This window comes from Prunus mume, linkage group LG1, assembly GCF_029339155.1.
Source record: "Prunus mume cultivar Tortuosa linkage group LG1, ASM2933915v1, whole genome shotgun sequence".
In the NCBI taxonomy this organism is placed as follows: Eukaryota; Viridiplantae; Streptophyta; class Magnoliopsida; order Rosales; family Rosaceae; genus Prunus; species Prunus mume.
In genome coordinates this window covers 15,241,086-15,312,702 of record NC_142698.1, presented here as the reverse complement: position 1 = coordinate 15,312,702, position 71,617 = coordinate 15,241,086, and the positions used below count along the sequence as shown (strand labels likewise).

Sequence of the window (71,617 nt, the reverse complement as noted above, 5' to 3'; positions counted from 1 at the left end):
ATTGGGGACCCTCTCTCCTGGCATACAACAGAAGATTCTGTACTATTAGAACAGTGAATAATTTCTGTACTATTAAACCCTAATGAAATTGATGCTTCAACCTAAAATTTACGTTTAGCCAGGTGACATTTGAGGCACAACGAAAAATCAGACAAAAATCTTGAAAAATTATAATTAAAAAGATATTACTCATATTTTTGATTTTCAAACAATCTCTGTCCTACCAAATAAATAATTAAAGAATTTCTTAAGATGTATTAATCATGCAAGTTTTGTTTTCTCTAATACCACTTGATGGTGAAAGGGGTAGGACGATAGGACTAATAGTTGAAACAAAGTGTTTTATTAATTTGGAGGAATATAGTACATGGCTTTGTGTACAGAGAACTGGAGGCTAATTGGCCACCACATTTGATTTAGATTAGTGAGCTTATTGGCTCCACAATGTACTTTGGTTTTGGATAGCTCTTAGCTCCCTAGCTTAGGTTGGGAGACTCTGGTTAGCTCCCTTGAATTTAGTTTTCGGTACCTTTTTTTTTTTGTTTTTTGTTTGTTTTTTGTTTTTTTGTTTCTCCCATATAGATTGAGAGTTTTGAGGGTTAACTCCACCTTATATTAGTACATTCATGCCTATTTATAGATGAGAACTTTCCGCCATACTCCAATTGTCCCACCGACTTGGGAAGTGTAACGACCCGGTCCTAAATAAATGGATAAACATTAATTTATTCAGATAAAGGACCATTTTTGCTCATAGAATATTTTATTAGGTTTAAAGTTGACTTTTTGACCGGGAAGGAATTTGGGAATTCTAACTGTACCGATGCGTAGAGCACAGCGAGATGAGTCCATGAGACAGGTAGTGGGCACGAATCGGAGCTGTAACGAGAGAGATACGATCAAAATACCTTCAGTGGCATGATTGTAAATATTTCGAAATGAGTTTTTGATAAAAGTCGGAAAAGCCCTCAGTTCTCTCTCTCTCTCTCTCTCTCTCTCTCTCTCTCTCTCTCTCTCTCTCTCTCTCTCTCTCTCTTTCGATTCACGGCCATCCGCCATGGCAGGACTTGAGACAAGTCATGTTCGAGCAAACTCAACGCCTGTGCCACGCGCACCCAAGTCCGCCACGATTTTATTGGTTTAAACTGGTTTTCCGTCGGTGCACCGCCGCCTCTGCCGCCTAATCCCGGTGAAATAGGTATGGTTCCTCACCTATTTCTCGAGCTCTAGCTGCCTGTTTGGTAGGATTGGATCCATTTTTAGTGTAGATAACTCGATTTAGAACCTAGGTTTTGGCCGGATTTCGGGTTGAAATTGGACGCTGCCGCAGTTGAATAAGTTGCTCCACTCGTCAAATAGTAGCTATAGCCGAAAAGGTGGCTCTCGATTTTGAAGTTTTCCGGCAATCGGTATCGCTTTAGACACCCACGTGCTGCCAGCGTGTGTGGCAGCGGTGGGCACCGTGAGAGGGGCATTATGTCCCAATGCGATCTCCTAGTTGTCGCGAGCGCGCGTAGGAATTTGCGGATCCCAATTTGGATACCGTTTGATTCTCGAACGGATATCGCCTATTACGTGTTATCCGGGTTCGATAGGTTCGAACCGTTGGATTGACTCCAATTTAATATATGTTGATCTAGGTATTCCTAGGATCATATAGCATTTGACGTATTGTAAAACGGAGTCTCGGATACTCAGAAAATGCCAACCCTAGGGTTGGGTTTGTAGTAACCGTCCGATCGTGCGATCGAGAGTGATCCGACCGTCGGATCTGAACCAAACTTGCATGACGTGTGTCCTAGGCCTTGTGGAACCTATAGGAACTTTTGGATCGGAGTTTGGAGGTCATTGGCCCCGTGGGCCCGTTTGACCAAGTTTAGGTAGTTTGACCCCTCGGTTGACTGTAGTCCTCTGAGGTTGTTTCACCTTCGGGAGTGCTAGAATGGCCGTTATTTGAGTTTAGTGACTCTGTTGGGAGTTTGACTATTGGTTTATTTATCATAGGAAAATACTTAAATATTATGTTAGTACTTGAGATTGGGTTACCTGTGTGGATTATATGGTTAAGTATCATTAATTATTGTGGAAAATTATATTTATGTATGTTAAAGATATAAAGATGTATGATTACGTTATGTAAGTACCATCCTGTGCTTGTGAGGTTGCACGTGTCGTAGGAGTAGCCGGCGTGTTGACATACCTCATACGTGGTGTTGGTATATCCGGCGTATGGGGAGATATGTGATATTCCATTGAGGTTGCACGTGTCGTAGGAGTAGCCAACGTGTTGACAGACCCCATACGTGGCATTGGTATATCCGGCGTATGGGGAGATATGTGATATTGCGTTGAGGTCGCACGTGTCGTAGGAGTAGCAGGCGTGTTGACATACCTCATACCTGGCGTTGGTATATCCGGTTTATGAGGAGATATGTGATATTGTGTTGAGGTCGCTTGTGTCGTAGGAGTAGCTGGCGTGTTGATGACCCCATACGTGGCGTTGGTATATCCGGCGTATGGGGAGAGTATGTGATATTATGGTAGATAAATAGCAATTTGTGTTTGGTAGTTGTGAGATAAAGTCAAGGGTTTTAGAGTAAAAAACTACGTGTGGGTTGATCCCTCCGGGAGGGTACGTAGGCAGCCTAGGGTGATGCCTGGGTGCAGCAGCGGGTTAAACCTGACCTTGTTGTTGGTCATGAAACTTGGTTGAATTGAGGCTTGGTCGGTGGACTAAGCGAGTGTGATTGTGGTTCAGTTAGGTTTGAAATCCTTTTTGGATTGTTGCACGGCCTAGGTTGAGACCCTAAACTACTTGTGGTTGTGTTAGGAGGTTCAAACCTCGTATGTTGGTTATTTGGGAAGTTATTCTACGTTGATTTCAGTAGGCGTTCATAAATAAGTTTGAGTTTATATTATGCATTGTTTAATGCATTAATTTGATTTAAGAACATTGAGAGGAATATGGAGAGTGAGAGTATATTGAAGAGAACTAAGAAGTGAATGTGGGGGTAGATTAGATGCACTGAGATATTTTTGACATTGTGAGATATAGGGTATTGATTATTACACTAAGGGGTGTCACGTTTCTGGAAACGTGTCTATCCAAATTGTCACATCTCAATATCCTATGGGAGGAAAGCTGAAGAGCTGAAAGTATTGAATCCGCTGAGACGACATAAAATTGTCAGAGGAAGTTGATGGACAAGTTACATGGGAATGGAGGAGTTGTGAGTCCGACCAATGGAGGTCGAGACAAATTCAAGCTAGAAGTAGTGGTGTTGGGTGAAGTATCATTTCACTCGCATGGGCTTGAATGCCGCGATTGACAGGAGTGAAACATTATGGTTTTTCTTCCTTGCTCTCTCACGCGGTAAATTTTAACTCTAAAATTTCTTGGAAGCCCGGCCACTGTGAGTTTGACCAGCGACTTGGGTTACTTTCGCCCATCTTTCTGGAAAGGGAACCAAGTTGAGAAAGAGGAAGAGGAAAGATACATAGGCCGCTGAGGCAGAAGTAGAGCCAAAGCTTTACCACAGACAGAGGTTGTTTTAGAAGTTTCGGAAGATTGGGAGCAGAAGCCGGAGATTTCGTATGAGGCAACACCTGCACCTATTGTATAGTTGGATGTTCCCTATGATAAAGTTGCTTGCTAAATTCGTATAGGCGGGAGAACATGGAGTTGCTCAACCTGCTTCTAGGGATTCTCCATTGCTTGAACATGTTGCTAGTTTTCTTTGGGAAGAATAACTTCCTGATATTGGATCATGGGATTCATGACCTGAAAGAAGACATTAGAATAATCGAAACCACAAGTGTGGAAAAGATTAAGATGGTCGTCTTTCTCATTCAGAAAGAGGCTTGTGTGTGGTGGGGATACCGTGGTCAAGTCCAAGGATGAGACCCAGATGGATCTGGTAGTCCTATCTATAGAAGACGGAGAGAGTGCTTGGGGGTCTCATCTCATGTGAGCACGTCTGAGTAGAAATCTTTCATTAGAATCATAAATGGGTCATGGTAGAGAGTGGAAGATGATGATTACAGTTCGGTAAAAATGATCATTTCTGATATCCCTCTCAAGAAATCCTGTTGGCAATGTTGTTCATTGATTCTAAAGCGAGAGGGAAAATATCAACAAGTCAAAGAATTCTGAGAAGGTTGGAGAGCAAGAATGGAAGTGTTAGCTTGGAGAAAAGATTAAGCATTATAGCAGCTATCAGAAGATATTTTAGCGGGAGAGGGACACTTCTTTTTTTCTGTTTGCTTAGCTAGAGCTTTTGGCTTCACTGTCGACATGGTTGAGGAGGAAGAAACATTGGAAACCTGGGTAGTAGATGCAGGCCCAGTACTATTTGTGCCTAATAAATCACGGTCATAAACTGACCGAAGGAACTTCTTCTCGGCCCTAGCACCTGCTCATGAACTGAAACGGCTACGTTTCGTTAGACATTTTATCTTCCTAAAAACAAAAGAAAAGCTGCGAATGCAGAATCCTCTCGGCCTCGTGACCGCGGTATTATAGGCCGAAGCCGAAATTCGTAAGAGACACGGCCGAAGATACTGTGGTTAAATCGCCACGTGGCCTCAGGGTCCCACTCCCCATTTAATGAAGTAATGCCTCTGACTATCGCAGCAAACCCACTAGTCGCAAGAAGCATTTAATGCACGAGGAATAGGGGAAGTGTGAAGTCAGAATTTGGTGATGGAAATCAGAGTGGTTAGGCGCAAACATTCTCACGAGTATTCTTACAACTTAAGGTCAGATCACCAACCACCAGACCATGGCCAAGGGGGTAGAACCCACGATCAGGGCGGTGGTCGAGATTTACCAGGATTTATGGGGGTCACACCACCATACTTCACGATCCCAAATGCCGATTTGACTACCCACTTGCCCCGATCAAGCTTCACCACGCAGATCTTTTTAGCCTCGATTGTCCCTTCAGGACTCCTCCTATAAATCTTAAGCTCAAAACTACATTCAAATGGTCTAAACACCAAACCAAAAGCCTCCCATTGAGCAAATTATATTTTCCTATAATGCATTTTCAATACCTTTATTTGTTTTCCTTGGAGTAATGGTAGATTGTAAGGAAAATCCATTCATCAATATATCATACGACCCTTGATTTTCAAGGCGCCGGAGCACCATCTCTGTTATCATCTCATTCACCCCATATATCATACGATCGTCGCTCTGAGCAACGCACCGGAGCACTGCCTAAAAACCGCCACCAACACCACCACTAAACGGCCTTGTAGCTCAAGCCGTGAACCCGACAGAGATCGGTTCCTCTCGGCCACATCGTTGATTAGAGTCGAACTCAAAACAGGCGCATCACTTAACCGTCTTCTACCCAAACCTCATCACCATTTTGACGAACAATAAACCGTGCCAGCACGTCCGCGCAACCGCACCGCATCTAAAAGAAGGACGTCACGTGTTAATGCACATCCTCTCGGCCCAGAGCACCAGGCCGTAAGATTTGCGCAGCCAACAAGTACACATACACCTTCAAGTGGTAGGTACGAAATTTCGAGGACGAAATTTTTATAAAGGGGTAGTCTGTAACGACCCGGTCCTAAACAAATGGATAAACATTAATTTATTCAGATAAATGACCATTTTTGCCCATAGAATATTTTATTAGGTTTAAAGTTGACTTTTTGATCGGAAAAGAATTTGGGAATTCCAACTGTACCGTTGCGTAGAGTGCGGTGAGATGAGTCTATAGACATGTAGTGGGCTCGAATCGGAGTTGTAACGAGAGAGATAAGATCAAAATACCCTCAATAGCATAATTGTAAATATTTCGAAATGGGATTTTGATAAAAGTCAGAAAAACCCTCAGTTCTCAAAAGTCAGAAAAACCCTCAGTTCTCTCTCTCTCTCTCTCTCTCTCTCTCTCTCTCTCTCTCTCGATTCACGGCCATCTTGCCACGGCAAGACTTGAGACCGTCACGTTTGGTGGCTCGACGCCCGGTCATGTCGCACCCAAAATCCCAGAGAAACCTCGAAGTCCAGCCACGGTTTCTCTTGGTTTGAACCGGCCTTTCCGTTGTTGCACCGCCGCCTCACCGCCCAATCCAGGGTGAAACAGGTATGGTTCCTCACCTATTTGTCGAGCTCTAGCTGCCTGTTTGGTAGGATTGGATCAATTCTTAGTGTAGATAACTCGATTTGGAACCTAGGTTTTGGCCAGATTTCGGATTGAAATTCAGGCCACTGCCGTCTGAATTGGATGTTGCCGCAGTTGAATAAGTTGCTCCACTCGTCGAATAGTAGCTATAACCGGAAGAGTGGCTCTTGATTTTGAAGTTTTCCGGCAATCGGTATTGCTTTGGACACCCATGCGCTGCCAGCGTGTGTGGCGGCGGTGGGCACTGTAGAGAGGGGCATTATGTCCCAATGCGATCTCCTAGTTGCCACGAGCGCGTAGGAATTTGCGGATCCCAATTCAGATACCGTTTGATTCTCGAACGGATATCTCCTATTACGTGTTATTCGGGTTTGATAGGTTCGAACCGTTGGATTGACTCCAATTTAATATATGTTGATCTAGGTATTCCTAGGATCATGTAGGATTCGACAGATTGTAAAACGGAGTCCCGGATACTCCGAAAATGCCAACCCTAGGGTTGGGTTTGTAGTAACCGTCTGATCGTGAGATCGTGAGTGATCCAACCGTCGGATCTGAACCAAACTTGCATGACGTGTGTCCTAGGCCTTGTGGAACCTATAGGAATTTTTGGATCAGAGTTTGTAGGTCGTGGGCCCCGTGGGCCCGTTTGACCAAGTTTAGGTTGTTTGACCCTTAGTTGACTGTAGTCCTCAGAGGTTGTTTCACCTTCGGGGAGTGCTAGAATGACCGTTATTTGAGTTTAGTGACTATGTTGGGAGTTTGACTATTGGTTTATTTATCATAAGAAAATACTTAAATATTATGTTAGTACTTGAGATTGGGTTACCCGTGTGGATTATATGGTTAAGTATCATTAATTATTGTGGGAAATTATATTTATATATGTTAAAGATATAAAGATGTATGATTACATTATGTAAGTATCATCCTGTGCATGTGAGGTTGCACGTGTCGTAGGAGTAGCCGGCGTGTTGACATACCCCATACGTGGCATTGGTATATCCGGCGTATGAGGAGATATGTGATATTGTGTTGACGTCGTACGTGTCGTAAGAGTAGTCGGCGTGTTAACAGACCCCATACGTGGCATTGGTATATCCGGCGTATGGGGAGATATGTGATATTGCGTTGAGGTCGCACGTGTCGTAGGAGTAGCCAGCGTGTTGACAGACCCTATACGTGGCATTAGTATATCCGGCATATGGGGAGATATGTGATATTGCGATGAGGTCGCTTGTGTCGTAGGAGTATCTGGCGTGTTGACAAACCCCATACGTGGCGTTGGTATATTAGGCGTATAGGGAGATATGTGATATTGCGTTGAGGTCGCACGTGACGTAGGAGTAGCAGGTGTGTTGACAGACCCCATACGTGGCATTGGTATATCCGGCGTATGGGGAGATATGTGATATTGTGTTGAGGTCGCACGTGTCGTAGGAGTAGCCGGCGTGTGAACAAACCCCATACGTGACGTTGTTATATCCGGTGTATGGGGAGATATGTGATATTGCGTTGAGGTCGCACGTGTCGTACGAATAGCCAGCATGTTGACAAACCCCATAAGTGGCGTTATTATATCCGGCGTATGAGGAGATATGTGATATTGTGTTGAGGTCACCCGTGTCGTAGGAGTAACCGGCGTGTTGACAGACCCCATACGTGGAGTTGGTATATCCGGTGTATGGGGAGATATGTGATATTGTGTTGAGGTCGCACGTGTCATAGGAGTAGCCGGCGTGTTAACAGACCCCATATGTGGCGTTGGTATATCCAGAGTATGGGGAGAGTATGTGATATTATGGTAGATAAATAGCAATTTGTGTTTGGTAGTTGTGAGATAAATTCAAGGGTTTTAGTGTAAAGAACTAAGTGTGGCTTGATCCCTTGGGGAGGGTACGTAGGCAGCCTAGGGTGATGCCTAGGTGCAGCCGCGGGTTAAACCTGACGTTGTTGTTGGTCATGAAACTTGGTTGAATTGAGGCTTGTTCGGTGGACTAAGCGAGTGTGATTGTGGTTCAGTTTGGTTTGAAATCCTTTTTGGACTGTTGCACGGCCTAGGCTGAGACCCTAAACTACTTGTGGTTGTGTTAGGAGGTTCAAACTTCGTATGTTGGTTATTTGGGAAGTTATTCTACGTTGATTTCAGTAGGCGTTCATAAATAAGTTTGAGTTTATATTATGCATTGTTTAATGCATTAATTTGATTTAAGAACATTGTTGGTAGTTTGGTTTCAGAATATTTGAAGGCTGGAGGCCGTTTATTTGAATTGCATGAAATTTTATTGTGCATGCTGCCGGTTGGGTTATTAAAATGTGTTTTATGCAGTTGGACATTTTTGGGGAATGTTCAATTTACAGGGGAGACTCTGCGAAATTCGGTAGAAAGTTTCGTACCCTTACTCCTTTCGAAAAAGGAGGCTACATTTTTTTAGTGAGTGGGGCCGAAATCGGTATGATGTAGGCCATTCCACAGGATTTGCCCCGAGTTTCGAGAAATTTGAGGTGAGTCTTGACAGGAAGTTCAACAAATACATTCATTTATTTACAGGCTTTCGATGTGGTTAAGTCGCATACATTTAAACTTCACAATAATGAGGCAAAGGTATATGCCAAGGTGTTCATTGAATTTACCAAGGTTCCGTAGTGGAATAGGATTTGAAGGCATATAAAACTCATGACAACATTATAACCATGGCCTTCAATACATGATTATGGCATAATACTACAAAAGAAACAAAAAGCTAAGGAAAAAAACGAAGATAATTTTGCTTTAACTCACGTTGGATTATACTACACACATGATTATGGCATAATTAACCTAAAATATGAAAGCAGAAGCACATTGCTAATTTCATGGATCTTGAAATACAGGAAAAGAACACCAGCCTCAGCCCCTTCATGCATTGCTCTTCTTAATCAATTCAACGTCTCCACCTTCGATTTATGTGAACATGTCTTCGATGAATACCAATTCTTTCCTCTAGCTGAGGGAATATCTTGAGAATGATATTGTACATAGCTCTGTAATACCACTTACTCAATCTCTTGCACAACACAAGTGACCCAATGGAAACTCCAAAGCCAAATGTAAATCCAATTTCGGTACTGATAAGATCCCAATTCACCTCACGATGATGTCCAGAATTTGGAGGCCTTCCATTCACTGTTGGTGGTGGTGGCAATCCTGCTTTGTTATCCACCGTCAAAGGAGGTCCCCATAATCCTTTGTTACCTATAAATGAGTCTTTTGTAAATGTTGAAAATTGAGTACCGGTTGGGATTCTGCCAACCAATTGATTATTTGAGAGATCCAAGACTTCAAGGAAAGTAAGCTTTACCAACTGTGGTGGAATTTGTCCGCTTAGCTTGTTACGTGACAGGTCTAAGGATTCGAGTTGTCGCATGTTACCAAATGAGGATGGGATTTCGCCTGTGAAAGCATTTCTGGACAAGTTAAGGACATACAGTGATTTGAGTGCTCCCATTTCCTTAGGTATTGATCCACTGAATTTGTTGCACGAGAAGTCAATCAAGGTGTAAGCAGTCAGAACCTTTACAAGAACCCTCTCTGAACCTTTACTGGTAACTTTTACAGTATCCTCAAAAGAATAACCAACACCAAATTCCCCTTCTTGTTCTTGTGAAAATTCTAGGACTTTGGCCTTTTCACAGGAATCAGCCATCATTGATTGCCATGTCATAAAAAATCTTGCTGGTATTTGACCACTCAAATTGTTGTGAGCTAGGTCTATGATTTGAAGCATTGGCCAAGTGCCATTGGTGTTGGGACATCCAATACCTCCATAAAATTGGTTGGACCGCAAATTAAGGACATGCAGAGTCAAGTTCATCAACAAGCATGGAAAGGCATCTTTTATCAAATTGTTTCCAAGGTTTAAAAGCTGTAAACCACTACAGTTGGCTAGAGACTTTGGAAACTCACCTTTTATCTGATTTTCACTGAGGTCTAGAGTGCTGAGGGAACACCAACCTGGAAATTCTAAATTAGAAACACGTCCAGTAAGGTTGTTTCCCCTTAAATTAAGTACTCCAAGGGATTCTTTTGCAGACAAGCATCGGGGAATCATGCCACTCAGAGAATTATTGGACAGATCAAGAACCTGAAGAAAACGGGGATTGCATATCGATGTTGGAATGATCCCATGCAAGTTATTGCTTGAAAGCGATAAGAAGAAAAGGGAATCACCAATGCCAGTTGGTATACTAGAGCTGAAATGATTTCTTGAGTAATCCATAAACTCTGCAGTTAGTGATGGGAGTGGCCCCTGGAGCTGGTTTGAATGAAGATCAACAACAGAAGTAGTGAAATTAGGTACATGACCTGAAAAGGAGTTACAAGAAAGATTTAGGGAGAAAAGATCGAGCCCCCAAATCCATTTAGGTATCATGCCTTGAATTTGGTTTTGTGAAAGGTCCAACTTGACTAAACCGGATTGATATCTCAAGAAATCTGGAATTGTTCTCAACTTGTTAGAAGTCAAATTTAAACGAACGATATTTGGAAATGAGGAATATGAGGAAGTGGTGCCATTATAAAAAAACAGCAAGCTATTGTACGAAAGATCAATTTCATTAAGATTTTTCAGCTGTTGGGGACCATTAAAAGGAAAGGCACTGAAATTGTTTGAAGAAAGATTAAGGCCTTCAAGTGCGTGAAAATTAAAGATAGACGAGGATATTAGTCCTTCCAAATTGTTGGAACTCAAATCAAGGCTGAGTAAGGAAGAGGAAGAAGCGTCAGAAAATTCATGGAGTTGACCAGAGAATTGATTGTGGGAAAATAGTAAAAATTGCAGTAAGGGAAGAGCAAAGATAGAGGATGGAATACTCCCCTCGAGTAGATTGTTGTACAAGCGGAGATCTATCAGATTAACAAGATTTTCCCACTGAATAGAATCAATTGGACCATTAAGCATGTTTGATGACAAATTCAAATAAACCAATTGTTTTAGGCTCCCCATTGTCTTTGGAATTGATCCAGTGAAATTGGAATTTGATAAATCAAGATACCTCAAACTGGTAAGGTTTCCGATTGCAGATGGAATGGGAGAGCGATAGCCAATTCCGGTGTTGATAGTTTCTCCGCTAAGGTCAAGACCAACAACATGTCCACTACTGCAAGTAACACCATCCCAAAAACAACAGTCAGTTCTTGAATCCCAGTACATAACCTTTGTTGAGTACAAACGAGAATAAGGTTTATGATGATAAGGGGTAAGGCTTTGCTTCAAATGGAGCAATGATAGTTGCTGGTGTTTAGTGCAGAGGCTGTGAACTGCAGGGATGGTAGTAAAAGAGATTGTAGGGATTAAGAATAAGAGGAAGAAATATTGGAGCAAATGTCTCATTTTGAATAACTTTTTTAGTTCTGGAGACGCTGGCAGGGAAAGTGATGAACAACATATGAGAATTTGAGAAAGAAAGGTTGTGGTGGTTTAATGTGTGTGTAAATATATATATATATATATATATATGCGTGGTCAGTGAGAGAGTCAGGACTTTTGCCTCAAAGGGTCAAGGTGTAGAAATTTCGGATTATCCGCAACACAACGCGGCCATCTAACTGACTCCGTCTTAACTTGAACTACCATGCAGCATGGTAAATTAGAAAAGGCCTCCTCCCTCCTAGGTTGATGAAATTAATCATGTATTTGTGGTCGCTGTTGGCTTGACTTTGAAGTCTTCTTCCGTCTGTAACAAGGAAAAAGAAAGCGTGGAATTTTGCCCCAACAAATTTGACACCATGAGAGAGAGAGAGAGAGAGAGAGAGGTTTAAGAAAGTCGATGCATGATAAGTCTTACACCCATAAATGCACGTTCATGTTTTTCTCTGTGAAGTTAAACTGTCCCATCCCACCTACGTGCTCTGGGTTTCCATATTTTTCCATATTTTTGGTGTTATTTCTGGTCTAATATAATTTGGACAGAAGGCTGTAGTTATGTTCTCTTGCTCCCCAAGTAATTAGCGGGTTTAATAGAATAAGTTACACTTGTGCAATATCAATTTGTATCATGTATGCAGTACTTTTGCTTCATGGATTTAACCACCAGATTTTAACCCAGAAATTCTCTTGCTCCCCAAGTTAAACTAGAATTTTTAAACATTGACCAACCAAAATACCAAACTAGAATTACACTTTGACAATAGCTTGAATTATGGAAAATTTGTCGCATGAGATGTTGATATACGTTGGATTGAGACTATGAACATTGTTGTGAGCTTGCTTTATGGATTGACTAGTTGGCTTGTTGACTTTGAAGTCTATCTGTCGAGTTGGCCCGGCTACAGTCTACATATGTTGCTTTCCTATTTAAATTTTTCGGTGAGTGTTTTCTCAAAAAATAAAATAAAATAAAAATGCGGTGACTATTGGTCAAGATCAATAGTCATGGCTCATGGCCCAAACTAGGATAACAACCCTAACTACCTCAAATTCTAGGGCCATATATTAGAATAGTTTAAAAATATATATCTCATTTAATTTTATTTTGCTTTATAAAAATAAAAAAATAAAAAAATAAAACCTAAGATTACAAAATTCCCAAACCATCCTTAAAACTTAAAAAGAACTGCACAAACCCTTCTACAGCACATAGGAAAAGAGAGAATTGACCAAGCTTTCGTAGTGGAATAGGATGAAGGCATATGAGACCATCTCCAACTATTTTGAAAGTCATGACAACCTTTTAACCATGGAAAATTTTAAGCAAGCAAACGATAGTAATATGTTTTGCACTCACATTGCATAATACAAGATAAATGATTATTAAGATAAAAGCTTTTTATTGCAAATGGTCCATGAGGTTTGCAAAATTATCACCTTTAGTCTCTAACGTTTTTTTTGTGACACTAATGGTCCTTAACATTATCCTCCACACATCAAAATGGTTCCTATCATTAGATTCCGTCAAATTTTTTGTTAAATTGCTGACGTGGCATATGTGTGGAGCCCACACATCCAATAGTATAAAGGCACATGGCTATAAATAAAATAAAATAAATTTTAAAACTTAAAATCCCTTTTTTTAAAAAAAAAAATCTCACTTACTATATTCTGTCTTTCTCTTTCTTTGTTCATCAAAGCCAAAGCCAAAGCCAGAAAAAACCCCAAGGGATCAAAGATATCAACTTTAAAGCACCCACCTTTCAATTTATGGCTTCTCTGTCTGCTACTGCTGCCACTACAAGTTCTCATCACCATCCACCGCCTTTCTACTTCGATGAGAAGTGGAAGCTGTCAAAGAAAGAAGGGTCATGGAGATCGAGCTGTTCATCTTCTTGCCCTCACATAAGTGTGTGCACCACACATGTGTCACGTCAGCAATTTAATAGAAAATTTGACAGACGCTAACGGCAGGGACCATTTTGACGTGTGGAGGATAACGTTAAAGACCATTAGTGTCACAAAAAAAAAAACGTTAGAGACGAAAGGTGATAATTTCGTAAACCTCAAGGACCATTTGTGATAAAAAAAAAAAGCCTAAGATAAAATATGACAGCAGAAGGACATTGCTTATTTCGTGTATCTTGAAATAAAGAAAAAGATGGCCAGGGACATCTCCAAGCCTTCAGGCATACATGGATTGGAGTCCAGCTGCATTGCTCCTCAACTCTCCACCTTCGATTTATGTGAACATGTCTTCGATGAATTCCAATTCTTTCCTCCAGCTGTGGGAATATCTTAAGAATCATCCTGTACATAGCTTTGTGATACCACTTACTCCATCTCTTGCACAACACAAGTGACCCAACGGAAACTCCAAAGCCAACTGTAAATCCTATTTCAACACTGATAAGATCCCAATTAATCCCACGATGGCCATACTTTGGAAGGCTTCCATTTAATGCTTGTGGTGGTGATAATTCTTCTTTGTTATTCACTGTCAAAGGAGGCCCCATATTCCTTTGTTTCTTGTAAATAAGTCTTTTGGAAATGTTGAAAATTGAGTACTGGTTGGGGGATCCTATAACGTGGGTTATAAGTAATTATAGCACAAGTGCAAAATTTGTCGCATGAGATATTTTGATATGTCATTGAACAGAAAGACTTGTTGAATTGTGAGATTGCTTTATGGATGGACTAGTTGACTCGTGACTTTCAAGTCTTGCCCTATTTGTCTAGTTGGATTTTTCGGTGGCTCTTTACTTCACTAAGGTCAGTCAATACGTCAATGACTCAATATAATTAAACACAACGTCATGGTTATGTGTCATATTTTTTAGGGAGTTTCACTAAAACACCCAAAATAGAGGTTGAAATTATAAAAAAACCCAACACCCAAAACACTTTATAAACACACCCAAAACCCATCATTACACACACTCAAAACCCATTTATAAACACACCCAAAAAGTTGACTTTGGGGTTGATTTTGGGTGTGTTTCTATGTTTAAATAGTGCTTGAGTTTTTTTATAAATACATGTCTAGGATTGGGTTTATTTATAAATTTGTATATTTGTTATAATCAATTTATTTATCGCAATTTGTAAATGAAATGCAAAACTAAGGGAAAGAACCGTAGACATATTCAAATTAATCACAAAATTGCAAAGAAACTGCTCAACGAGCTTCGAATTTCGGCGATAATCAAACCGGATCATACCAATATGATTTGGATGACCTTGAAATGGTCTCTTCGTTCTTCTTAAGCTCATCCTTGTGAGCCTTCTCTCAGATCTGGTGCAGGATGTGGCCATGACCGTCTTGCTTGTGAATCAAACGAAAGCCTGAGAAAATGACGCCCTTGAGGATTGAAAATTCAAAACAGAGAAGAGAAATTGAAAGTGAAAGAAGCAACGAGGAAGAATGACGAACCTAAGTCTTGGAAGAAGAACCGATAAGAGCGTTGCCTAAAGCATCGAAAGGATTGGTGGAAGAAGATGAGCCTGGAGCCACAAGCTTCTCCACGAGTCATGAGCGCATGCATCGCCATGGTCAATGCGCTTCTTCTTCTTATTCCTCTTCAATCTACAACATAATTGTTATTAAATAAAAGATTTAAATATAAAAAAATTTAAGTCGGCTGTTTCTCAAAATTGCAAAAGGGCAAAACCGTAATCCAAGATAACTGTTGAATTGAAAAAATTGACAGTTGTCGATTTTTGGGTTTATTTTGGGTGTGTTTATATACATTAAATAGTATAGGGTTTATTTATAGTTTTATGTCTAGGAATGGGTATTTAACTAATTTTGTAATCTAAAAAATACACACTAGGAAGGCATGCACAATTCTTATTTCTTGGATCTTAAAATACCTTAGGCATAATTAACAAGGAGTCCAAACTCACATTGTTCCTCCTAATCAATTCAACATCTCGATCACCTTTGATTTATGTGAACATGTTTTCGATGAATACCAATTCTATCTTCCAGCTGAGGGAATATCTTGAGAAGGATGTTGTACATAGCTCTGTAATACCACTTTCTCCATCTCTTGCACGACACAAGTGACCCAACAGCAACTCCAAAGCCAACTATAAATCCAATTTCAGCAATGATAAGATCCCAATTAACCTCATGATGATGCCCAGAATTTGGAGACCTTCCATTCATTGTTGGTGGTGGTGGAAATCCTGCTTTGTTATCCACCGTCAAAGGAAACCCCCATAGTCCTTTGTTACCTATAAAGGAGGATGCTGAAAATGTTGAAAACTGATTACTTGGTTGGGATCCTGCCAACCAGTTGATTATATGAGAGATTCAAGAACGAAAGAAAAGTAAGCTCTGCCAAGCTGCGGTGGAATGCGCCCACTCGGCTTGTTCTGTGACAGGTCCAAGGACTCGAGTACCTGCATGTTACCAAATTTGGATGGGATTTCGCCCGTGAATGCATTTCTTGACAAGTTAAGGACACATAGTGATTTGAATTCTCCTATTTCCGTGGGTATGGGTCCACTGAAGTTGTTGCTTGAGAAGTCAATCAAGGTAAAGATAGATAGAATCTTTACCAGTTCCATCTCTAAACCTTTGCTAGTAACTGTTACACTTACACTATACTCTAAAGAATAACCATCATCTGCATTAGAAGAACCAGCATATGCATTAGAAGAACTAGCAACTGCATAGCGATGGCAGAGTCTATTAGTTGAATCTGAAGGGCAAGATTCTGCACGAGAAGGAACAACATTTTGATAGCCACGGCAGGATCTATCAGATGCTCGATTGCAGCTTGTAGCAGTCATCGAGGCCAAGGTTTTTCTTTTTGTATGTGATCCAAAGGCAATTGTCGATAGGGAACCATTTTCGGTAGCCATCATTTCCCGCCATGTTCTCCAAAGTATTCCCTGTATTTCACCACTGAAATTATTGTGAGCTAGGTCTATAATTTGAACCCCTGGCCAGGTGCCATTGGTGTTGAGACATTCAATGCCTCCATAAAAGTTGTTGGAGCGCAAAATAAGGACACGCAAAGTGGAAATGTTCTTCAACAAGCATGGGAAGCTATCTGTTATATTATTGTTTCCAATGTTTAAAACCTCCAACTTAATGCATTTAGCTAGAGATTTTGGAACCTTGCCACCTAACTGATTTCCACCGATCTCTAGAATTTGCAATGAACTATCTTCAGTAACTTCAACATTAGAAATAGATCCAATGAGGTTGTTTCTCGCTAAGTTAAGTACACTGAGATCACGCATTGCAGTCAAGCATTGGGTAATCATGCCACTCAGAGAATTATTGGACAGATTAAGAATCTGAAGATTTGAGGCATTGCATATTGATGCTGGAATGAGCCCATGCAAGTTATTGCTTGAAAGAGAGAAGAACAGTGTGTTTGTGAGGAAATCACCAATGTTTGATGGTATAGAGCTGAAATTATTTCTTGAGTAATCCAGATACTTGGCAGATGGTAGGAAAGTTGGGATTTGCCCCTGAAGTTTGTTTGAATGAAGGTCAACTGTTTTCACTGTAGAATTAAGTAAAGGAGCTTCTAGTGTTACCAAGTAGTTACAAGAAAGATTTAGGGTAGAAAGTTGATTGAAACTCCATATCCAACGGGGTATCTTGCCTCGGATATGGTTTTCTGAAAGGTCCACACTGAATAATGTGGATTGATTTCTCAAGAAATATGGGATTGTTCCCAATTTGTTAGCAGCCAAATTCAATGAATCAAGTTGAGGAAATGAGGAATATGAGGAATCAGTACCATTGTATAAACTCAACAAGCTATTGTACGAAAGATCAATGTTCGTAAGATTTTCCAGCTGTTGAGGGCCATTGAACGGAAAGGCAGTGAAATTGTTGGAAGAAAGATTAAGTGATTGAAGGCCTTGAAAATTAAATATAGACACCGATATTTGTCCTTCCAAATTGTTGAAGCTTAAATCAAGGGTAACTAAGTTGGAAGAGGCATTAGAAATTGCAAGTTCACCAGAGAATTGATTGTGGGAAAGGTTTAGTTGTGATAATAATGGAAGAGAAAAGAGCGACGAGGGGATTGATCCATGGAAACTGCAATTTGAAAGATCTATCGTGGACAACATTTTGAGGTTGCCAATGGAGTCAGGCAATGACCCCGAAAAGTTTGTCTTGCTTAGAGACAAGGACTGAAGAGATCCAATTTTCTTGGGAAATTCTGGCAAGGAACCACCAAGTTTAAAATTAGCCGAAAGATCAATAGTTTGTAGAGTAGGTACCTGAAAGATCTCGTTAGGAAATATTCCATTCAACCAACAACCACTGAGATTCAAGGAAGTCAACTTTGAAAAATTGGCAAAGAATCCGGGAACCGTACCAGAGATGGTGTTCGAACTCAAATTCAACACCCTTAGGTTTGAAAAGTTGGCAAAGGATCCTACAATTGGACCAGAGATAGTTTTGTTGCTAAGGTCAAGACCAACAACATGCCCATCACTGGTGCAAGTAACACCAACCCAAGAACAACAGTCGGTGCTTGAATTCCAAGATATGAGCGGGGTTTGGCGTGAAGGTTGATCAAATTGAAGGCTTTTCTTCAAATGGAGCAATGATTGTTGCTGGTCTTTAATGCACTGGCTGTGAACTGCAGGGAGGAGGATATTGAAGCAGAGGAGGAACAAGTAATGCAGCAAAGTTTTCATTTTGGAAAAACTTTGTAGCTGATGTGAGGGAGGGAAAGTGGTGAACAAAACAACTGATGAGAAAGAAAGGTTGTGGTAGCTTTAATATATAGGCATGGTAGAATACAAGTGGAAAAGGGACACCTCCTATCTTTGATGAGATTAAATCTTAGTCGTGGCTGCTGGCTTGACTTTGAAGTCTTCCACCAACATCTAATCTTGTAGTAGTAACAGGAAAATAGGACAAGAGAAAAATAATAATGATGTAGCAAAAAGGCCTCCACGAGATTCGTGGTTAGCTTGACTTGTTTAGTCTTTATAATTGCAAGCTACAGCTGTCATGCAATCGAAGAGTTTGGTTTCTTAAATAGTTTACATTAGCTTTTTCTTATTCTATGGAAAGCTGCTTTTGATAAAATAATAGCAATGGATAGAGTGATAAAACAATTATACATTGGGAGAGAATGAGGAATCAAATCTTTAATTATTCTACAAATGGAAGAGTTAGCAACTTTTAATTATGTAAAAAAAAAAAAAGAAGAAAGCAAACCTCAATCTTCCGATTATGTAAATTTTATCATTATAGTTTTAATTAAATCTTTTGCAATTCAAAGTACTTTTTACCAATTTTATAAACTCAGTCAAATTTTCTTTCAATTTTATCAAAAATACAAGGACTCGAATTGCTGAAATTCAAAGTACTTTTTACCAAAATTCGTCAAAATATAGACAACAAAAGTTACTTTTTACCAATTTTATTTATTTATAAGGTACCAATTATTTCCATGCCATGTCAATAACCATTACTATTCTTTCTTTTATTTATCTATTTATTCCTTACAAAAGAAAACCCTTAGTTCCTAACTACCCTATAGCTACCACATTAGTTTGAATTGTTTATGTTCTTCATTTTCATTTCATTGTCGATTGCTAAAATTATGTTTTTTTGGAATGAGTCAGTGTCTGCTAGAAATAAGCGGTTTAATACAATAGTGTGTGAATTGTGGAAAATTTGTCACCTGAGATATTGACATGTCGGATTGAGAACAATGTGGAAATTGTGATGTGATCGTTGCTTTATGGATTGACTTGTTGGCTTTGAAGTCTTGCCCTATCTTGTGTAGTGGGCCAGGCTACAGTCTACATGATTTCCTACCTACTAAGATTTTTGGATGAGTATTGACCTGGCCGAGATCAGTAGTCTGAGCTCATGACACAGTCAAAGAAAAGAGATGATTTCTGTATCCCAATCCGACCATCAGACACGAAGATGCTGAGGAAATTTCGAACCAAAGAGCTCCATAATCTTGGATTCAAGTTCCATAACAACCTTGCATATCGTTTAGCTTTACCTACCTACCAACCTAGTTTCACACTATCGTCCCAACTTACAACTAAAAAAAGGAAAAGCGTAGTCAATTATATGACATCGGACCTCTTCCTTCAGTTAACTTTTTTCAATTAGGTAAGGTGTCTATTATAGGGGCACAGCCAAATTACTATAAAAAGAAAAAAAAGAAATGAAAAACCAAGTTAAAGACTATTGTTAATGGTAATCTTATTTATTCTCATGTAATGCATAATCAATAGATTGAGAATTTCATTTTCCAAAAAATTAACGTGATCTCTTTAGTGGTGTGGATAATCCTTTGAAATTTAGTTAGAAAATTTTGCATATAATGATTGTATTATAGACATATTTACACATTATTCGCATTTTTTGTATGTATCTTTTTACCAAAAAAATTAATAATACAAGTAAACTCACTACTATAATATCTGGGTTTGGGCATAATTATCATCCGTGCTCTTTAATGCAATTGGCACAATTATTTGTGCTTTATGAGGTTGGCCACGGTTTAGCCATTTTTTAAAAGTCAATTTCTTTCATAGGAGTTTCTTTTGATCAAGGGGCACGATTTTATTTTTCTTCCTAAAAACTCATACTTTTGAGCACGGAAAATATCATTATTCTGACAACATCAAGAACAAATTGTGATTTAACTTTTGTAATAGTGTCACTTTCGCACACAAATCTTTGGTGTCTAAAGCGTTTATTTATTTTGAAAACAAATTAGTAGTAGTTTGAGATCTCACACATACAGAATGGGCCATATACTAGCAAGGTAAATACACTACAGAGTGGATAATGAGGTCATTCAACCGTACACCACATTTTCTCATCGACAAAATCACATTCAAATTGTACTCGAAAAGAAAATATCAACCAAAAATATATTAATATGAAGCATCCCAGTATAGGGCATGTGTATAACAAATTACAAATTCCCCTTATGTATAAAAATTCCTAAGTTTGTATCAGATTGAGACATAATCATGACTAATACAACATTTAGGTTGATTTCAACCTCAAATAAAAACTGAACGTAGTACCAAAGAAATATACTTAAATTTAAATATAAACTTCTAAACCTTGTCAGCAGCCTAAATGTTATGAAGATTGAAGACCTGGCCAAAATCAAGTGCATCTTTGCCAACCAAAAGTTCCAAAGTTCTTGTCACTAGCCTAAATGTTTTGAGGCTGAAATCACATAAAAAGTAGATTATGCAAGACTAGACTCCAATAACTAAAACAACTCAACAAATCAATATGAATAGTGCCAAACATACCTCTAGTGGTGCAAGAATTAAAGCAGAGTTCTTTTACAAACTCTGGTTCAAATTGATAGTTTCACAATATGAACATTAATTACTTGCACAAACCTATTTCTGTTTGCTGAAAAAAGTATTATTTGCATAAGAGAGCTGCTACAAAATTCCACAACGTTCCCTAATTTCAAATTGAGAAAAAAAGGAGAAGATAAGATCTCCTTTTGAAGGGGAAAGAAAGATGCGTAACTAATGCATGTACAACACAGGGAAGAAAAAGAGAAAGGCAGACTTAGAACAAGCAATCCAACATCAAATCCCACAAGGACAGGGAAACAATAAATCCCTGCCAAAACGAAATAGCAATAACTATTACTTCGGCACCTATGCCTAAAAACAACACGTCTCCCATCAGCTTACGCTACCATATAACCTGAATCCAAATGGCTCTACGAATTGTTTGACGAAGACATTTTTTGGTGGGGAAGAACACATGAGTCAAAATGTAGAACACAACACATTTGGATATTAAAAGAAACAAGGGTTAATTGCACTTTAGTGCAACTTTTCAAATGAGATTCTAAAATAATAAGATTCTTGACATTTTGGATTAAACCCTTACTAGCTACAACATTAGTTTGAATTGTTTATATTCTTCTTCACTGTCTGTTAGAAATTGGGTTTAGAAGGCTTGATTGGTTCTTATTGTTCAACGAGAACCTCCTAGCTTTGATGAGATTAGATCTTTGTGGTTGCTGCTGGCTTGACCTTGAAGTCTTCTACCAATATCTTATCTTTTAGTAATAGGGGAATGCTAACAACATTCTCTCCAATCTTCTCTTTTGGACCTTCTTCCTTTTCCTCATGACATGTGTGTCACTTTATTTACACAAAAAACAATGTAATTAATGCATCAAATAGGAAAACATTTGTTTTCAAATTTACCCTTATTTATTGTATTGATTTTAATGTTTACTTAAATTTATTATCCAAATTTGTTACAACTTTCTTATCACCTTGTTAAAAAATTAAATAGAAAAAAACATTAGTTTTTTTTTCCTTTTTGAAAGACTCCAACAAATAAGACTTACCTAATTAATGGTTTAGAAAAAAAAAAATTAATTAGACTTAACGAATTAATGGTTTGAAAATGCAATTAATGAACTTCCTTTTAAAACAGATTTCCTTAGAAGGATATCTTTTGTCTGTATAAAAAAAGGATATATCTTTTGTGGATTTTTTTAAGGCCATTATTGTGTTTTTTTTAACCATAAACAAAAAACGTTTTTCCTCTTAAAAAATAGACATTTTCTAAATAAAAAAAAAAACATAATTTTTATAATTTTTTACGTACGGTAAAAGAGTTGTAAAAAAAAGGGGATAAATTGAAGGACAATACATTTAATAAGGGTAAACTTGGAAAACAAAAGGTGGTTGTTTGATGTATTAATATCATTATTTTAAGTGTATGAGAAGTGACACATGTCATTAGGAAAAGGGAGAAGGTCCAAAAGAGAAGGTTACTAGCATTCCCCGTCATTCAATTAAACAAACACTAACAGTTAGTTCTTTCTCATGTGAAATTTTTTACATTTCTCACTTCTTCACATACACACTGCCTTTCCTTAACTGGTCTGTCAATTTTCTATTATGTCTGAACTTATTGATGTGTATGAGTTCCTATTGTGTATTGGGGGAACAAACAAAACGGAACATAGATTAGTCAATGAAATAATGTATGGAATTTCCATTCTTTCTTTATGTAATTTTCATATTAAATGACGAAGAAAATTCTAGAGGAAGACTGATTAGTCAATGAAATAATGTATCGAATTTTCATTCTTTCTTTATATAATTTTCATATTAAACAACAAAGAAAATTCTAGAGGAAGACAGATTAGTTAATGAAATAATGTATGAAATTTTCGCTCTTTCCATATGTAATTTTCATATTAAATGACGAAGAAAATTCTAAAGGTAGACTTATCAGAAAAGGATATACATGTGCTCAACGAGAACCTCCTAGCTTTGATGAGATTAGATCTTTGTGGTTGCTGCTGGCTTGACTTTGAAGTCTTCTACCAATATCTAATCTTTTAATAGTAACAGGAAAATAGGACAAAAGAAAATTAATTGTAGCCTTAATAATGATGTGCAAAAAGGCATCGAAGACCCTATTGACAATTAAACTTAATATTTATTATTGGCGTTCTTTAAGGTTTAACATAATTTGGACAGAAGGTTGTACTAGGCTTTGTTGCTCCCCAAGCAATTGGGTTTAACAGAATAATTGTGCTATATCAATTTTCTGCATCATGCATCCAGTACTTTTTGCTACTGCTTCCCGAACACCAGAGATTTTAACCCATAAATTCTCAGTGCATTACTCCAAGTTAAACCCAATAACCAAAAAAGTAGCAAACTCTATTACACACTTTTGCAATAGTGTGTGAAGTATGGAAAATTTGTCACATGACTGAGATATTGACATGTCGGATTGAGAACATTGTGAGGTTGCTTTATGTATTGACTTGTTGACTTTGAAGTCTTGCCCAACTTGTCCAGTGAGCCCGGCAACAGTCTACATGTTGGTTTCAGACTTGGATTTTGTGGTAAGTATTGACTGGGTCCAGTGGAAGAAAGCAGATGATTTCTATGGCCTATGCTCTTGTATGTTCATGCTGATTTCTAGGTTGGAAGAGGAATTCTCCATAATCTTGGATTGGACGACGTTTGGTCCGACCATAGACATGAAGATATGCTGAGGAAATTTCGAACCAAAGAGCTCTATAATCTTGGATTCAAGTTCACATTATATAACAACCTTGCATGTCGTTTAGCTTTACCCACCAACCTACTTTCAGTCTTTTATCATCCCCACTTACAACTAAAGTCTGTTCAAAAAAAAGGAAAAGTATACTCAAATTATGCGGAGACGACCTAATTTCACAAAATCTTTTGATTGGCTGCTTAGAGCCTTAGACATGAAATGAACCATAACAAAATGGCAATCGTGCAAAGACGAAGGGGCACGGCCTAATTACTACCAAAAGAAAAACAAAAGGTGAAAAACCAAGTTAAAGACTTGTTAATGGTAATCAGTTTTCATTTCCCAAAAATTGACGCGTTCTCTTCAATGGTGTGGATAATCCTTTGAAAACCTAGTTATAAAATTTGCATATAGTGCATGTATTTACACATTATTCATGTTTCATATATGTATATTTTTACAAATTCTTTAATACATGTAAACTTCATGTATTATGCACATATTATTAAATAAAATAATACACTTTAATTTTTTTTTTTTTTAATAAATTAGTATTGAAATACTATTCCTTCTTTTTTTATCAAATAATACTAGCCCCTTGGCACATGCTCACGCATGTGCCAATTGGTTTTCTTTTTTATTTTTATTTTATTTTTAGAATTAAAAAAGATAATGGCCAGTTGTGTTTAATAAAAATAGGATTCATTATCTGATTTTTCTTTTAATTTTAATTTTTTTAATATGAAAATAGTGAAAAATTTGAACCTCTTAAGAACTCTGTATGGCACTAAGTCACTCATGTATTTGTGAACTACCAATATTTCCATCGAAATTTCCGTATTTTTGAACTACCGATATTTCTTATACCATCGATATCATATTTTAGACCTTGGATGAGATTAGATCTTTGTGGTTGCTGCTGGCTTGACTTGGAAGTCTTCTACCATTATCTAATCTTTTAGTAGTAACAGGGAAATAGGACAAAAGAAAATTAATAATGATGTAGCCTTAATAATGATGTGCAAAAAGGCATCCGCGACATTCGGGGTTGGCTTGACTTCTTCACTTTAAAGTCTTTCTTTATAATTGCAATTTGCATGGCAAGCCCTGGATGAGTTAACTTGAACAAAAACCTAGAGCTGTAAAGAATTCCATGTAGTTTTGGGTTGGGTTATAGCTGTCTAAAATGCAAGGGTAAAAAATTACCAAAATTGTATGAATCAAAATGGAAAATCTGACAAACTACAAAGAGCACCATTGACTAGACCTTTACCACTAGTCTAGATCCCATTGAGAATTAAAGTTAATATATATTATTGGTTTTCTTTCAGGTTTAACATAATTTGGACAGAAGGTTGTAGTAGGCTTTGTTGCTCCCCAAGCAACTGGGTTTAACAGAATAATCGTGCCATATCAATTTTCTGCATCATGAGTCCAGTACTTTTTGCTACTGCTTCCCGAACACCAGAGATTTTAACCCATAAATTATCAGTGCATTACTCCAAGTTAAACCTAATAACCAAAAAAGTAGCAAACTCTATTACATACTATTGCAATAGTGTGTGAAGTATGGAAAATTTGTCACATGATTGAGATATTTTGACATGTCGGATTGAGAACATTGTGAGGTCGCTTTATGTATTGACTACTTGACTTTGAAGTCTTGCCCAACTTGTCCAGTGAGCCCGACTACAGTCTACATGTTGGATTTCGACTTGGATTTTGGGGTGAGTAATGACTTGGTCCCAGTGGAAGAAAGCAAATGATTTTTGTCGCCTGTGCGCTTGTATGTTTATGTTGATTTCTGGGTTGGAAGAGGAATTCTCCGTAATCTTGGATTGGACGTTTGGTCCGACAACAGGCATGAAGATATGCTGAGGAAATTTCGAGCTCTATAATCTTGGATTCAAGTTCACATTATATAACAACCTTGCATGTTGTTCAGCTTTACCCACCACCAACCTACTTTCAGTCTTTTATCTTCCCCACTTACAACTAAAGTCTGTTCAAATATGCTTTACCCTAACAAGAAAGGAAAAGTTTACTCAAATTATGCAGAGACGACCTAATTTCACAAATTCTTTTGATTGGCTGCTTAGAGCCTTAGACATGAAGTTAACCATAACAAAATGGCAATCGTGCAGAGACGAAGTGGCACGGCCTAATTACTACCAAAAGAAAACCAAAAGGTGAAAAACCAAGTTAAAGACTTGTTAATGGCAATCAGTTTTCATTTCTCAAAAATTAACGCGTTCTCTTTAATGGTGTGGATAATCCTTTGAAACCTAGTTATAAAATTTGCATATACTGCATATATTTACAAATTGTTTAACACAAGTAAACTTAATGTATTTTACTAACTGAAGTATGAAAGTAATTTCACCTATAGATTTATACTAAAATCCACGTCATTGAGAGCCCGTGCTAATAATTTGGGCTGTGGAAGAAACTCCTCCCCAAATTCCAAGTGGTTTACTGCCTACGTTGCTTGTTCCAAATATGCCCCTCATTCATGATGTCTTTTATTTGCTTTAACTTTTTGTAATATCGTGCTTTAACTGAAGGTTGATCGATAACCAATTTCGATTTTCTAAAACATGCAAGTTTTTCAATTTCAATCCAAAAGAAAGACCTAGTAGTAGTAGACACCAGCCAATGTTTTTTCTTTTTAAAGAAAAAAAGGAAGACCTTCTATGCCATGTCAATAACCATTACTCTTCTTTCTTTTATTCATCTATTTATTCCTTACAAAAGAAAACCATTAGTTCTAAACCATTACTCTTCTTTCTTTCATCTACAAGATAGCACATTAGTTCAAATTGTTTATATACTTCGTTTTTCATTTTGTTGCGGGTTGCTAAAATTATGTTTTTAGAAGGCTTGTCTACTTAAAAACAGGAATGAGTTCGTGTCTACTAAAAAAAGGGTTTAGAAGGCTTGATTGGTTCTTATTGTTTGCATCATATCTGACTGTCCTCCCGAGCTACTCCCACAAGTCCCACATCGAAACTTCACACTAAGAGGACACCCAAAACCTCTATAAATAAAGCCTTTTTGCCCCTTGAGTACAGGGTAATAGCGACTTGACCTTATGCCCTTCCCTTAAATAGCTAACTCCTCTCTACTATATTCCTATCCTTTGGCCCATAGGGTACAGGGTAATAGCGACCGTGTAGATCAAAAGAGACCCCTAGCAAGCCACGGCCAAAGCAACCTCATTGTCATTTGGCCAATAACGGGCACTAATATTACACATCCTCTAAGCCACCGAGCAGATAAGAAAACTTTTTACATTCATGATTTCGCATGCATTATCAACGTATCTACTATATCTTCTTTACATTATTATATATGTTCACTACATCGCTATATGCTGTATTATGCGGAAATACATTAGCTTGGATGAGTTATATGTTCTTATTGGGACCAGTGCCTGCCCCACGCTCAGATTCATCACATAAGAAATTGATTTCATATGCCTTTTATATTTGCTTTGGGGTAAGACTTGTATGATTAAGAAAAATATGCTTATAGGCACAGACACGAGATCAATCGTTCTTTCATCATAGGACCATCCTATATCTATTGCTTTGCAGACGGTAACTTAGCTGGGGGCAACGGGCTGAACCCCAAGCAGAGAATTTTTTCTTTTCTCTTTTTATGATGGAAGTTATGTCCTAATATATTATATGTAATTGTCTTGCCTAAGACCTCAAGTGAAAGATCTAGGATATTTGGTTGCCTACTCGTTCAAGTATTAGCTTTTGACTCTAATTTACTATATTATTTCTTCTAAACAATGCGCGTATATATTGCAATTGAACATATCCTACCAATTCTGATGCAGCAGTGCTTGATAATCTTATTGAGTATCTGCAAAACTAGTTCTTATTTATGCTAGGCATCCACTTTGACTTTCACATAATACTAAATTACCAACAATTTTACATATTTCTAATGGTCATTAACAAACATGTCATATTATTTTACTTAAGCGCATACCAATTAGATGCCTATGTCAGGTGCAGTTTAACATGATTCAGAACCTTTACATTCATTGAAAGATGCTCAAGAGGTATGCTTCTGGTTAATTAACTTGGCTTTGTCTCAATAAAATTATAGTTCAATTGAATGCTACGTACTAATTGCTACAGTAATAAGTAAATCAATTTTAACATATGACTAGTGCAAGTAACTTGGCTGGTCTCCAAGTCGAGGTATATATGCTTTACTCTGATTGCTTTTCTTTTTAAAAGACTTCTATATGATATTAGCTATGTGAACAATAACTTCTGTAAAATATTTTCCAATGCAATGGTTTACTCTCTCCGCTACGTATATTATTGCTTAAGTCTATCATGAAAGTTAATTATGTCCTAATATATTTCTTGAAATTCTTGATTAATGTAATGTTTTTCTACACCAATGCATCGAAAATCGTATATTCATGAAGTGCTTAAGAACCCAATTTGAGTCTTGCAAGAATTCGTTGTTCATTTCGTGGAAGACATTTTTTTTTGTTAATCCCAAGTTCATTTTCTAATTTGCATGAAAACTGATTAAAAATCTAAGATAATTATATTCCATGCTTCAATCATTCAAATGCTCTTTAAGTCACCACGATTTATGATTTTGATAGTTAACAAAAATTTGTTTAAATAATTTGAAACTCAACGCGACATAGGCAGGTGTAATGGGAACATCACACAAGGTTTACAAACTAGGAGCATATCCAAATTTTATTTCAAAGACCAACAAATCTCAACTAACATAGTTGATGATAAATTGAAGAGAAGTGTGTACCAAAGCCAACACGCTCCATGAACTAGTGCTTGGGCGATGACTGAGTCATTATCAAAGCACAACAAATATGGTATGCTTCAAAACTCCACAAACTATCTTGGTTTATATCAATTGTTTAACAATATCATTAGATCCTTTGTCGATCTCCAACAAAATTTCATCTAAGGCCAACAATACCTTGAGGCAAAATCAGATTCATGCGTATCCCAACATCACCTCGAGGTTACCAATCCCCTGGGGGCGATCAATTGGGTCTACATATATGCTGATCGATACATCTCCTCGGAGGTTATCAATCCTTTAAGGGCAATCAATTGGTACCATGTGGATCCCAACATCACCCTGAGGTTACCAATCTTCTAGGGGCGATTAAATAGGCCTATCAATCCCTATATCTCTCTGAGGGTTACCAATCCTTTGGGGGCAATCAATTAGATCTATGTCAATCCCAACATCACCCTAAGGTAATCCATTCTCTGAGGGCAATCAATTGGGTCCATGTCAATCCATACATCTCACCAGGGATTACCAATTCCTTGGGAGCATTCAATTGGATCCATGTCAATCCCAATATCACCCCGAGGTTACCAATCCTCTCAGGGCGATCAATTAGGTCCATGCAAATCCCCACATCTCACCGGGGGTTACTGATCTTTGAGAGCAATCAATTGGATCCATCTTGATCCCAACATTACCCTGAGGTTATCAATTCTCTAAGGGCTATCAATTAGGTCCATGTCGATCTCTACATCACCCCGAGAGTTACCAATCCCTTGGGAACAATCAATTGGATCCATGTCGAACCCAACATCACCCTGAAGTTACCAATCCTCTGGGGGCGATCAATTGGGTCCATGTCGATCCCTACATCTCACCAGGGGTCACCAATCTCTTGGGGACAATCAATTAGATCCATCCGGATCCCAACATCACCCCAAGGTTACCAATCCTCTTTGGGATAACAATTGGGTCCATGTCAATCCATACATCTCCCCAGGGGTTACCAATCCCTTGGAAGCAATCAATTGGATCCATGTCAATCATAATATCACCCCGAGGTTACCAATCCTCTGGAGGCGATCAATTTGGTCTATGTTGATCCCTACATCACTCTGGGGGTGACCAATCGCTTGGTAGCAATCAATTGGATCCATACCGATCACAACATCACCCCAAGATTACCATCCTCTAGAGGCTATCAGTTAGGTCTATGCCGATCCCCGAGGTTACCAATCATCCGAAGACGATCAATTGGGTCCATGTTGATCTCTACATCACCCTACGGGCTACCAATCCTCTTAGGACAATCAATTAGATCAATGATTCCAACATCATCTCGATGTTACCAATCCTTTGGGGCGATTAGGTCAATATATATCAATCCCAATATCATCTTGAGGTTACCAATCGTCTAGGGCAATCAATTGAATCCATGTTAATCTTAACATCACTTCGAGGTTACCAATCCTCTGGGGCGATCAATTAGGTCCATACTGATCTCTACATCATCATAGGGGTTACTAATCTCCTAGGGGCAATCAATTGGATCCATGTTAATCCCAACATCACCCCAAGGTTACCAATCATCTGGGGGTGATCAACTGGGTCCATGTCGATCCCTACATCACTCTGGGGTATTCCTCTAGGGCCCAACAATCAGATCCATGTCGATCCTCACATCACCCTAGGGGTTACCAATCCCTTAAGAGTAATCAATTGAATCCATGTTAATCCCAACATCACACCATGGTTACCAATCATTTGGGGGAGCTCAATTAGGTCCATGTTGATCCTTACATCACCTCAAGGGTTGCCAATCCCCTATGATAATCAATTGGATCTATATAGATCCCAACATTACCATGAGGTTGCCAAACCTCTAGGGGTAATCAATTGGGTCCATGCCAATCTTAACATCACCCTAGGGGTAACCAATCCCTTAGAGATGATCAATTAGATCCATGTCAATCCCAACATCACCCCGAGATTACCAATCCTCTTAGGGTGATCAATTGAGTTCATGTCAATCCCTACATTACCCTAGGGTTATCAATCCTCTGGGCCCATCAATCGAATCCATGTCGATCCTTACATCCTCCTGAAGTTATAAATCCTCTCGGACCCATCAATCGGATTCTTAGTTAATCCCAACCAATTGGATCCATTGCTCCTCAAAATCTCACATGCATATTAAATAAATCTAAAAACACTAGTTTTGGCAAGTGATTGATATATCAAAGTAATTAAGAGCAGCTTGTGATTAATCGCCAATAGAAGTTCAGTAATAAACCTACAAACTATGTTCTTTAGCATGGTATTCATTGTCACGCTCTACTTCCACATACTTGTTAAAAGAAGCATAAATATCCCGACAGCCTTTAACATCGAGTTGAAGGCTAGCAAGGAAATAAGTAGGAACCAATTGCATGCAATGACGTCCACAAAATATTTCTAATGCTTAACAACTGAAATGCATTCAATGTAATTCATGTGATGTCCTTCAAACAACAGTTGTATTGTACCCTCCACAACAATTCCCTAAACCCATAGAACAATGATAAAAATGATAATGAAACAATTAATAAACTCATAAAGCCAGCAGTAATAAAATAGTTCATTAAAAAAGAAAGCAAATTTCTATCAAAAGTTGTCAAATCCTCTTCCACAAACATTCATATTTAATTCCAATACCATCTGATAAACCCAACTCGTATACAAAGTCCAAATAAAGACTAGTACTTTTCTTTCCGTATAGACCAAAGTGGACAATCAGTCACAAAAAGAGAAAAAACATGACAAAGTCAATTTTTCCTGTGTTTCTAAAAAGGTCGGATGTCAAGTGACTTGGACTTTAAAGTATTCGGTGAGATACGCATCTTCTTTCCCCTTGCCTCTTTATGGACTGCAGCTACATCCATCAACTCCACATCTACCTCCGAGGTGATGGCATCAGTGGTAACAAACTCACTGTTGATGGTGGGAGAAACGGCAATTGGTAAGGAGTCATGGCAGCCACCGCACCGAGGGAGGTACCCATTCGATGGTGGGAGAAACGGTAGCTGGTGTGGTAGTAGGATTGGTAGTGGTGTGAGAATTGCCCTCAACATCAGGGAAGGACGTGCGATACCCAAGTGAATTGAGTTCACTCAACACGCTCCCTAAATCATTTTCGACATTCTTATAGGTTCTCACAATATCTGTCGCATTTAGATAGCCGCCGTCCTCAGCCTTTCCTAACACACTGCTCAGTTCCAATTTGATGTTGAACAATTTGCTAGCTTCATTCTATAGTTGTTTTCATTGTCATTCATGATGTGTACCTATGTTCAAACGACAAAAAAAAGAAGTTAAAAAGGTCAACCCGTAGCAATCATAAACAATCTATTTCAATACCTCATTTTTCGACGCCGATCTCACACCTACGGTTGAACTGAACGTTTCAATCTGCAAAGGCATGTAGAGGATTGAGATTTTGGAATGAGAGGATCATGAGAAGAATGAGGTAAATGGAGGTGCCTTGAAGAATACATGGTTGACAAAGTGATGTTGTTTGTTCAAGGCCAGGATGCGAAAAAAAATCGCAGCGCAAGTTTGGAGAGAGTGCCGAATGTTGGCTATACTCGAACAGTAACATGACACTGACAGTTGTGTTGGATTCAGCTGGTGACAAGTGTTGAAAGAATGGTGTAAGACCTTTGTTCAGGTAAAAGTTACGGGAGCTCAGGACCGAAATGGTGCAGTGTTCGAAGGGAGTAAGTTGCTGATGAGCTAGGCTCCATTGAGGGAGTAAGTTGTTGGCAGTTTAAGCTTTAATGAAGGAGTCACTAAAGTGGTTGCTCTTACAATTGTGGAGAACACGTGGGTGAGGCACAATATTTGACATAAGATTGTCTTTTGATATTCGAAACGATGGAGTGTTCCAAAGGTGGATTCTGGAGTCCTACTCGTGTGCATGGTTGCTAAGGACATGAAATATGTTCGCACTTGATGTAAGACAAAACTGGAGTAACTTGAGTGTTGAAATCTTATTCGTTCCCATGTGAATGCTATAAAAGTGGTTTTGTTGAGTCCAAGTTTAAAGAGTCAGTAGTTAAGTGGTTCTACTTGTGGCAGGAATTATGTCTATTCTTGGTGAACTGTGATGGTCCAAGTGCTGTGCAACTTTGCTTTGAAGACACATGGGTGTGAGGGTGTGTTAGCTAGGTAAGGAGGGGAGACCCACGAATGCCATGGAGGTATGGCAGTGCAGATGCACAAACAAATTGAGGTGCCGTGGAAGACATACGGTTGGCTTAATATGGAAAATGTGGAGACTAACATGCTATGTGTTTGTTCAATAGCTGAGTGCCACAAAAGACGGAAGTCTCGACCTAAAGAATGACAAGATGTGGAACTTTGAAGATAAGTTAAAAAGGTGAACACATTGGTGCATTGTGGCCCATGGACTGAGGAGAAGAGGATATTCCTATATGGTGTTGTTATGTGTCAGTGCAGTGGGTATGTCGACGAGGATGTCGATATTATCGGTGGGCACGTTAGGTGACTTGGACTTTAGAGTCTTGGGTGAGATACACCTCTTCTTTCCCCTTACCTCTTTGTGGACTGCATCTACATCCATCATCTTCACGTCCACCCCCGGGGTGGTGGTAACAGACTCACTGCTGATGGTGGGAGAAACGGTAGCTGGTGGGGAGTAAGGGGAATAGGACTAACCGTTGTGTGAGAAATGGCAGCTAGTAAGGGAGTCACGATAGAGAATGGCACTGAGATAGAGCTGCCACTACTAGTGGTGGGAGAAATGGCAACTAGTGTGGTAGGAGGACTGGCCGTGGTGTGAGAATTTCCTTCAATGTCGGTGAACGACGTGCTACACCCAAGTGAATTGAGTTCACCCAACACATTACCCAAATTGTTTTCGACACTCTTATAGATTGCCACAATATCTGTCGCATTTGGATAGCCGTCATACTCAGGCTTCTTCAACACATTACTCAGTTCCAATATGATGTTGAACAATTTGTGAGCTTTATTCCATATTTGTTTTCTCTTGTCGTTGATGATGTGTACCTGTGTTCTAATGACCCAAAAAAGAAGTCGAAAATGTCAACCCAAAACAATTATAAACAATCTATTTCAATACCTCAGTTCTCAACGTCGATCTCGTACCTACAGTTGAATTGAGCGTCTAAATCTGCAAAGGTCGGCACAGGATTAGGATTTTGGAATGTGAATACCAGGAAAAGAAAGAGGCAAATAGAGGTGCCTTGAAGGAAACACGGTTGACAAAGTGATGTTGCTTGTTCGAGGCCAAGATGTAAGAAAGATGGCAACACAAGTTTGGCGAGAGTGCCAAATGTTGGCTATACTCGAACCATAACTGCCATAATTCAGCTGGTGACGAGTGTTAATTGGATGGTGCAAAACCTTTGTTCGGGTAAGTATTGCGAGAGCTTAAGACCGAAATGGTGCAGTGCTCGAAAGGAGTAAGTTGTTGATGGGCTAGGCTCTATTGAGGAAGTAAGTTGCTAACGGGCCAAGCTTTAATAAAGGAGTCACTAAAGTGGTTGCTCTACAATTGTGGGGAACGCGTGGGTGAGGCACAATGTTTGACATATGATTGCCTACGAATATTCAGAACGATGCAGTGTTCCAAAGGTGGATCCCAGAGTCTTACTCGTATGCATGGTTGCTAAGGATATGGAGTATGTTCACACTTGATGTAAGACAAAATTAGAGTAACTTAGGTGTTAATATCTTACTTGTTCCTATATGGATGCTATAAAAATGTTTCTGCCGAGTCCGAGTTCGGGGCGTTGGTAGTTAATTGGTTCTATTCGTTAAGTGGTTCTACTCGTACCCTAAATGAATTCAAGGTATTGCTTTGAAAAATTGCAACCAATGTTGCCCACGCCCAGCCTCTCCACCTTCGAGCCCACCCTTTCCACATCTTACTCTACTTCCTTAATATAGTCTATCATTTCTTGTTGGAACTCCTCAAAGAACTTAGCTTTGTCCATTAACTTCTTATGAGTAGTCTTAGCCATAACAACCTCAGCAGCTTCAGCTCTTCCGTCCATTATGAATTGAACTATGAAGGTAGGTAGGTGCACCTATGACAACAAGTTGGAACTAGAAGAGATGCAAAATCTATCAATTGAATTCTCGAATGATGGATGATGTTTATACAAACTGGAATACAAGAGTATTTATAATGAAGAAAACCTAATCCTACTAGGAAAATGATTCCTACTAAGAGTATTTATAATTAAGAAAACTTAATCCTACTAGGAGTAGGATTCCTACTAAGACTAGTAGTTAGAAATCCTAGTCTTATCCAGAGTAAAAATTAAATTAAAACAGACAAAACTGATTGTCTGGAGTTTGTTCAGGCATTTACCTTTCATGTGATGTAGTTTAGCCATGTTAAATGTATATTCCCTCATTGTAGGTTGTTGCAACAATTGCTTTCAGAATGGGAATTGACAAAAAGAATAGAGCAGAACTCAAGCGAGCACGGAGTAACAATATCAGAATCCTGAGAAAAAGTTCAGATTTAACCTCACAAGACAGAACATACCTGAAATCCTGACATAAGATTGCCTACTAATATTCATAACGATGGAGTGTTCTAGAGGTGAATCCCGGTGTCTTACTCGTGTGCATGGTTGCTAAGGACATGGAGTATATTTGCACTTGATGTAAGACAAAGTTGTAGTAACTTAGGTGTTGATATCTTACTTGTTCCTGTATGGATGCTATAAAAGTGTTTCTGCCGAGTCCGAGTTCGGGGCGTTGGTAGTTAATTGGTTCTATTCATTAAGTGGTTCTACTCGTGTACCCTGAATTAAAGGTATTGCTTTGAAAAATTGCAACCAGTGTTGCCCACGCCCAGAGTGTTGCCCACGCCCAGCCTCTCCACCTTCAAGCCCAGCCTCTCCACCTCTGACTCCACTTCCTTAATATAGTCTATCATTTCTTGTTGGAACTCCTCAAAGAACTTAGCTTTGTCCATTAACTTCTCATGAGTAGTCTTAGCCATAGCAACCTTAGCAACATCAGCTCTTTCATCCATTATTAATTGAATTATGAATATAGGTAGGTGCACCTATGACAACAATTTGGAACTATAAGAGATGCAAAATCTATAAATTGAATTCTTGAATTATGGATGATGTTCACACAAACTGGAATACAAGAGTATTTATAATGAAGAAAACCTAATCCTACTAGGGGAAGGATTCCTACTAAGAGTATTTATAATTAAGAAAACCTAATCCTACTAAGACTAGTAGTTAGAAATCCTAGTCTTATCCGGAGTAAAAATTAAATTAAAACGGACAAAACTGATTGTCTGGAGTTTGTTCAAGCATTTACCTTTCATGTGATGTAGTTTAGCCATGTTAAATGTATATTCCCTCATTATAGGTTGTTGCAACAATTGCTTTCGGAATGGGAATTGACAAAAAAAACATAGCAAAACTCGAGCGAGCACAGAGTAACAATATCAGAATCCTGACAAAAAGTTCATATTTAACCTCACAAGACAAAACATACCTGAAATCGGCTAGAAACAATATCAGAATCCTACAAGTACTCTGGACGACCAAGTGACAAGAATGCAAACTTCCACTGCACAAACAAAAGGGTATCGATGAGGAAGCAAAATAAAGAACCATTAATTCTAGCCATAACCCTCTCTAGTGACCTTGAAATAGATACAAGTTGTGGGTCGAGTACCTTTGAAAACTCCTCATCAGGGACCTGCAATTTCTTTTGTATTGGTACTTTAACTTCAACTAAAGTTTCATCTTCATGGATGACCAAAAGGAAAGGTTCCCCAAAATTTTGTACTTGTTGCTGAAGATTAGACCATTAGTAAGAAATAAGAATCACAAGTATTTGGGTGAAATCATCCAACACCTTTAATTGAAACAGTAATGAAATACTTTATTTTTAAAAGCAAAATTCTATTGAAGTTTTTCAAATTCTCATCCACATTCATAAAAGATTCCAATACCATGTGGTTCTGTGCAGTGTCCTTTGTAAAGTGGTAAACATGAATCAAGCGATCATGGAGAGCCATCTGGTTCTGTGCAGTGTCCTTTCTAAATCTCATTCCTTTTGAGAATGAAAGGTCACTAAAAATCATGATTTGTGTTTCAAACTGAGATTTTTCTGTTTTTGATGTACATGATCTCATGATTTGTTCAACTTCTTAATCTAGCAGTGCTTCTCTTTCAAACATTTTGACCTTGGTACTTCTCTTTCCAATGTTAGAAGCGATTCAAGGTTCCAACATGTTAGATCTGAAAGTTAACTAAACAACACTAGCCAAGTAAACATTAAGGTTTCTTACTCTAAAATAGTGTTACGCCATACACCACCAAATCAATGAAGCATGCTTCCTATCCTACCACTATTTCTCCACATCAATTTCCTCTTTAATCAGCAAAAAGAAGAGTCTAATATATATATATATATATATATATATATATATCCGATAATCGATGTCACATTACATAAGAATATTACATAAATGACTAGGGCATAGCTACATTAATAATATTTATATTTCATTTTTTAATAATTGAATGGAAATTAAATTGTGGGATTCGTGACTTTTAAGTACATGACTTTTACGAATTGGTATGTATCCATTGGGATTAGTCATGTTCTTAACCGAGGAAAAATAAAATATTATTTATTTTGTTTGTAAAATAATAATACTTTATGTGATAAGTTGCATTGTTTCATTGCACTTCTTGGCTTAAGTTGCATTGTTTCATATATGAAAAGTTGAATTGTTTCATAGAAATTGAAACATTGCACTTCTTGGCTTAAGTTGCATCGTTTCATAATAAATGAAACATTGCACTTCTTGGCTTATGGTTGGAACATGAAAAGACACATTTGTTGATATTTTTCAATCACATCTTTTCTAAATAGAGGCCTTGTTGCTTATAAATAGAGAAGATCCTACAACATTATTCATCTAATTGTCATCCAACAATAGTAGTTTTAGAGTATTCATAGCACTATATTGTTAGAAATATAGTGAGTTAGTAAGAGAAAATTCATATACAAGTTTGAGTTCGTTTTTCTTGAGGATTGTAGTGATACTTTAACAAAAAGTCGATCGTTGTATCCTGTGAGACGTTTGCCAAGCAAATCCTAAAAGCACCTGTGAGGAGGCAATTTTGTCTTAAGGAGATAGAACCAAGTTCTATAATCGATCATTTGTAAAGTATTCTTAACATTTACCTTGTCGATATTTTATTGTACTTATTTCGAATTTATAGTGAAGTTTTATTTTCGAAATTCTATAAATATAGCAATTATCTTTATCTTTTACCAACACTTGAAACAAGGAACAAGAACACTAGGCTGCATTGCTCCTCATAATCTTTTCAATGTTTCCACATTTGATTTATCTGAACGTGTCTTTTATGATTATCAATTCTTTCCACCAGCTGAGGGAATATATAATATATTGACAAGGATGTTATACATAGCTTTTGTAATACCATTTACTCCATCTCTTGTAGAAAACAAATGAACTAATGGCAATTTCACAGCCAAATGCAAATCCAATTTCAACACTCAGAAGATCCCAATCAATCTCTTCATGTTCAGAATTGGAAGGCTCCATTCAATGTTGTTGGTGGTGCAAGCCTGTTTTGTTATCATCCACCGTCAAAGGAGGTCCCAATAATCCTTTGTTTCCTGTAAATGAGTCTTTTGGAAATGTCGAAAACTGAGTACCGGTTGGTATTTTGCCAACCAGTTGATTATTTGAGAGATTATTTGCCAATCATATGTGAGCGCCAGCCTCATGATCTCGATGATGGATGCAAGGGCGATGATGATTTTAATGATGATGTTGGTGACGTTGATGGCGATATTGACGACGTTGATTACAGCAACGATGCTTTCTCAGATGCCATAGATGTGTTCTCATTGTCAGAGGCAATAGACATTGTGGAAAAGAAAGCACAGAAAGAACATTAAATTTCATAATCAAGGGAGATGAACCAAAAGTGCTCAAATTTCATAATCGAGCGGTTTCTTCCAGATGCCACTGCATTGGCTACATCATCTGCTCTACAGCTAAATGTTTCCCAGATCAGTTCATGTCACGACCCGATTTAAAAATAAAGAATATTCCCGAATCAAGGTATGTGAATAAAAAGAAATAAATAAAAAGACTGAAAAAAAATTGGTTAAAATACATTACCATTATATATATATATATATGAAGAAAAAAAATTATAATAATCTCACAAGTGTAAAAGATATAAATAAAAGTTTATCACTCTAAACTAATCCAACTTCTTTGGTTTCGGTTTTGTCCTGCTCACTAATTGATCTAAAAAATAAAATAGGTGATGGATGAGCAAACCACTGCTTAGTGAGTAGATTATGTAATATATCAATCAAGCAATGTCATTTTACACACTCTAGAAAAATATAATACATAAAAAGATACACAATCCAAATCATATCACATCATTACTTCATATCTTGGTTATCCTTCACAAATTGTAGTCAACACGCGACCCCTATTGGCCTCACTGCCCTATGTGCTCATCTGGTACATTTATTCTTCGAATACCCCGTCACTGAAGTTCTCATGTTCCATGAATAATACATACTTCACAAAAACTCCAAATAATATATATTACGTGAAATATTGCACAAATTAGACATGCTTGACTTGAATTTAGAGAGAGATTTGTAAATAGAATAAACCCATGATTTTCACATTTATCACAAAATAAGAACTTTTAGAACATATTACATAATCCACTCACCATGATAAGTATGAAATATTGCAAGACAAACACACACACTTTTCATCTTGTTTCTTTCTCTCTCTCTCTCTCTCTCTCTCTCTCTCTAATACTACCTCAAGGTAGAAATCTATCTTAAAAAATTGGAATGAATGATTGAAGTAAGGAAGCATGATACTTATAGGAGAGGCTATGGATGCACCCAAATAATTTTTATATATACAATATTTTAAACCACCAAAAGATAAGATAGCAAAGGGAATAATATGACTCATCCTCCTTTGGCCAACGAAATCACAACACCACCACCACCAAAAGATAAGATAGAAAGATAAGAGAATAATGTGAGTCATCCACCTTTGGCCAATGATATTACAACATCACTTGTTACTAACATGCAAGGTGGCATGGCAATGATGATTTGATTTTAAAACCAATTCTAAGTCTCTACACATAGAAAACAAGAATGATGTCATCTTGCAACTAAAAGGATAATCTCATGCTAGGCTTAAGATTTAATAACATATAAGTCTTCACAATAAACATTTAAATAAGAAAAATTCTTATTAATAAATAATTAATATGTAGTATGAATAATCATATATATATATATAGATATATATTACAGGTTCTCACAGTTCAAGCAATGAGCTTTGTTATCCATGGTCCACCAATTAAATTATACCTGAGTTGCATTTTGGTCTCTCAATTAAATTATTCGTTCAAATGGTCCACCAACTCTTTATTAATCAGCACATTGGTCCTACCGTTACATTATGTTAATATTGTCGTCAAATATAGGGGTAAAAGAGTCCAGTTAAATAAAATAGTAAATAAATTAAAAGAAAAGAAAAACCTATCTCCCTCTCCCAACTCCTAGCTCCTAGCCCCATCTTCTTCTCCCCACAACCCACCCTCTCTTTCCCTCCCGCCCTGTCCCCTCCTCCCCCTCTATTTCTCTCTTCAAACATTTAGTGGGGCTGCAAGGCTCTGAGTTTATTCACATGGAGAGAGAGAGAGAGAGAGAGAGAGAGAGAGAGAGAGAGAGAGTGTGTGTGTGTGTGTGTGTGTGTGTGTGTGTGTGAACACACGATGAGATGGGGGTTGGGATTGGAATGAGGGAGGATAAGATGGGGGTGGGGTTGGGTGGGCTAGTTTTTTTTTTTAAGGTTACTTTTTGTTGTTTTTTATTCATTTAGTTTCTAATTAATTTTAAAAATAAAGAAAATTTTGTATTAATTTGTAATCCTATTTTTTTAATTTTTTTAGTTGTCAAAAGTCTTATTTACCCCCACAAATGTAGCATGTGCTGCTCACATGACTAAATTTAATAAAAAATGTAACGATATAACCAATTCGCCAAATAATAAATAGTTGGTGAACTATTTGAACGAATAATTTAGTTAACAAACCAAAATACAACTAGGGTATAAATTTAAGGACCATTTAAGTAAATAACCCCACCTATTATATTCTTCACCAACCTCTTCTAGCTTTTAGAAGATCAAAAAGAACTTGGGGACTTTGCAGGCACAAAGGCATATTCTGATGGTGGTACGATAAGAAGGTCTTGATTGTCTGGGAATTGGCCCAATCATCCATCCATTGTTCTGAATTATAAAATCTTATAAGCAAGCAAATTATGCCATAATACGAAAATAAAAATTTATGTTAGTTTTTCTTCATTCCCGGAACGTGGTAAACGTTCTCCAAGACTTTTGATCCTCCTTTCATGGGGGAAATGGGCAGGTCACCCACATTCTCCACTGGATGTACAGTGTTGTCAGATGTACATAAAGAACACCTTTAGTTGTTAAGGACAATGCATGTTGTTGGTTTGAAATGGGCTGAGAAGTTCTTGCAGAATGATTCATCATTGGGCTGAGAAGTTCTTGCAGAATGATTCATCATTGGGCTGAGAAGTTCTTACATAAACAACACCTTTCATCTTGGATATCAGTGGGTATGCACTATATTTTGCTTAGAGCTCGTTGTTATATTCGTTTTCTTCAACATTGTCTAAAAGGTTGGTCTGGATAGGACAGAAATAATAATCATCAATATCAGATATGCAACTCTTTAGGGTTGGGTAGGAATTTGTTTATGGAAATCGTGAGTGACAAGGTAGTGGGTGCTTTTAGTAATGTGTCTTCTCTTTATCGTTTTGTCCGATCTCTCTTCAGGATAGTTTCGTCAGAGCATTCTAATAACAACGGCGAGATGTTCATTTAACCTAAGTAGGTAAGTCAACACACAAATGAGAGAGGATGGCACTATGCCCGTGTGGAGAGGTCCAATTCCATTAAGATAGATTTATAAAGTTCAGAAATGTGCAACAAATCCCCAACAATGATCAGATTGACAAACTCCAAATAAAAACACAATCTTTATACAAACACCATCAAAAACAGAAAGTACAGAAACCCTAGCAAATAGATTAGCTAAGCCTCTACAAACAAAATACAAATCAATCTCAATAAACTAACAACAGAATCGAAACCAAAGAAAATGAATTGGGAATTGAAATTTCTCGGAAATCAAAGTCGGAAATCTCAAGGTGCGTAAGATGAAGAAGTAGCGCAGCTAGGTTTAAAGTTGGTATTTATATTGGGAAAGAGTCAAAACAAAACCCTAGACTTATAAGAACGCACGGGTGGGTTATCTAGTCGGCTCACCAAAAGCAGGCCCACCCGACCCGACTAGAAATAAAAACGTAAATAAAACGCTGCTTGAAAACAGAGACCTTTCAGGTTTCTAACTTTGTTCAGAGTGAGAGACCATCAGTAAAGCATCATGGTACAATGCGCAAGCTTCAGCATAAAAGTTTTGGGATGCCACTATATTGGGGACCCTCTCTCCTGGCACTACATCAGAAGATTTTGTACTATTAGAACTGTGAATAATTTCTTTCCATTTCCACCCAAGTATGCCCTTGAACCCTTGAAAACATACTTTTGTAATGAAAAAGAAGCAAGAGAAATGAAAACACAAAAAGTCAAGTGAAAGATATCACTGGTGGTCCAATTAGGAGCTGATCAATGAGACTCTGCCTAATAAGTATATTTGATATATTTCCTTTTTGCAGGAACCGTCAATGCGACAGCTGCACCTACATGTTATCAGCCAGGATTTTAATTCAACACATTTGAAGAACAAAAAACATTGGAACTCCTTTAATACTGATTTCTTTCGAGACTCTGTCAATGTAGTGGAGGAAGTCAGCAGTGATGGAAAAGCAATACTAAAAGATGATGAAGACCTTCATGGAGTCGCGACGATGTCACCCGGGTGTAGAAGTGCTCACCCGAACATACCCCGATTAAAATGGCACATTACTAACTCCACGTAGAGGGCCGTGAGCAAGTGTATTCTCATAGCCCAAGGAACATTTGGCTAGTGGCTACATATGACTTCCAATGCCTCCATAGTATTCCCATGCATGTTAGCTATTGGCTTTCCAAGATTACCATGTTGACTCAATGAATTAGCTAAATTAGCTGAACTCAAGAAAGAAAGAAAAAAGATGCGGAATTCCAATTTTGATGGCATAATTAATGAAATTGATGCTTCAACCTAAAATTTACGTTTAGCCAGGTGACATTTGAGGCACAACGAAAAATCAGACAAAAATCTTGAAAAATTATAATTAAAAAGATATTACTCATATATTTGATTTTCAAACAGTCTCCGTCCATCCTACCAAATAAATAATTAAAGTATTTCTTAAGAGGTATTAATCATGCAAGTTTTGTCGTCTCTAATACCACTTGTTTTGGTTTATGTGGTGAAGGGAGTAGGACGACAGACAGGGGAGGCCTTTGCATGGTGCAAATGGCGCCATGGCACAGGGTCCTCGATTTTTGAGGGCCCACAAATTTTTTTACTTTATATTGTATATATTAATATTATAAAACTATATATACTCTAGCATGCAACACATTGACACATAAGTGTATTTGGTCAAGTTGGTTTTTAGCACATATCCCTTGGTACAAGGCCTAGGTTCAAGTCTCCATCCTACCAAATAAATAATTAAAGTATTTCTTAAGAGGTAATAATCATGCAAGTTTTGTCGTCTCTAATACCACTTGTTGGTTTATGTGGTGAAGGGAGTAGGACGACAGACAAGGGAGGCCCTGGCATGATGCAAGTGGTGCCATCGCACAGGGTCCTCGATTTTTGAGGGCCCACAAATTTTTTTACTTTATATTGTATAAATTAATATTATAAAACTATATATACTCTAGCGTGCAACACATTGACACATAAGTGTATTTGGTCGAGCTGGTTTTTAGCACATATCCCTTAGTACAAGGCCTAGGTTCAAGTCTAGGGTTATCAGCAAAACTAAACTATTAGCAATATATATCACATTCATATGCTTTCTCCTAAAAATTAAAAAAATTAAAAAAAGTAATTTCTTCCACTCAAAACAAAACAAAACAAATTGAGCCTTCTTCTTTCTCTTGAACTCTTATTTTTTTTTCACCGAACATAATAATATTTAACTTTATCACATGAAAACATTAAAAAAAATTATGAATTTGATTTATGATTGTTACTACATGCTAATTGATGATGAACTTTAATTATTAAAAAAAAAATTTGATTTATGACATTAAGTCATGGTAAATTTTTTTTTTTTAGTATTTTCATGATAGATTATATGAGGGCTCTAGTTTAAGTTTCGCACAGGACTTTTAAAATCTCAAGACCGGCCCTGACAATAGGACTAATAGTTGAAAAAAAAATGATTTTATTAATTTAGCGGAATATAGTACATGGCTTTGTGTACAGAGAACTGGAGGCCTTTACGTGGTTATTGGCCACCACATTTGATTTAGATTAATGAGTTTATTGGCTCCACAATGTAATTTGGTTTTGGATAGCTCTTAGCTCCCTAGCTTAGGTTGGGAGCCTCTTGTTAGCTCCTGTGAATTTAGTTTTGGGTATCCTTTTTTTTATCTCCCATATAGATTGAGAGTTTTCTTAGTTAACTCCACCTTGTATTAGTACATTCATGCCTAATTATATAGATGCGAACTTTCCGCCATACTCCAATTGTCCCACCGACTTGGGACTTGAACATAATTCCTAGCCATCAGCTTGTGTCTTACACTAGGAAGTTCTACAGACTTCTATTATCTTAGTGACTATTTGTACTCTTAATTTTTCTAGAATTCTCTATATGACAAATGAGCATTAACTTCAACAAATACATTCATTTATTTACAGGCTTTCGATGTGGTATATGCCAAGGTGTTCATTGAATTTACCAAGGTTCCGTAGTGGAATAGGATTTGAAGGCATATGAAACTCATGACAACCTTATAACCATGGCATTCAATACATGATTATGGCATAATACTACAAAAGAAACAAAAAACTGAGGAAACAAAAGATAATTTTGCTTTAAACTCACATTGCATTATACTACACACATGATTATGGCATAAATTAAACTAAAATATGAAAGCAGAAGCATACTGCTAATTTCATCGATCTTTAAATAAAGAAAAAGAACACGAGCCTCAGCCCCTTCATGCATTGTTCCTCCTAATCAATTCAACGTCTCCACCACCTTTGATTTATGTGAACATGTCCTCGATGAATACCAATTCTTTCCTCTAGCTGAGGGAATATCTTGAGAAGGATGTTGTACATAGCTCTGTAATACCACTTACTCCATCTCTTGCACAACACAAGTGACCCAACGGCAACTCCAAAGCCAAATGTAAATCCAATTTCAACACTGATAAGATCCCAATTCACCTCACGATGATGTCCAAAATTTGGAGGCCTTCCATTCACTGTTGCTGGTGGTTGCAATCCTGCTTTGTCATCCACCGTCAAAGGAGGTCCCCATAATCCTTTGTTACCTGTAAATGAGTCTTTTGGAAATGTTGAAAATTGAGTACCGGTTGGGATTCTGCCGACCAATTGATTATTTGAGAGATCCAAGACTTCGAGGAAAGTAAGCTTTACCAACTGTGGTGGAATTTGTCCGCTCAGCTTGTTATGTGACAGGTCCAAGGACTCAAGTACCCCCATGTTACCAAACGATGGTGGGATTTCACCTGTGAACGCATTTCCGGACAAGTTAAGGACATATAGTGATTTGAATTCTCCTATTTCCTTAGGTATTGGTCCACTGAAATTGTTGCATGAGAAGTCAATCAAGGTGAAGATAGATAGAATCTTTAGCAGATCCATCTGTGAACCTTTGCTAGTAACTGTTATTCCATCCTCAAAAGAATAATCAACATACGTTATTCGCGCACCATGGTCCAAGTGGACTTTGACTATTGATAGGGAACCATTGTTGGTAGTCATCATTACCTGCCATGCTGTCAAAAACATTGCCGGTATTTCACCAGTGAAATTGTTGTGAGCTAGATGTATGATTTGAAGCATTGGCCAGGTACCATAGGTGTTGGGGCATCCAATACCTCCATAAAAGTTGTTGGACTGCAACACAAGGACACGCAAGGTGGATATGTTTTTTAACAAGCATGGAAAGCTATCTGTTATACGATTGTTTCCCAAGTTTAAAACCTGTAACCGTGTGCAGTTACCTAGAGATTTAGGGAATTGACCACCTAACTGATTTCCACCAAGTTCAAGAATTTCTAGTGAACTATCTTCAGTAACTTGAAAATTAGAAATAGTTCCAGTGAGGTTGTTTCTTGCCAAATTAAGTACTCTGAGACTGCGCATTGCAGTCAAGCATGGGGGGATAATGCCACTCAGAAAATTATTGGACAGATCAAGAATTTGAATATCAGTTTCCACATTGCATATTGACACCGGGATGAGCCCATGCAAGTTATTGCTTGAAAGAGAGAAGGACAATGTGAAAGTGAGGAAATAACCAATGTCAGATGGTATAGAGTTGAAATGGTTGCTTGAGTAATCCAGATACACAGCAAATGGTATGAAAGTAGGGATTTGTCCCTGGAGTTGGTTTGAGTGAAGATCAAGCGTAAGCACTGTTGAATTATGTAAAGGAGCTTCTAGAGTTACCAAAGAGTTGCAAGAAAGATTTAAGTAATCAAGATGATTTAAACTCCAAATCCAATGGGGTATCTTGCCTTGAATCTGGTTTTCTGAAAGGTCCAAAGAAATTAATTTGGATTGATTTCTCAAAAAATCTGGAAATGTTCTCAAATTGGTAGAAGCCAAATCCAAAAACTCTATTTCAGGAAATGTGGAATAAGAGCCATCAGAAAACATGAGCAAGCCATTGTGTGAAAGATCAATGGCCGTAAGAGTTCTCAGTTGTTGTGGACCACTAAAAAGAAACCCAGTGAAATTGTTTGAAGAAAGAAAAAGGATTTGAAGCCGATGGAAATTAAAGATAGACGTGGGTATTGGTCCTTCCAAATTGTTGAAACTCAATTCAAGGGAATATAAGTTGGAAGAGGTGTTAGCGAATGCATGAAGTTTACCAGAGAATTGATTGCCGGAAAGTACTAGTCTTGTCAACAAGGGAAGATAAAAGAGAGACGATGGAATACTCCCCTCAAGTAGGTTGCCATCCATTTGGAGATCTACCAGATTAATAAGGTTTTCCCAGCGAATAGAATCAATCGAACCATTGAAGCAATTTGATCCCAATTGCAAACCAACCAATTGTGTTAGGTTTGCTATTGACTCTGGGATTGATCCATAGAAACTGCAAGATGAAAGATCTAGGAGTGACAGCTTTTTGAGGTTACCAATAGAGTCAGGCAGTAACCCTGAAAATTTTGTGTCGCTTAGAACTAAGGACCGAAGAGATGTATTGCTTGGAAATTCTGGCAATGTGCCATGAAGTTCATCATTGGTCGAAAGGTAAAGAGTTTGTAGAGTAGGTACCTCAAGGATCTCATTGGGAAATGTTCCTTTCAACCCACAAGATCTGAGACTCAAGGAAGTCAACTCTGAAAAATTGGCAAAGAATCCTGGAACCGTAGCAGAGATGTTGTTAACATCCCATTCCAACTCCCTCAGGTTTGAAAAGTTGGCAAAGAATCCTGGAATTGGACCGGAGATATCATTAAAACCCAATCGAATCACAGAGAAAGACTGAAGCTGAGCGAAGGAGGACTGATCAATGGGACCGGAAATACCAGTGTCAGACAAGCTCAGCACCCTCAAGTTTGTCAGATTCGATATCGCTTGGGACCAGTGAGTCCCCTCTGCTGACAAATGTACATGGTCAAAATATAGCTCTGCAAGCTCTGTGAGGTTATGAAAGAGCATACTTAACTTCGGGGACGTAATGTTGGAGTCTTCTGACCCAGACATATCAAGGACAACCAACCTTGTCAAGCGTGAAATCTCAATGGGAATTTCCCCAAAGTAAGTATTATATGATAAATTTAGATACCTCAAGTTCACAAGTTTTCCGATTGCTGATGGAATCTCATGGTCAAAATAGTTATCAGCCAAATTGAGGCTTTGAAGATGTTGAAGATCGAAGAGACTGCTCGAGTTGCCAATGCCACCGCTGATAGTTTCGTTGCTGAGGTCAAGACCAACGACATGCCCATCGCTACTGCAAGTAACACCAACCCAAGAACAACAATCGGTACTTGAATTCCAAGATGTAACCTTGGTTGGGTAAGATAAAGGGTCAGGATAAAATTGAAGGCTTTTCTTCAAATGGAGCAATGATAGTTGCTGGTCTTTAATACATCGGCTGTGAACCGCAGGGATGATGGCAAAACAGACAGTGGTGATTAAGAATAGGAGCAAGAAATATTGGAGCAAATGTTTCATTTTTGTTTTAACTTTTTAATTCTAGAGACGCTAGCTAACAGGGAAAGTGATGAACAACTGATGAGAAATAAAGGTTGTGGTGGCTTTAACATATATATATGACACGGATCATGTTTGTGGTCGCCGTTGTTGGCTTGACTTTGAAGTCTTCTCCCGTCTGTAACCAGGAAAAGGAAACCATGGAATTTTGCTGTACAAGTACCATGAGAGAGAGACAGCCTCGTTGAAGACATTTGATGCATGATAAGTCATACTCCCATAAATGCATGCATGTTTTTCTCGATGAAGTTAAGTGTCCCATCCACTAACGTGCTGGGGTTTCCATAAATGCATGGTCGTGTTCCAGTTCCTCATAATACCTAAGTTGAAATTCCCTTATCGTAAATTAGATTAATCTAGAGAGCCCACAATTCTTTTTTTATTTATTTATTTTTTTCTTACAATAGAGAACCATTACTAGCACACTACTTTGATTTTTTTTTTTTTTTTTTTTCATTGCTGCTTGCTAAAATTATGTTACACTTGTGCAATATCAATTTGCATTTTATTCCGAGTTAAACCACCATTTGCATTTTATTCCAAGTTAAACCCGATTAAACTCGAATTTTTAAACATTTAACAACCAAAAGTACCGAACTCTATTACACGTTTACAATAGCGTGAATTATGGAAAATTTGTCACATATGATGATTGTGGAAATTGTGAGGTTGCTTTATGGATTGACTTGTTGACTTTGTGGTTTCCTACTTGGAATTTTGGGTGAGTATTGACTTGGCTAAGTTCAATAGTCATAGCTCATGGCCCAGTGGAAGAAATGATTTCTGTGGCCTGTGCTATAGGTCTAGGGTTCCCATTATATCATATGCACGTACGTTCATATTGATTTCTGGATTGGAAGAGGAATTCTCCATAATCTTGAATAGACCTTAGACATGAAGATGCTGAGGAAATTTCGAACCAAAGAGCTCCGTAATCTTGGAATCAAGTTCACATACATAAATGCTCCTTATATAACAACCTTGCATGTCGTTTAGCTATGTACCAAGCTAACCTACTTTCAGTCTTTTAAGTACTAATTTCAAAATGGTACCTTAAGGAGCATTTTTACAGAAGCTAATGGTAAAGACCATTTTGATGTGTGGAAGGTAACCTTAAAGACTATTGGTGTCACAAAAAAAACCTTAGGGACAAAATGTGATAATTTCACACACCTCAAGGACCATGTGTGATAAAAAGCCTAATGAATTTTCACACTATTCACATTTAATATATGTATTTTTTTACAAACTTTTGAATAATACCAGCAAACTTTATGTATTATACACGTATTATTAAGTAAAAATACTACACTTTAAAATTTTAAATAATTAATATTGATATACTCTATATTCCTTTTTTTTAAAATAAAAAATTTGTCAGATAATATGTATACACATTTTATTCGTATTTTTTGGGTCCCCTATTTTACTAATTGAAGTATGGAAGTAATTTCACCTTTAGATTTATACTAAAATCCACGTCATTGAGAGACAACGCTCAGACTATAATGAGGGGTAAGTTATAAGGGGTTCACTTTATAGTCATTGGATCAATCCAAGGGCTGGGGAGAATTGGGATAAAGTTGTGCAATCGGGTAGGTGAGGAACCCAAACCCGAATTTAATATCCAGCAATGAAGTTGGTCCCAAACAAAAAAAAAAACAACAAAAAAAAAAAGGCAAGTTCGAAGTTTGAACAGAAAAAACCCATTGATCTCAAACTCATAGCTAAGAGAAACCGCTAAGCTCTGAGAAACGATTGAAGGCAACGGGCAACGACGGTTGAACGCAACTCCACTATTTAAACCGTGAAAAAATATTTATTTTGAGTGGAATGAGCAAAGGCGTGGATTCTGAAACAAAGTGAAAAGACGAAGCAGTGGAAGGGGAATGAGAGAAGCCGTATTCGTTGAAAGTGATAGGTTCCATTTGTGGAGCAAAGCCGCACAAAGACCCAACACAGACACCTTGCGATTGTTCAATAACCAGCATTTGGTGAGTAATTTATGGAATTTGAGTTTAGGGTTAGAGTAACGTTTTTCTCAATTTGTACCATGAATGTTGTTAGATTTGGCATCTCTTCTTTGTGCTTCACTTGCATGTTAATTTTTGCTTGGGTATATGTTAAAAAACGAATGAAAATAAAGTCAATAACATGTCAATAATGATATGAATAAGGTAATGGTATTGAATTGTAGGAGACCCTCAAAACCTTCCACATTTGAAGCAGTGCAGAGTGCAGATTATCTCTCTGGCGGTAGAATATATATATAATTTTTGAAATAAATATTATTTCCGTTTTACTAAATTTGCCTGTTAAAAATGAGAACAGATAATAATAAACTCATGAATAAAAGTGCAAAGCATTTAAAAAAAGGTTGATCTATGACGATTATGGCTGATTGAAGAAAAAGCTAGAAAGAAAGAAGGATGTGGCAATGGCTTAGCGAGCAAATAGCAGAGCAGATGCTTTGCTTTGCTTCCTTCCACCATCTTTCTTATTTATTTATTTATTTTGTGTTGTGTATAAGATGACAATAATTGTCATGTGTGTGAAGTGCAGAACTTGCTTAGATTGCACTCACACTCGCTCATGCATCAACCATTGATTGGAGTTTGGATCCATAAATAAAACACATGTTATTGCTTGTAATTCACAGAATCATTGCATTAACAGGTATTTGCACAAAATATGTCATATTGCTTTGATGATGTTAAAGCCTGTGATTAGTAATCCCTATGCGCATGTACTTTGTAAAATTTGTAATGTACTGGTTGACTAGTTGTGTAAATACCAATGTGATTGTGCAAATACGTGGTAGTATATGTATTCACGTTATTTCATCTTGTATTTCAGGAAATGGGATCCAACGTGGAGCTGGTATGTCCAGAGTCAGAGGCATATTCCTCACGGGTGAACAACTGCTCACATGCAAATTCATCCCTAGCTGCAATTCGAGCGAAGTTGAGTGCCGAACAATTAGAACAATTCAAGACATCATGCTTTGGCCATCTTCTGAATATAGATAAGATTCAGTTTAGTGGGCAGATTATGCATGGGGTTGTGTTGCGTGGAGTAGCGGGGCAGGGTGTGAAAGACTTGGATGGACTGAGTTTCTTAATAGGGTGCGACGTTGCTCAGTTCACTTGTCGGATTTCTGTTTGATCTCGTGGCTTCGTTTTGGGGAAGTGCCTGAAGTTTCCAGTGGAGAAAGTGATGAAATTAGACTTCAGAAAAGATATTTTATAGACAAAGGAATTACATGTAATGCTTTAGAAGAAGCATTTCTGAGGTGCACAGAGGGAGATGACATCTACAAGCTAGCTTTTGTTTACTTTGCTGAGTTAGTGGTTTTAGGAAGGGACAAACATTTAAACATCAATCTAAATTACCTGACCCTTGTAGAGGACTTGGATGCGTTCAACAGGTATCCATGGGGTTCGGTGTCGTTTGACAAAACCCAAGACAATCTGTTTTCTGCACCAACAAAGTATGTGAAATGAGGGAGAGGAAAATGAAGAGGAGGGGATTAAAGGGGGTGAATGGCCAAATAACATAAATGAGAGAGAGGAAAAGGAAGAGAAGGGGATTGAAGGGGGTAAAGTGCCAAGTAAGAGAAATGAGGGAGAGGAAAAGGAAGAGGAGTGGATTAAAGGGGGTGAAATGCAAAGAAAACCAAGGGAGGTAGAGGAAGCTCAAAGGAAAAGAAGTGAGGGAGAGCAAGTGAAAATAAAAAAAAACAGCAAAGGAGAGGAAGCGCAAAGAAAGAGCATTGAGGAAGAGGAAGAACTGCAAAGAAAAAGCTGTGAGGGAGAGGATCCGCAAAAAAAAAAAAGGAAGGGCAAGGAAGTGAAAAGACAGAGAAGTGAGGAAAAGGAAGTGCAAAGAAACCAATGTGAGGAAGAGGATGATGAAGTTATGTTGCTTGGCGATGACATTCGCAAGAGCACGGAGGGGACAAAGGTTGAGTTTACTCTCGGGGACATTGATTTGGATCAACCTACAGCTGTGTTATCTCAGTTGAACGTTTGGTTGAATGATGAAGGTCAATGTGTGGAACGAGGGGTCCAATTACAGAAGAGGAAGAGGATTATTCCTATATGGAAGATCGTTGAAGCTAGTGAAGTGGTTCAAAAAAATTTGCCAAAGACAACCCGACTTCGGACGTTAGACCCAATGAAGGCGATTCCGCATGATGATATGGTGAAATTGCTGAAATTTTGTTGGGAATGGCGCCATAACCCAAAGTAAGTCATTTGTTTTTTGAGATAGAAGGCATGAGTGTATATATTTTTAAATTGTTGTGTTCTAAAACTTTTTTATATTCATTAGATGAGTTCTTGTATTTTTGAACAGCTACACTCCGAAGTCGTTTGTGTCTATACTTCATGCGCTGCAACTTCGCCCTATCCAGATTGGCCTGCCTTTTGTCATCTTCAATTTGGCCTTCAACAAATTCTAAACGTGCCCTTGCCCTTTGGATTTCATCACCAAGTTGAAGATGCCTCTCCTTCCAGAAAGCAAGAACTCTTTCAAACTCAAAACTTCCAACAAAATGGTCATTCTGTCTAGGAATGTGACATTGCTTGTCTAGTGACTCACTTGTGTTTCGAAGGCGGTCTTTGTTTGGAAGGGTGTTTATTATGCTCACATCAAACTTCGTTAGTAAATCCATTCAATGGGGGGAGAGAGTTTCTGTGGAGGATAGAGTTTCAATAGATGGAGACAGATTCGGTGGAGGAGTGAGTTTTTTGTGGAGGGAGAATTTCTATGAAGGGGGTGATACTAATACAAATAAAAAAGGGTTCCCGCCAAAAAAAAAAAAATTTGATTGACAATGTATAAATTAAAAAAGGTCTCATACAATCTAAGTTTAATCCTAACTAGTTTGGTTAGTTTGGTTGGGTTCACTAACTAGATGTCACTTCCATTGAGTTTCTTTCAACCACTAACAGTGATGTAAGGAGAGTGTGAGGTTGACATGCTTGAAAAGCAAAACCTGACACCTCTTTTTTTAAAATTGAAATAAAGTACATATGTTGACTACACGCAAGCTTTGGTATGTTGGTCTATAAAGCTATGTTCCATTTCTCAAACGAAATTGCATATGCAATCCTCATCCTCTAAAACAAATAGGATTATTCAAGCATGCCAACCTCTTCAGGCGCCAACAACACAATCGAAGATGAAAAATTGGAGTCGCATGTTCCATTTCCACGTTGTACTCGCCGACCCCTTCCATTTTCAACATCATTTGGGAGTGAGGGGGACTCCGATGATCCATTAGAGGCAATAGATGCAGTCAGTACCAAGCTGGATTATAATTCCAGACTGATCAATTCATGGCATGAGAAATGTGTTGAAGACGAGGTCATTTTGGCTTATCTTAACATTAGAGTGAACAAAGCGTTCTCCCAAAAGAACAAGTACTTGAAGCTGAGTCATAAAAGGAAGCTGAAAGCTGAGGAGTTAGATACAGTAATGAATGATGAAATTAAAGGTTGTTTGATGAACCATATTGACAGGACCTGCCCTGAATTTTCCGGAACCCGAGATTTAACCTGCGGAGACCCCGGCATCACACCCATGCCGGGTTCACTCATTAAAACTATGTCCTCGTTTACTGAGAGGATTAAGGGCACGGGACTTTTGCGAAATTTCGTGAGAGTCTCTCTGTAAATTTAACATTTTCCAAAATTTTCACATGCATAAAACACATTTTATAACTCAACCGGCAGCACGCACAATATAATCTCATGCAATTTACACAAATGGCCTCCGGCCTTCAAATGATTCTAGCAGAACTGCCTACAATATTTTTAAAATAACTTAATGCATCAAATATGCATAAAACAAATTCAAAATCTAATTATGCACACATTCACTCACTTAGTCCCCAGGACAAGCCTCAATTCAACCAAGTTTCGGGACCAACAACGAGGTCCGAACCAATCTCACTAAGACCACCTAAGTGGAATCTAATCTGTGGCTGCACCTAGTAACTTCAGGCTGCCTACGTACCCCACTAAAGGATCAATCTACACGTAGTTCTTTCGTATCAATCCTAGCTCCTAATATCAATAAACCATTACAGCCATACAAATTCATACATTCTAAGATTTATCCATCACAACACACCAAACACAATCACATAGCTCCCCTCATACGACGGGACGCACCCGGCCTCGTATGAGGTCTGTCAACACGCCGGCTAATCCAAAGACGCGTGTGATCTCAACACTGGGCCTGGCTACATTCTCACCAGCCCGCACACAATTATATCTCCTCATACGTTGAGACGCACTGCCACGTATGGGTGCCAACACGCCGCTAATCCAAAGACGCGTGCGACCTCAACACCGGTCCGCTATATTCTCACCGGACCACACACAATCATATCTCCTCATACGCCGGGGCGCACCGATCACGTATGGGTGCCAACACGCCGGCTAATCCAAAGAAGCATGCGACTCAACACCGGGCCTGGCTACATTCTCACCAGCCCGCATAGAAATATATCTCCCCTCATACGCCGGACGCACCGCCACATATGGGGTCATCAACACGCCGCTAATCCAAAGACGCGTGCAACCTCTACTTTGGGCCTGGCTATATTCTCACCAACCGTCGATACTATTCACTTTGGGCCTGGCTACATTCTCACCACCATCGTCGTTCGCTTTGGGCTCGACTACATTCTCACCAACGGGTTTAAAGGCCTCAACATAATCACAATATGGGGTTACGTGGGGTAGTGCGTATAGCACTGTAAACTAACATTCGATCCCTTTATATACCTTTATACATCCACACAATTAAATATATAATTTCTAATTTCTAATCTTATATAAACCTCAACCAATAAAGCATTCCATAAACTCCCCAATTTAAATTCATCAATTTATATCCTAAAACCACAATATCCATTTAACTCAACAACGCTTAAGACCTGTCACTAAGGTCATTCTAACCCTCAAAGAAAGGTAAGACTATCTCGAACGTCTCACGGTCAATCTATGGTCAAACGGGCCGGCGGGCCCACAACCTCCAATTTCGATCCGAAAGTTCCTATAGGTTCTACAGGCTCTAGGACACATGTTCTTCAAGTTTGGTCCAGATCGGATGGTCGGATCGCTCCCGATCGCAGGATCGAACGGCTACTAACGGTCCAAATCCTACACGATCCTGGTAATACCTAGATCAACATATTATAACTTCAGGACCATCCAACGGTCCAAACCTAGCGAGCCCAAAAAATACGCGATATGCGATATCCATTCGGGACTCTAACGGTACCCAAAATGAGATCTGAGCATACCTACGCGCTCGTGACATCGAGAGGATCGCAGTAGGACAAAAATGCCCTTCAACTACAGGCCCACGCGCCGCCACACTCGCCGACAGCGTTGGTGTCCAAAGCGATATCGCATCGCCTGAAAACTACCAAATCGAGAGCCAAGGCTCCTACCCTAGGTAATACACCTAATTTGGAGTCACTTTTGTTCTTGAACGTACCCCAAAAACTGATCAGAAGTGGCCGGAATCTCATCCCGAAATCTGGCCAAAATCCAATTCGAAAATCGAGCTACCTACACTCAAAATTAATGCAATCCTAACCAACCATCAGCTAGATCATAAAAAAATATATAGAAATTCATACCTCAATCACCAGAAACGATGGCCGGAGGAGGGAGATCGAGCGAAATCGGCCAAAACCTATATTTTCCGGCGAGCGGCACTGTCGAGGAATGGTCGTCGTGGACGCTGGCCGAGTCCTTTGGCACCGGTCCGTCCCGCATCCGTGGTGGTGGCGGAGTTGCGAAGGAGGAGGCGGCGGATGTCGCAAGAGAGAGAGAGGGCACGGGGAGAGAGAGAGAGAGAGCGTTCCGTCTTTTTATCAAAAATCTATTTTCTAAATATTTACGATCGTGCCACTGAGCTTCATTCGATCGTAACTCTCTCGTTACAACTCCGATTCGAGCCAACTGCGTGTCTATGAACTTATCTCGCCGTGCTCTACGCAATGGTACATCTGGAATTCCCAAATTCCTTCCGGATAAGAAAATGACTAAAATACCCCTATCGCACGGGTAAATTCTTAATTTCACTCAAATTAATTAAAACATTGGATAAATTTGGAGTCGGGGTGTTACACATATGCGATGCGAAGAGCACCACAGTGAACTGGAGTTGGCATTCAACGAAGGATTTGAAAAATTCCGAGCATTCACGGCAACTACTCATACAAGTTATAATTGGGACTATGTGTCCCCTGATGCTGTGAGAGAGATACTAGACGATGGTGGTGACATGAATGAGTATAAGCACGTCAAAGCTGCTTGGAAGAAGCCGACTTATACGACTAAGTGATTGCGGCTACAGCTGTTCTGTTGGTTGGGGGTGATCGTGGTATTGCACAAATTAGAAGGATATTCTCTTAATGTCATTATGTAATATAAAATAATACAAATATCAGTTTCATTTGCTTCATATATAATTATTGGGACTATGTCTTGCAAGTCGTCATGTGTTCCTTCTGTCTAACATTATATTTTGCAAATATGGAAATATTATTCAATAAGCAGTCAATATCACAACACGTTGGGAATCAGTAAAGCCCCATTATCATGACACTTGAGTCATAAGTAAAATATCATGTACTCTACATTGTTTAGTGAATGGTTTATGGTTTATGTATATATAATAAAATTTCAAATATTGCTGAATATTTATTTTGTTTATATCACTGGGGACATGAGTGACCATAAGTACGTGAGACCTGCTAAGAAGAAGCTGACCAATACTACCTAGTGATTGTGGCTACCGTTGTTCAGTTGATTGGGGAGATCGTGGTATTGCTAAGAGGGAGCATATAAAATGCTTTGCAATCAAATTTTCTTTTGTGTGTGGAATTATGAGTAGTTCAAATGTTAGTGTACCCTTTAATATTATCCAACCATTCGAAATGTGATTAGCTGCAATGTACTTTTTTACACGTTGTTTTCTAATCTTTCTGTTCCAACAAAGTGCTTCAAGTATCCTTCAGTTACGAATGTTTGCAAAATCGTGCACCTAATAACCAATCGAGCTCAGATCTTAATCACCAGTAAAACACTAGAACATAACATTCGCAAAAAGTGGGTGCTGCTAGAAATGATGCGTCTGCTGGAAATCATTATCGTAATAGAAACAACAATGGCTGGAAATGCTGCATTAGCCTGTCATATAATCAATGAATCTCTGTTAAAACATAATTCACCATAAACTACCCACCCATTTTACAAGGTAAAATTCATTCTTCTTCACATAAATCAAAATTTGATGCTTTATCTAATGTCTATGAAAATTTATAAATAGGGAGAAGACGTAAAATTAACATGTGTCCAAATTTCAAGAATGAAACCAAGCAAATTTTCATTTCAATTATCAATAGACATAGTAAGAGCTCATCGGTGGACATGAACAAAAAAATAATAATAATAAAACTGCATCTAGAAAACTTCACCTGATCATTAGTCTTCATAATAACCGGGCTTCGTATAATAGAAACCTCCGTGCATCCTGTAAAATTCGTCGAATAATGGGTCACTAAGATCTATTGGAGTTGATTCGTCATTGTTCGACGGTGATGTCCTGCATAAACATCAAACAGAAGCACATAAGAACTTTACCTATTCAAATTTTAGGTCTTATTATAAATAGTGTTAACATCTTACGGTGTGTTCAAATTTCTTTGGCATTGTCTTCTATCATGACCAATGTGTCCACACTCCCGACAGTGTCTAATCCCTCGCTTCATTGTCTTTTCCTTTGCTCCCGTTACTCGTTTCGACCCTCCATTGCACCTTACTCTCTTAGGGTCTTTCATATATTGTGTTTGAGAGCTGGACCTTCCAACTTCGTTATTACTTGGTTCATCCTTCAACAACTTCAACTTCACCCGCAAAATTTTTAGAGTCTCTGACAGTAGCTCACATCCTTCTTCACACATTAATACTTCATCAACCACATCTGAAGCAAGTCGGGACATTGTACTCCGCTTTATTAAAAGACCAGGATCTGCAGAGTCTTTAATTTCGTTGCCATTTACATCTGACACCAATCCAGATTTTGCAGTTTTCTTCCACCTCTTCAAAATGTATTTATCGGGCATATATTCAATCTGGTCCCTTCTGAACAATGCTAGGATGTGCTTGCAAATAATTCCAACAAATTCAAATCTTTTCCAGCTACACGATGCGTGGTCAGAATCTTTGACATATACGACTTCTGCCACTCTTGTTTCTCAATTTTTCCTTTCGCTCACATTAAAGACAACTTTAGAAGCATCCTCTGTTTTCAGCTCTAGGAAACATGCTGTACTTTGTATTAGTTCTTGCTCAAACTTTTGAAACATTGTCCTTGTGTACAAGGTAGCCATTTGTTTGTTCATTGGCATCAGTAGAATACATTGAGCCGCTTCAAATGCATTTACGTGATCAGCAACTAACTCTTTTTGACGTTGATGAGAAAGTGCCCTCTCAAATCTTATTATGAAATCTATCAACGAATTTCTCCTTGATATGTATTGCTTGAAGAAACCATGAGAACATTCCGCTCTTTGGCTACTTGACATTCCAGCGGCAAAAAAGTGTCGTGCGTAGGCTGGAACCCAAGATTCCCTTAAATCAAACATTGAACTTAGCCATGGATGGTCAGTCAAACCAGCCTTTGTAACCATAATATTTCATTTTGCATCAAACTCATCCTTATTGTCAGTATCCCATATGGCTTTCTGGAATTCACGTCAATACTCCATATAAGCAGAATGTGGTAACTTAACGGAGAACTTTGATGTGATATGTCATATGCAAAGTCGATGAAATGTAGTCGGGAAGGCTATTGAAATCGCTCTGCTCATTACCGCATCTTGATCTGTAATGATCGTTTTAGGTTGCCACCTGGCATGGCTTTCTTAAACTCCTCAAACATCCAAATAAACGACTCTGTCGTTTCCTTGCTCAAAAATGCGCATGCTAGGACAATTGTTTGACCATGGTTATTAACTCCCAACATTTGTGCAAATGTCAAGTCGTATCTATTCGTGTTGAATGTGGTATCAAATACAACAACATCTCCATAAAACCCGTACGCCCGTCTAGAAGTTGCATCTGCCCAAAAACATCGACTAAACCTGTTATCGCCATCTCCCTCAATCTTGAAATAAAAAGCCTCATTTTTTTTCTGTTCAGCCATAAAATACTCGGTCACTAGTTCAACATTGTGGTTCCTCAACTTCCCATTCACACTACATTCAAGATTGTAGATACCCTTTTTGATAAAACCGATTTTATCCATTCCTCCGGATTGCACCTCGAAAATACTTACCTTCTGATTAATGGGAATATTAACCAAACCCAACTGTTTTGTGAGTAATTTTGTAGAATCTAAAATACGATGGTGTGATCTCAGTAAATGCATTCTTCCTGAGAGTGTCATCTTATGATTGAGTCCCTCTGCAAAAAGAGAGATGATATACTTCTTGCTCCCATGTGTCTTCACAACCACAATATTAGCTTTGCAATTGCATCTACTTATTCCCCGCTGTCTTTTTCTCTCCTGAGTTTCATCCTTCCGGTATGCACCTTATTTGCAACATACAAATCCTTTTCTTATTGTTCCCTCAAAAGCTGGAATGAAGTCGAATACCAAAGCCAGCCAAGAATGCATGTCTATTATAGAAATTATAAACGAGGTCAAGCGAGTCGAACTTCATCCCAACTGCTGGTGTTTCCTCATTTCTTACTTCAGGAATATAAACCCTCCCATTAGCTGTTACAGAGTCATCACTCTCTGAGCCCCCAAACATTTTATCCACGTATATTATTGATCTACTTCTATATTACTGCATAACAAATGTTAATTCATTAATCAATCATTACTGCATCACAACTTATCAATGCATTCCACTTACACAAAACATTGCCCAAATTGACACAATACACGCATAGCCTAGCTTGTTGGATTTTGATTACACAAAACACAAGCAAAATTTAATAATAGTTACATCATCTCTTGTGAAATAATCAGGAAAAAATAACATTATAATCAACATGTTCAACTAAGAACTCAAATGTAATTCAAACCAGCAATTACAGAACTTCACCCAATATCCTCTCCAAATGCTTACTCCTAATGCCATTAAGCCTAAGTTTAGGATCTTTTACCTACATTTCATAATTTTTCAACCCCCCTCCAAAAAAAAATAATCAACTAAGTATATTGAATATTCATAAGGAAATGACGCATTATTGATAGCAGAACAAATGACGCATTATTGATGCCACAAATGACAAATTTCTCACCCTCACAAAAAAACAAATCAAACCCAACAAAATCAATCCAGCAAGAATGAACTTACCTCTCAAAGTAATCGGGAGCTCCGAAGTCAGTTAGCTTGAGAGAATGTGGTGGACATGAGAGAGGATTCTTTCGTAGTGGAGACTCCATCTCTACCAAAATCGAGGAACAACTACAGCAGCACGAAAAAGAGATATGCTACTTTGCTTTCATTTGGAATCTCTTCTGCTGAACGAAAAAGAGAAGGGGTTTTCACTTGAATCATAGAATCAAAACAGGGCAATAGCTAGGTAAAAGTCATTAATCGTCATACCGAGGATACCATAGATCGCAGGCCTCCCAATGAGCTGATGACAATGGAGTGATTATAGAGTTTGGGAGCTTTGGATCTTTCTAATTGTGGATTTGCATTACATTTAAAAAAAAAAAAAAAAAAAAAAAAGGAGGAAAAGAGGATTGTGTTCTTGAGTTTTTCACACTGAGGGAAAAATCTTCAGCTGAAGTTGAGTTTCCAAACGGATCAGATTTCAACCCGGTTCTACATGCACCCTCTTTTAAAAACTCACCGTTGGATGAAATCCAATGGCTCTTACATACCCCTCAAAAAAACCCCTTATAACTTTCCACTCACTATAAAAGCACTCGAGAGACAGTGCTAACAATTTGGGCTGTGGAATAAACTTTCCAAAATCCACGAGGTTGACTGCCTACGTTGCTTGTTCCAAATATGGGTTGGGCTTGAAAGGAAACAAGCTCAATGGGCTGAACTGTCAAGGCCGATGGGCACCTCTCTCTCCCAAGTGTCACATGGACATTTCCAACGCATTTCTCAAAAACCAACCACCGGTAATAGAACCTTCCGGTAGAAGAAGAGACCGTTGGTTTCAAGCCGTCGATTCGAAGAGTGACAGAGTCTCACTGAACATGGACATGGATATTGACGAAACAGCCAAAGGTACGCCCTTTTTGGTTTTTCCAAAACTCTGCGTTTTACCTTTGGAGATCAAAGAACCTTCCTACGCTTTTAAACATTACCAGAATTCATGTGTTTAACAGGCGAAGAAAAACACGGAAAGCCAATCGTGGTAATATTGATGGGCGCACCTGGAAGCGGCAAGTCCACCTTCTGTGAACAAGTCATGCGCTCCTCTACCCGTCCCTGGGTTCGCGTCTGTCAGGTCTTTCTTTGTGTCTTCCGACTACAATATGTTCGACGAAATGCCTCAGTGTGTTTCGAAAATTACTATTTTCAGGACTTGATGCGATAGGCATGATAGCTGTTCATTTGGGTTCTTTTTTCTGTGCGTTACATTTTGATTTCTTGTGTTTTGTAGGACACTATCAAAAGTGGTAAAGCTGGAACCAAAGCTCAGTGTATAGAGAGTGCAATTAATGCATTGAAGGATGGGAAGAGTGTGTTTATAGATAGATGCAATCTAGAGATAGAACAACGCAATGAGTTTGTTAAGCTTGGTGGTCCCCAGGTTGATGTTCATGCTGTGGTGCTTGATCTTCCTGCCAAGCTTTGTATATCGCGGTCTGTGAAGCGAACGGGCCATGAAGGAAACTTGCAAGGTGGGAGAGCTGCTGCGGTTGTGAATAGAATGCTGCAAAAGAAAGAACTGCCTAAACTGAGTGAAGGGTTTGCTAGAATCACTTCTTGCCAGAATGAGAGTGATGTTCAATCTGCCATCGATGCATATAGTGGACTTGGTCCTTTGGATACACTTCCCAATGGTTATTTTGGCCAGAAGAATCCCGGTGCCAAAATTCAACTCGGCATAATGAAGTTCTTAAAGAAAACAGATGCTCCTGCTAGTTCTGAATCAATTTGGAAAAGTATTCCGGATTCTAATGCTTCTCAAATTACTGAAGAGAAGGATGCCTGTTTGAAAGGAACAGGTTCATTATCTGAGAATGCTGGTAGGGAGTTAAAGGAAGGTGAAGAGCCAGTTGTCGGCTCAGCTGGCAGCGATGTTTCTCTTAAGGATGCTCCTACTCTGGCATTTCCCTCTATATCAACAGCAGACTTTCAATTTGACCTTGAGAAGGCATCTGACATTATTGTTGAGAAAGTCGCAAAGTTTGTGAATAAGCTTGGAAATGCTAGACTTGTTTTAGTGGACTTGAGTCATAAATCAAAGATTTTGTCTTTGGTTAGGACTAAAGCTTCAGATAAGAACATTGATTCCAACAAGTTCTTCACATTTGTAGGAGATATCACTCGGCTTCATTCAGAAGGGGGTTTACACTGCAACGTAATAGCTAATGCTGCTAATTGGTAAGCTTTTAGAAAAACTGTATGTAATATGCATGTACATAGTTCAGAATACCGAAATAGTTTTATATATATATATATATATATATATGTATATGTATATGTATATATATAAAAAACTGGAGGATATGCCAAAACCTGGGATTATATATTTGTTTGCATATTTAGTACATTGAACAAAAAATATTATGTTGCAGGCGACTCAAACCTGGAGGTGGAGGTGTCAATGCTGCAATTTTCAGTGCTGGAGGTCGAGCTTTGGAGGTTGCAACCAAAGAGCAGGCCAAATCTCTGCTTCCTGGGAATGCTGTGGTTGTGCCTCTCCCTTCAACTTCTCCACTGTTTTGTAGGGAAGGGGTAACCCATGTCATACATGTTGTTGGACCCAACATGAACCCACAGAGACCAAATTGTCTGAACAATGACTACATCAAAGGCTGCAAAGTTCTCCAGGAGGCTTACACTTCACTTTTTGAAGGTTTTTCGTCAATTGTAAGGTCCCAATCGAAGTTACCCAAGGGAAGCATTGAAAACCTTCAGTCAAAGATGACAGAGTCACAAGATCACCCTGACGGTATCCCTAAAGATCATTTTACTAACAGTGATCAAAAGAATAAGAGAAAGGATCTTCATAAATCTGAGAGGAGCAAAAGAAGTAAAGGATATCGGGATGAAACTGACGATGCCTCTGATTCTAATGCTGGTAAAGTAAACCTGAGCAACGAGTCTGATGGAAGCAGGACTAAATCCTGGGGTTCATGGGCTCAGGCTCTCTACAACATTGCTATGCAGCCAGAGAAGCACAGGGATGCTGTACTAGAGATATCCGATGATGTTGTTGTACTGAATGATCCTTATCCAAAGGTAAATGTCACCTATTATATTCTTCACCATCCTCTTCTACTTTTTAGCTGATTAAAATAACTTTGGAATTTTGCAGGCACAAAGGCATGTTCTGGTGGTGGCACGATATGAAGGTCTTGATTGCCTGGCAGATGTACGTAAAGAACACCTTCAGTTGTTAAGGACAATGCATGCTGTAGGTTTGAAGTGGGCTGAGAAGTTATTGCATGATGATTCATCATTGGTCTTTCGGCTTGGATATCACTCGGTATGCATGATACTCTGCTTAGAGCTCGTTGTTATATTTGTTTTCTTTGACATTGTCTTGTGAAGACCCTTTCCCTCATCCTGGATAGTACAGAAACAATAAGCATCCATATCAGATATGCAACTCTTTAAGTTTGGGTAGAAATTTCTTTATGGAAATCGTGAGTGACATGGTAGTGTGCTTTTAGTAATGTGTCTTCTCCTCTATCGTTTTGTCCCATCTCTTTATCTTGAACATACTTTTGATGTGGATTAGGAAGCAAGAGATATGTATAACACAAAAAAGTCCAAGTGATGGAGATAACTGGTGGTCCAATTAGGGAGCTGAAAAACGAGACTGCCTAATAAGTACTTTTGGATGTTTTCTCTTGCAGGAACCGTCAATGCGACAGCTGCACCTGCATGTTATTAGCCAGGATTTTGATTCAACACATTTGAAGAATAAGAAACATTGGAACTCCTTTAATACTGCTTTCTTTCGAGACTCTGTGGATGTAATGGAGGAAGTGAGTAGTAATGGAAAAGCAATACTAAAAGATGAGGACCGCATGTTGTCCATGGAGTTGCGATGTCACCGGTGTAGAAGTGCTCACCCCAACATACCCCGATTAAAATCACACGTTACAAACTGTCGAGCCTCTTTTCCAAGCACCCTGCTCCAAAAGGGTCGTCTAGTGCTCACGCCATGCAATGTCAGCATTGATGCGTAGGTGTGGCACCAGCCATTGTATCTCGTCCAAATTTTGTTGTATATAAACAACAGATGCTTTGTGAGTGGCGAAACTGGTATTGCAATGAGATGCTTGGTATGGTTTTTCAAGATTCTCAGTTCTCACAAATTTCTCTGCCCGTGGAGGGCCATGAGAAAGTGTATTTTCATAGCCCAAGGAACATTTGGCTAGCGGCTACATATGACTTCCAATTGCCCCATGGTATTCTCATGCATGCAGCATGTTAGTTTGGCTGTCGACTTGACTCAATGAATGAGCTAAATTAGCTGAACTCAAGAGAAAAAAGATGCGGGAATTCCAATTTTGATGGCATGGTTAATGGAATTGATGCTTCAACCCTCAAATTTACGGTTTAGCACAACGAAAACTGCGTAGAAATATCAGACAAAAAATCTTGAAAATTATAATTAAAAAGATATTACTCATATCTTTGATTATCAAACAAACAAATAAATAATTGAAGTATTTCGTAAGAACTATTAATCATGTGAGTTTTGTCGTCTCCGAAGTAATTTAGATGGAGAAATCATATAATTTAAAGCCTTCAAACATGGTTGGTAGAACATGTACCACGATTTGATAATCTATCAACATAGGATTCTCTTATCGTTTTATTTTTTTCATTCTTGTTCCTCATGGGATTTTATTTAATACACACACCTACACTAAGATTCCGAGTGTCGTCAACGCTAATTGTTTGTAACACAGAAAAACGAGGATATATATTTCCACACTCCTGTCCCTTCCTAACCTCCACCTGTGCATAATTAACAATGAACCCAGCGGCAATTATACAAAACAACAGTGACTGATTGCAGGACAGTTGGGTCAATAGATTAGTTCTAAAAATGCTGACAGATGATGACAATGATATGACTATAGTTACTGTCCTCAACAACGTTGTTTGAACACGTGGATTTGTCATCATAAACAAGTCAAAAAAGACACCTTGCTTTGCGCAATTCATTTGGGATCCACATAAACTAAAATATCTGAAGATGCTCAAATTCAAAGGGGAATATACATAGAACCCAACAAAAATTCAAGTAGAACACAGACACCGTTCACCAAGGGAAAAATTTTTAAAAAAAACGAGAAACATAAGAAACCCTCCACAAGAAAGAGCAACATTCTAATGTTTCAGAACAAATAACACTCCATTAATGAAGGCCATGGCATGAAAGAGTTTACTGAGGGTTGGGTGGGCGGCTGTTGGCAGCAGAAACCCTAGACCCCCACTCAAGCAACTCTTTGCTGGTATCATCCTTGTGAACTATCACCTCAATGAAGCACAAGCTATCCTTCTTGTCCCCAGTTGCAGTCTCAATTGCTTCAATCAGCTCCTCTTCATAACGGACCTGTAAAAGTAGTAAATTCAATTACAAGGAGTGTTACGATCCAGGAAGCCCTTTGATTAAATCATTAATTAGTGAGGTTAAAGGAGATTAAGAAAACGAATTAACAAACTAATCACCTTGGTTGTCCAGCACTTGCCCTCTCCATTGTGGATGGCATCAACAAGTCCTGTGTAGTTCCAGTTCTTGATCACATTGTATGGTCCATCATGGATCTCTACTTCAATGGTGTATCCACCATTGTTTATCAGGAAGATGATGGTCCTCTGCCCATTTCGAATCATTGTCGACACATCTTGGGCAGTCACCTATTAGGCATTAAACAACAAAATGTAAGAAATTTATGGAATCTCTGTGAGATTTTAGTGTCTGAAATAGGAGAAGCTCAAAGAAACTCTTCAACACTGAGAAAAGCAAATATGCCAATCTTTGCTTCACATTTCAAATACAATTTTCTACAACCACTCTCTATAAGATTCCTATTTGTAAACTACAGAGTTCTGGAGATTTAGGTACTTATATGCTTGGCTTTGATCAAAATGAGAAAAGGAATAAAATGTACCTGAAAGCTCCCATCACCGATGAAAGCGAGCACTCGCTTCTCAGGAACAGCCTGAGCATACCCAAGAGTTGCTCCAACTGACCAACCAATTGATCCATATTGCATTTGGAACTCGTACCTGCAATGCAAATTTCAAAATTCCAATTAAAAGCATGAACCAAAACATAGAAAGGAACATGAAAGACCATATTCTATCCTTGGCTTACCCGCAACCAGCCGGCAATCTGAGTTTCTGGCAGTTAAACCATGAGTCCCCTGTCTCAGCAATCACAGCTGTTTCACTTGACAGCATCTTTTGGACATGTTGAAACAGAACATTAACCCTCAAAGGTTCTCTGGGTGCACACTTTAGAGGGTGTCCATCAGGAACAAAGATCCTGCGGTAGTTCTCATGAGCAGTGTTGTTGTGGTTGAGCTTCTTTGCTAGTGCTCTGAGGAAATCCTTCATGAGAACACAACCAAATGAAGGGCCATTTGCTATTGTCACACGATCGGGCTGCACGATGATTGCCTTCTCTTTCTTGAGAAGGAGAGAGTACCCAACAGAGCTGTAGTCATTGAAAATTGGTCCAGCAAACAAGTATGCATCTGCAGACTCCACAATCTCAGCACAAAAGGCGGTGCTCACGGCCCCCCAATATGTCCCAATGAAATGAGGGTGGTGCTCTGGCACAAGCCCCTTTGCTGAAGGCATCACAGCCAGAGCATAACCACTGGCATCAGCTAGTTCAACAAAGGCATCACCAGCATGTGCAACTCGCAGTTTAGGCCCACCTACCATAACTGGTTTCACTGCCTTGTTCAAGAACTCTGCAGCTGCCTCAACTGCAGCCTCTAAGCCCCACTGATTGCTCAATCTGTACAACAAAACAAATAAATCAATCCCACACTTCAAAATTAAAAAGCACAACCTTTAATCAACACATCATCAAATGAAATTTTAAAAAAGCCCAAAACTTTACCTGGGAGACAATGAAAATGGAACTGGTTCCCGGCTAAAAGTAGGATGGGGAATCCCAGCCAAGTTACAGCTTATGCTGATGTAAACAGGCTTGCTTTCTTTCAAAGCAGTTGAAATTGCCGTATCGATCGATTCATGTGCATCTTCCAGATTATTTACGACAGCCTAATAAAAACCCACATACCAAAAATCAGAACTTTGAAAAATAAGGGCAAATCAAACTCACTATGAATCTTTTAACCAAATCCATTAGAAACCCAATAACAATCAATGAAATTAAAGTTCAACAATAAAATAAAAAACCAAACTTTGATCTCATACTGACCTGATAGCAAGTGACGGTCTGAAAGCACCTAAGCTCTTGGCTAAAATCAGGCAACCCAATAGTGTGGTGAAGAATCCGGCTGGTTCCATAGTCATTAGAGTTGGGTCCTCCAACTATACAAATCAGAGGCAAGTTCTCACTGTAGGCTCCAGCGATCGCATTGAGAACACTGAGCCCCCCCACAGTGAAAGTAACAACACACGCGCCGACGCCACGAGAGCGAGCGTAGCCATCAGCGGCGTAGCCGGCGTTGAGCTCGTTGCAGCAGCCAATGTTGGTGAGCCCAGGCTCTGCGATGAGGTGGTCGAGGAGGGTCAAGTTAAAGTCACCGGGCACAGTGAAGACGTCAGTGACGCCGATTTGGACGAGTCGGCGAGCAAGGTGGCGACCCAGAGTGGCCTCGGACGAGTTGATCACTGTGGAGGGGACCGAATTCTGAATAGCCATAGCGGTGCCGTTTGGCAGGCAGCCCACTTCGTTGCTTGCCGGCTTGCAAACGTCAAGTGCTCCGATTTTGGTGTCCATGGATTGTCGAGTGACTTTGATCACACTCAAAACAAAAGAAAGATGGAGACTATAAAAATCAAAACTTTGTGATGAAAATGTCGTGTGGCGAGAAATGGGATTTTGGGTTTTTGGGTTTTTGGTTTTTTGATGTTTGGTGGTGAAAAGGGAGGTGGGTTTTTATAGAGCGGTCGGCAGAGAAAGGAAGATACCAGGGGCGGTTTTCATGAGAGGCTTTCCGTGAAGGCAGTGGGTGGCAGTGGATTCTTAATACAGGTGAATGAGTGACGCGCAAGTATTATAATAATTGTTTCTGATTTTTCTGAGTTTAGTTTAGAAAGCACAAGAAAAATCTGATTATTTTCCAATTAAAATTGCAACTTAGCTATGGAATTTAGTGACCCAATCAATGACAAGAACCCTATAATAGTGCAAACTTTTAATTTCGAATCTCTTTTTTTTTTTTGGGTGAAAAAAAAAAAAAAATTATGAGGTGGGAAGGCTACCCCATTTCAGAGCCAACGTATTACAAGGTCTTTTTGATTTCTTTCCGAGGACTTAGAATTGTAAAAGACGTTGCGTTTTTGGACAAAATATCACCATCTTGTTTTGCTTTGTTCTGTTTTCTTTTGGACCTTGTTCAATTGGGTTGGAAAATATCTTGATTATGTGCGGCTTTAGTTTAGTGGCAAAGTCAAATGCATATTATAACTCCTCCGAATTCTAATATTGTGGACCTAACATACAGACCGTGGTCAATATGCAAAAGATGAACAAAGGTAAAACCGTAAAAGGTAACAGTAAAGCAGTAATTATATAGATGAGTTGCTGTTGTTGCGCGTGAAATGGTTTACAAGTATTGACGGTGGACGGATTTTCGTGGCCCTGAAGAAAAGCCAGTCACGGCGTCAACGAATAATTAGCTGTAGTTTTATAAAATAAAATTTAAATCCCAATCTCAGCCACTCGCAATGAGTGACACGTGGCTTTCTGATGGGAAACTTGGCGCGTAACGGCTCCTCCGGGGTGAAATTACCAAACCGAGACAAGGTTGGTGTAACGAGACGACGACGTTATGGAATAATACTGCATCCGAGAAAAGGAGAAAATCCACGGGTTTTGGAAACAACAAGAGTTGCCGGTAATTGGAAATTTCCAAGTTTTGGAAGCGAGCGGTATGCATAATGCATAATGCATGCACATTGCAGTGTCGAACACAAGCGTAGTGGATTCTGATTCTCGTGATCCCATCATGTGACGTGACGCAATCACAGGAACAAATGTGAGGGCATTATACTTTTCCACTACGTTCACAGACCAGACTCTTCGGTAAGTCGGACTAGGCACGTCTCCATTGTCTGTCAGTCAAACCATAAATTAAGCAACATTTGAGGTTTTTACTCCCAAAAAAAAAAAACTGCGTTCTGCTTTTTTTTCTTTTTTTTTTGAAAAAAAACCTGTGGGCTCCAGTATCGGTTTTCTTTGAATTCATGTGTTCTTCAAAGCTCGAACACCACACAAAACTTTAAAGGACACATGAACCCAGAGAAAACCCAATTCAATGTTTCAAAGCTTGACAAACTCGTCAAGCAAAACTGCACTTAGAGCATCTTTAAGAGAGTTGTCAAATATCAAACTTCAAATTTAAATTTGATGGCTAATGTAGCAATTTGACATTTATACAGTTTTACACTCCACCCGATATGTCAAATAAATAATTATTGTAACAGTCAAATCATTTAAGATAAAGAAGAAAAAAATATAAAAAGGAAAATAATAAATGAAAGTAACAATCAGCTATCTTTAAAAATAATAAAATATTCATTTGACATCTTACTTTTGGGATGTCAAAATAACATTTCAACCTCCAGCCTTCATTCCACATCACTTTGACACATCGGTTGGAGTGATGTGAGATGTTATTTATAGCCGTTAAATGTCTATGTGGCACTTTTAACATATCGGTTGGAGATGCTCTTAGAAAACAAGTGGTTTATTGTTTCTGTGACTTGATTGCACGGAGGATAGCAAGCCAAGTGGTTTCTGTTTATTTAGTGTGACCGTCACATTATCATTTAGTGTTCTCAATTCATGTAATATAATACAAATTAATGATATAATTTATATATGTTATGAACCTAGAATGTAGCATTAATACACGAGTTATAATGTCTTACTATCGGGGACGTTTGATTCAAGGTTGACAGCATCATGTGACGGTGTGCTGCCACACCGAAGAATTAGTTGTTTGCTTGATCCAAATTTTGAAGAGCAAATATTCACCCAAACTACTAACATTTTATGTAAATCAAATTAGGGGTGTGCTTCTGTCACAAAGCGGGGTTTGATAATTTCTCAACCATTAATGAGGGAGTACCAAACAGTTATACGCTTTATCCACGATTGCCGATATCGTTTTTTCATAAACTATATTATATAAAAGATGTAATTTACTTGTTATATATCTATTAAAATATTTGATTAGAATAGATTTAACGAGAATTGGATCGTAAGCTCTAATCGGACTGGATTGGAAAATTTATAATCCAATCTACATTATATCGAATACGAATTGGCTTAATTTATAAATTTCAAACCGATAAGATAGGACTCCGTTGATGCAGTTGAGGACCTATATGTGAGTTTACTGACATGGGCTTGGGGGGCGGCTACTGGCTGCAGCAGCCCTAGACCCCCATTGAAGCAGCTCCTTGCTGGTATCATCCTTGTGAACAATCACCTCAATGAAGCACAAGCATTCCTTCTTTTCCCCCTCTGCAACCTCAATTGCTTCCATCAACTCCTCTTCGCAATGAACCTTAGCTGTCCAGCATTTGCCTTCCCCATTGTGGATGGCATCAACCAGTCCTGTGTAGTTCCAATTCTTGATCACATTGTAGGGCCCATCATGGATCTCAACTTCAATTGTGTATCCTCCATTGTTCATCAGGAAGATGATGCTTCTCTGCCGATTTCTCAGCATTGTGGACACATCTTGTGCAGTCATCTATCAATCATATACCACATACAACAAGAAAGCCATAAACACATCAACGTGGGAAACAAAAGGAACTTCTGCTATATATAAAAATTGTGATTAAAAGTGTAGAGGTTCAAATCAAAATGACAGATTCTTCCAAATCACTTGATTTAGTATTGAAGAATTCATATATGTGACCAGTGATTATTGATATTGAACAAATGTTATAAGTGCACCTGGAAACTCCCATCACCAATGAAAGCAATCACTCGCTTTGTAGGTGCAGCCTGAGCATACCCAAGAGTTGCTCCAACTGACCAACCAATCGATCCATATTGCATTTGGGACTCATACCTGCAAACCCATCATCAAATTTCTCAATTAAAATCAAGAAACGATACCATAAAAACAAGCATCAAACTAAGACCAAACTCTCTCCACGGCTTAATTACTGGCATCCTGGCGGCAATTTCAGTTTTTGGAAGTTGAACC

The 71,617-nt window shown here is 38.6% G+C and overlaps 7 protein-coding genes across 9 annotated transcripts in view; 1 reads left to right on the top strand and 6 right to left on the bottom strand.

The window, feature by feature from the left end:
• Nucleotides 1-8,803: 8,803 nt before the first annotated feature.
• Nucleotides 8,804-11,627, bottom strand: LOC148921124 (receptor-like protein 33). Of its 2 annotated transcripts, XM_089043839.1 has the most exons (2): nt 9,482-11,627; nt 9,198-9,375 (listed from the first exon to the last, which is right to left on the bottom strand). In XM_089043839.1, the coding sequence occupies exons 1-2, from the start codon at nt 11,510-11,512 to the stop codon at nt 9,346-9,348; spliced, it is 2,061 nt and encodes a 686-aa protein (XP_088899965.1). In that variant the 5' UTR covers nt 11,513-11,627; the 3' UTR covers nt 9,198-9,345. The 2 variants fall into 2 exon arrangements, with proteins under 2 accessions (XP_088899964.1, XP_088899965.1); XM_089043838.1 differs by having other exon boundaries at nt 8,804-11,625.
• A 3,043-nt stretch (nt 11,628-14,670) lies between these two features.
• On the bottom strand, nt 14,671-18,296 carry LOC103341543 (receptor-like protein 54). Its single transcript, XM_089043837.1, is given in 5 exon segments — nt 14,671-14,893; nt 14,982-15,134; nt 15,490-15,827; nt 15,829-15,897; nt 15,899-18,296. Coding segments are annotated over 4 exon segments (2,853 nt in total). The 5' UTR covers nt 18,227-18,296; the 3' UTR covers nt 14,671-14,893; nt 14,982-15,016.
• Nucleotides 18,297-44,565: 26,269 nt separating this feature from the next.
• Nucleotides 44,566-47,993, bottom strand: LOC103342226 (receptor-like protein 6). The gene has a single exon (XM_089053337.1). The coding sequence runs from the start codon at nt 47,939-47,941 to the stop codon at nt 44,744-44,746; it is 3,198 nt and encodes a 1,065-aa protein (XP_088909463.1). The 5' UTR covers nt 47,942-47,993; the 3' UTR covers nt 44,566-44,743.
• Nucleotides 47,994-58,879: 10,886 nt separating this feature from the next.
• Nucleotides 58,880-59,317, bottom strand: LOC148921123 (protein FAR1-RELATED SEQUENCE 5-like). The gene has a single exon (XM_089047973.1). The coding sequence runs from the start codon at nt 59,315-59,317 to the stop codon at nt 58,880-58,882; it is 438 nt and encodes a 145-aa protein (XP_088904099.1).
• A 1,754-nt stretch (nt 59,318-61,071) lies between these two features.
• APTX (APRATAXIN-like protein) lies at nt 61,072-64,527 on the top strand. 2 transcript variants are annotated; one of them, XM_089041474.1, is made up of 6 exons: nt 61,072-61,274; nt 61,358-61,497; nt 61,654-62,600; nt 62,795-63,461; nt 63,538-63,708; nt 64,082-64,527. In XM_089041474.1, exons 1-6 carry the CDS (start codon nt 61,127-61,129, stop codon nt 64,415-64,417), a joined length of 2,409 nt encoding a protein of 802 aa, XP_088897600.1. In that variant the 5' UTR covers nt 61,072-61,126; the 3' UTR covers nt 64,418-64,527. The 2 variants fall into 2 exon arrangements, with proteins under 2 accessions (XP_088897600.1, XP_008243317.2); XM_008245095.3 differs by having other exon boundaries at nt 61,074-61,274; nt 61,376-61,497.
• Nucleotides 64,528-65,391: 864 nt separating this feature from the next.
• On the bottom strand, nt 65,392-68,640 carry LOC103341571 (pyruvate decarboxylase 2). Its single transcript, XM_008245117.3, has 6 exons — nt 67,642-68,640; nt 67,318-67,481; nt 66,562-67,212; nt 66,356-66,473; nt 65,913-66,101; nt 65,392-65,796 (listed from the first exon to the last, which is right to left on the bottom strand). The coding sequence occupies exons 1-6, from the start codon at nt 68,164-68,166 to the stop codon at nt 65,626-65,628; spliced, it is 1,818 nt and encodes a 605-aa protein (XP_008243339.2). The 5' UTR covers nt 68,167-68,640; the 3' UTR covers nt 65,392-65,625.
• Nucleotides 68,641-70,683: 2,043 nt separating this feature from the next.
• The window catches only part of LOC103342233 (pyruvate decarboxylase 2-like), a 4,134-nt gene continuing 3,200 nt past the window's right edge, over nt 70,684-71,617 (bottom strand). The window contains exons 3-5 of the mRNA XM_089044541.1: nt 71,578-71,617; nt 71,362-71,479; nt 70,684-71,152 (exon numbers count right to left, since the gene is read on the bottom strand). The exon at nt 71,578-71,617 is cut by the window's right edge and continues 635 nt beyond it. Coding sequence (XP_088900667.1) covers nt 70,790-71,152; nt 71,362-71,479; nt 71,578-71,617 — 521 coding nt within the window. The 3' untranslated portion in view covers nt 70,684-70,789. The remainder of the gene's footprint in view (nt 71,153-71,361; nt 71,480-71,577) is intronic.

What these genes read in the sequence shown, in the direction of transcription:
- LOC148921124 (XM_089043838.1), bottom strand. Translation starts at nt 11,512, where the DNA reads ATGAGACATTTGCTCCAATATTTCTTCCTCTTATTCTTAATCCCTACA.
- LOC103342226 (XM_089053337.1), bottom strand. Translation starts at nt 47,941, where the DNA reads ATGAAACATTTGCTCCAATATTTCTTGCTCCTATTCTTAATCACCACT.
- LOC148921123 (XM_089047973.1), bottom strand. Translation starts at nt 59,317, where the DNA reads ATGGATAAAATCGGTTTTATCAAAAAGGGTATCTACAATCTTGAATGT.
- APTX (XM_089041474.1), top strand. Translation starts at nt 61,127, where the DNA reads ATGGACATTTCCAACGCATTTCTCAAAAACCAACCACCGGTAATAGAA. An exon ending in ATAGCTAATGCTGCTAATTG is followed by an intron (nt 62,601 to 62,794) that starts GTAAGCTTTTAG and finishes ATTATGTTGCAG; the next exon opens with GCGACTCAAACCTGGAGGTG. An exon ending in TGAATGATCCTTATCCAAAG is followed by an intron (nt 63,462 to 63,537) that starts GTAAATGTCACC and finishes GGAATTTTGCAG; the next exon opens with GCACAAAGGCATGTTCTGGT.
- LOC103341571 (XM_008245117.3), bottom strand. Translation starts at nt 68,166, where the DNA reads ATGGACACCAAAATCGGAGCACTTGACGTTTGCAAGCCGGCAAGCAAC. An exon ending in CCATTTTCATTGTCTCCCAG is followed by an intron (nt 67,213 to 67,317) that starts GTAAAGTTTTGG and finishes TTTGTTGTACAG; the next exon opens with ATTGAGCAATCAGTGGGGCT. An exon ending in TCGGTGATGGGAGCTTTCAG is followed by an intron (nt 66,102 to 66,355) that starts GTACATTTTATT and finishes AATGCCTAATAG; the next exon opens with GTGACTGCCCAAGATGTGTC.